The sequence below is a fragment of the Sorex araneus genome, chromosome 1 (genome assembly GCF_027595985.1).
Source record: "Sorex araneus isolate mSorAra2 chromosome 1, mSorAra2.pri, whole genome shotgun sequence".
Taxonomy (NCBI): Eukaryota; Metazoa; Chordata; class Mammalia; order Eulipotyphla; family Soricidae; genus Sorex; species Sorex araneus.
Window position 1 is genome coordinate 9,539,854 of NC_073302.1, and position 72,089 is coordinate 9,611,942.

At 37.4% G+C, this 72,089-nt stretch overlaps 4 protein-coding genes and 1 pseudogene across 4 annotated transcripts; 1 reads left to right on the forward strand and 4 right to left on the reverse strand.

The window, feature by feature from the left end:
* Positions 1-4,813: 4,813 nt before the first annotated feature.
* On the reverse strand, positions 4,814-16,982 carry LOC105943180 (olfactory receptor 1J4-like). Its single transcript, XM_055124171.1, has 2 exons — positions 16,467-16,982; positions 4,814-5,758 (listed from the first exon to the last, which is right to left on the reverse strand). Exons 1-2 carry the CDS (start codon positions 16,980-16,982, stop codon positions 4,814-4,816), a joined length of 1,461 nt encoding a protein of 486 aa, XP_054980146.1.
* A 9,529-nt stretch (positions 16,983-26,511) lies between these two features.
* On the reverse strand, positions 26,512-40,906 carry LOC105943182 (olfactory receptor 50-like). Its single transcript, XM_012933792.2, has 2 exons — positions 40,388-40,906; positions 26,512-27,456 (listed from the first exon to the last, which is right to left on the reverse strand). Exons 1-2 carry the CDS (start codon positions 40,904-40,906, stop codon positions 26,512-26,514), a joined length of 1,464 nt encoding a protein of 487 aa, XP_012789246.2.
* Positions 29,489-33,469, forward strand: LOC101537392 (40S ribosomal protein S3a-like; annotated as a pseudogene).
* Positions 40,907-52,621: 11,715 nt separating the features above from the next.
* Positions 52,622-53,563, reverse strand: LOC105943183 (olfactory receptor 1J4-like). The gene has a single exon (XM_012933794.2). The coding sequence runs from the start codon at positions 53,561-53,563 to the stop codon at positions 52,622-52,624; it is 942 nt and encodes a 313-aa protein (XP_012789248.2).
* A 10,431-nt stretch (positions 53,564-63,994) lies between these two features.
* LOC101537931 (olfactory receptor 50-like) lies at positions 63,995-64,936 on the reverse strand. Its single transcript, XM_012933795.2, has one exon. The coding sequence runs from the start codon at positions 64,934-64,936 to the stop codon at positions 63,995-63,997; it is 942 nt and encodes a 313-aa protein (XP_012789249.2).
* Positions 64,937-72,089: the final 7,153 nt, after the last annotated feature.

Sequence of the window (72,089 nt, forward strand, 5' to 3'; positions counted from 1 at the left end):
GTGCAAATATTCTCTCCCATTCAGCTGACTGTCATATAGTGTTAGCCTTTTTTTTTTCCCCATGAAGAAGCTCTTTAATTTGATGTAGTTCCATTTATTTATTTTTGCCATTGTTGCCATTACGAGTAAAATCATGTCATTGAAAAGACCTTGTGATATAACTCTTGGAGTATTCTGGCCGTATTTTTCCACAGTATATTTGATAAATTTTGGTCTGATCTCAAGGTCTGTGATCCACTTGTATACATTGTGAGATACGGATTCAACTTCATTTTTTAACATGTGGTTTTCACTTTTCCCAATACCACTTGCTAAACAGGATATCTTTATTCCACTTAATATATACAGCTCCTTTGTTGAAAATTATACGACCACAGATTTGGGTTTTTTTCTTTGGGTACTCAATTCTAACCCATTGGTAGGGTTAGAATCTGTCCTTATAACAGAACCAGTGCTATTTTGATTATCATAGGTTTATAATATAGTTTCAGTTATATAGAGATATCACCCAGCTTCTTATACCTCAGTATGGCTTTGGCTAGTAGAGTGGTCTTTTTTGTGGGGGTGGCACACCCAGTGGTGCTCATGGCTCACTCTTGGCTCTGCATGTAAGGATCACTCATGGGATCAGGTTGGGATATGTGGTTCCAGGGTTGAACCCAGGTTTACCACATGCAAGGCAGCAGCACTCTACCCACTGTACTATCTCTCCAGTCTCTATTCTGTTGTTTTTGTCATTCCATATAACCTTCATTGTTTCGTATTTTAAGTCCTTGAAGAATATCACTGGAATTTGGACAGGAATTGCATCTAATCTACATAATAGTTGAGTTAGGATGATCATTTTGACAATAGTAATTCCTCCAATATATGAACAAGAAATAATTTTTCATTTTCTAAGGTCTCTTCCAAAAGTGACTTTGAGTTTTCATGGCATAGGTCTCTCACTCCTTTTATGAATTTGACTCCTAGGCACTGGATATTTTTGGACATATTTGGAATGTATTAGACTCTTTGATAGCTTCATCTTCATTATTTGCACATAGGCATACAAAATATTTTTGTGTGTTGAATTTTTAGCTGACTACTTTTCTGTATTTAATTGTTTCTAAAAGTTCTTTATTGGACTCTTTATGATATATATATATATATAATCATGACATCTGCAAATAGTGGTAATTTGACTTCTTTTCCAATTTTTCCTTAGATTTCTTTTTTTGACCTTTGTGCGTTTGCTAGCACTCCTAATACTATTTTGGATGAAAATGGAGAAACTTCTTTGCTTGTACTTGATCTCAGAGGAAATGCCTTTATTTCAGCTTTTCATATTAAAAATCATACTGGCTATCAATTTGTTAAAGATGGCCAGTACTATCTTGAGGAGGGCATTTCCCACACCTATTTTTTTGAGGGGTTTTAGCATTAATTAGTGTTGGATCTTATCATAAGCTTTTACTACAGTAATTAATATAATTACATTTTTAATCTTTCTTTCAAAAGTTGAGCACAAAATTTTTATATGTTTTCCCCACCCACCTGTTCTCCCATTATTAACATATTAGTCCAAATTGCATATGTTATAATGATACAGATACTTATGTCTTATTAATAACAGTTCATAGTTTACATTAGAGTTCACACTTTGTCTTTTATGGAATTCAGGTTTTGAAAAACGCATATTGATATGTACCTATAGTGATAGGATCATATGAAATAGTTTCACTGATATAAATATTCTCTTTATGTATTCAACCTTCTCTATCTGTATCTAAGGCAACCACTGATCTTTCAACTCTATGGTTGCATTTTCCAGCTGTAATTTATATATAGCTGTAATATAGCTGTAATTTACAGTATGGGGTCTTTTTAGATTGTATTCTCAAGACAACTCTGTAAAGAGTTTAGCAGTAAAAGTTATGTTCAATATATACATGCCTACTAACAGTCTTCTGTGTATATAACTTACACATACTTTTCATTGGTGCAATATGTCACTATGTGTAGAAGAGTATTACTCATAAAAGCAAAACACTAAGGCAAAAAGAAATTATAAAAAAGTAAATTGTATTTTTATGTAACAGTGGAATATTATATTATGTGAATAAGAAAAATTCTAGGTAAAATAGTGAAACACAAAAAAACAAGTCAAGCATCATTTCATTTGTATGTATGTGTAGAACAAAAAATATGGAAGGATCAATATACCCTAACATTAAAAAAATTTGAAGACCTGTGGAAAAGTAATGGAATACTACATTATTTAAAAGATACTATGTATTTCCCAAAGGAAAGGAAAGGATGGTACCATTTAAGAAGAGAAAAAAATAGGCTTAAAAATGCTTTTAATTTTGTTCTAGTCTAGAGATTGTGAATTTTTACTCTTCTTTGAAGTGTGACTATCTTGTTTATTATATATACACTTATAATATATTAATTAAATATATTCACACACATTTTAAATTTGCTTTTCTTGATTCACACCTGGTGATGCTCCTGGGTTACTCCTGGCTCTGCGCTCAGGAATTACTCCTGGAGGTGCTGGGGGACCATATGGGATCCCGGGGATTGAAACCAGGTAGGCTGTGTGCAAGGCAAATGCCCTGCCCACTGAACTATTGCTTCAGCCCCTATTCACACATGTTAATTTAATCTATACTTACTACATGTTATACATTATACGCTTTAGAATACTTATAAAATTTGGATAAAATTTTACTAAATTTGTTAAAGTATTACTAGAGAACGTAGGATTTCACAAAAAAAGTGTGTGAGAATGAAATGCACTTAATTATTCTAGTTTATTGAATTGACCAAGTTAAATTATCTCTAGTAAATTGAACTTTCTCTGTTTATCCATTTAATCAGAGTACTTAGAATGATCAGCAGAACCTGGCAAGCTACCCATGGTGTATTCAATATGCCCCAAACTGTCACTGTATCACTGTCACTGTCATCCCATTCCTCATCGATTTGCTCGAGCGGCAGCAGTAACGTCTCCAAGTGAGAATTGTTGCGACTGTTTTTGGTATATTGAATATGCCATGGGGAGCTTGCCAGGCTTTGCCCTGCGGGCCTTTGATATGCAAAAAACAGTAAAAACAAATCTCACAATGGAGACATTACTGGTGCCCGCTTGAGCAAATCGATGGACAACAGGATGACAGTGCTACAGTTCTATGTCAAATCATAATAGGGAGATATTTGCCACATCATTGGCATATAACATTGAAGTCATTATTTTCCTTGAGCAGAGGTAATTTCCCCAGAATGGAAGATAAAACTTGATCATTTATAAACTCAGCTAGGTAACAAGTCTCACAATGGAGACGTTATTATTGCCTGCTCGAGCAAATCAATGAAGAGCAGGACGACAGTGATACAGTGCTACAGTGAAGGAATTAAATTTATTTTTATTGATGTGTCATAGTTTACTATAACTTTAAAAAAATTGATTTAAAATTACATTTCTACTATAGCAATCTTTCCACCCGTGTTTTATGATCACCGTACCTTTGTTCCCTACTCCTGTATCCTTCACACCCCCTTAGTGACTTCAGTTCTGAATTCTACCAATCATGTATCAAGTAACCCTTTTAACGGAAAACAGAGGATACAATATGCATGTTAAGGGCAGAAGTTTTTGGTTTTCATTCAGACATACTTAGAGTAAGCTACCACATATAAGTCTTAGCTGGGTTTCTTAGTATTCTTCATAGGCATTCTTAACAAACACGGAAAGGCTGAACCTCATATTGGAAATAGAAGGATGTCCCAAAATTATCTCATCACTAGGAAAGTCGTTTTAAAATTTGTACTGTAATCTGTATTGCAAAACATAATGCCCAAAAGTAGAGAGATATTATGGGGGAAATTGTCTGCTGTGGAGGCAGGGGAAGGGTGGGATGGAGGTGTATACTGGGGACATTGGTGGTGGAGAATGTGCACTGGTGGACGGATGGGTGTTTGATCATTCTATGATTGTATTCAAATATGAAGGTTTGTATCATATCTCACAATGACTTAATAAAAAAAATTTCTACTATAATTTTTTTTTACTGTGACCATACTCTTTGACCAGTTAGCCATTCTCACACAGGAGATTAAGTCAAGTTTGAATTTGGCACCAGACTCCAGTCCCAGGTCCACCAATTCCATTTTCTTGGATCTTACGAAAACCATATAGGTTCAGTGTGGCCAAACCCATTCAAAATAAGGAAACAGCACAGTAATGTATCCTATCACCATCACTATGACTATAACTTGACAAATAAACTATAAGGATTGTTTTGAAAAATAAAACAATTTAGAAAACCTGTTTGAAATTAATGTCATTCACAAAATACATCAAATGTACTACAAAATTAGGCACAAAGATACAATTTTTAAGTTACAGAAAATATTTTTTGTTATTTAAAGAATAAAAAACTGGGCATCAAGGTTGTGATTGACTAAAATAACTAATAAATAAAAACTACCTAACTGAATGAATGAATAAATAAATGAATTTTATGGAAAGTTACTACTAGAGAGAAAATGAAAAAAGTGTGTGGGACAGTGAACTCAATAAGCAAAAGACAAAAACATTTTAGAAGAATCATTTGAAGGCAATTTTAGATAAATCAATATGGAAGACATATTTTCAATAAGCCTTTCACATAGCACAAAAAATAGAAGAAAAGTAACAGAGAAAATCATACAAACTAAAACATATCCCCAGAGTTCTATGCCAAGATTCATCATGAAACAAGAGCTCAGAGAAGAAATAATGTTCTTGTTGTGTGTGCAGGATGGGCAGTTATAGGGCATAAAATGTTCATCGTGGGGAAAATGTTGCTTTGCTTAGCAAATTTCTCAGAGCTCCTTTCATATCCCGATTCCTCAGACTGTAGATAAAGGGGTTTAACATGGGTGTGACCAGAGTGTACATTACAGCAACAGCAACATCCTTCTCATTGGAGGTATTGGATGAGGGGAAAAAGTACAGTCCGATAATTGATCCATAGTAGAGAGAAACTACAGTGAGGTGTGACCCACATGTGGAAAAGGCTTTATAGATCCCCTTGGTGGAGGGGGTCTTCAGGATGGTGGCCCCAATGCGGCCATAAGAGACCAGGATGCATACGAATGGTATAGTGATGACCGCCACTCCCACGGTAAGGATAACCAGTTCATTGACTGTGGTGTCTGAGGTGGACAGCTTAAGTAAGGCAGAAAGGTCACAAAAGAAGTGGGGGACAGTGTTTTCTCCACAGAAGGAGAGACGGACAAGGAGAAGGGTATGGCAAAAGGCGCTAGCACAGGATAAGACCCAGGATAGAATGACCAGCAGGGAACACACACTCTGACTTATGATGGTGGTGTAGTGGAGGGGGTGGCAGATGGCCATGTACCTGTCATAGGCCATGGAGGTGAGAAGGAAACTGTCGATATCAGCATAAAACAGAAAGAAATACATCTGGGAAACACACCCAGCATAGGAGATGGATTGGCTCTGTGTCTGCATATTGAAGAGCATCTTTGGGGCTGTCACTGAAGAGAAAGAGACGTCAGTGAGAGCCAGGTGGCTGAGGAAGAAGTACATGGGGGTGTGGAGGCGGGAGTCCAGCCTGATGAGCAGGATGATGAGCAGGTTCCCCAGCACGGTGGTCAGGTACATGGACAGGAAAAGGGCATAATATAGGTCCTGTTTCTCTGCCCAGCTGGGGAGCCCCAAGAGGATGAACTCGGATGCACAGCTCTGGTTTCCCATCTTCATGGTCTGTAATTGCTGGGTATGAAAGAGAGATGATATTTTGGGAGGATGAGAAGTCTATCACAGAACATAGTATGGTTTTAGACAAATCTGGTCATTATTTTGAATCATTCTGGCTCATTTTTTGGTCTCAGGAATGGCAAGCTTTGGTCTGACATCAAAGTATTCTGTGGCCAGCTAGAATCAAGAAATCTCTGTCATAGAAACTACAAAATATCAGAAAATTCAAATTAAAGCATGAGTAGATTCAGAGTTCATCATTTAAATCTGAGATTAGGATATTTGAGTGCAAAGATAAGTCAGAAATTGCTACTTAATGTGATAGACATGCTTATTGTCTATAATCCCCTCCTTCAATTTTCCTCTGGCTCTCATTCTAAGGGTTAGCTAATGTTCTATCTCCAAGGATTTTTCTATAAGAGACAACGCAGTGGAGACTTTTGTATTGCCCATACATCAAAATTTGGAGACTTGGTGGAACCAATCTTTGCAATTGCTTCTAGAAAAGGCAGTAGTAACAAGAATATCAGCCAAAAATGTGAAAGATTTAGCAACATACTTTGTAATATTGTGATTAATCTTTATTTAATTCTTTCCACTTCTCCACATTTGCAATTTCTCACTATTCTTCCTTTTGGGTACAGGGAGTTTTTAGCTATTTATTTAAATTACTCTTTGGCTTTAAATTGATATTTAAATTTATATTTATGAATAAATTTATGTTTATAAATAAAGTTATATTTATTATTGTGGTTTAGTTAACAGATTTGCATTTGTCTTTACATGTATGGTTTTCATGTAATGCTACAACACTTGCACTCCACCACTAGCAAAACCCCCCACACATGTCCTGTGTTACAGTATCATCCTTCATCTCCCCTCTCTTTTTTCCCCCATTTAAAAAAAAATGAGGGGGCTGGAGCGATAGCACAGCGGGTAGGGCGTTTGCCTTGCACGCGGCCGACCCAGGTTCGATCCCCGGCATCCCATATGGTCCCCCAAGCACCGCCAGGAGTAATTCCTGAGTGCAAAGTCAGGAGTAACCCCTGAGCATCGTTGGGTGTGACCCAAAAAAGCAAAAAAAAAAATGAGGCAGGATTTGTGTCAGTAATTTCCAATTAATTTTCATTTTCTACATTTTACATCCAAACAGTATCATTTCTCTCTCTTCTTATATAAGCTACTCATGTGTTTGTCCACATAAAAGTGACAAAAATAATAGGAGATAAAAAAAGTCTTCATGATAGCATTCATCATTTGCATGAGGAATTTTTGCATGCTAACAGTTCTTTCACTTAAATGGAGTTCATCGCAACAGTCCCTGCATTATTAAGTTCCTGGCACAGAAGTCATGTGCAGTGTTGCTAATTATCATCACAAATCAGTCACTCACAACTAATATGCTGACTCTGATGGAAATTGTGTGGCTTTTAATGCCCTTTAAAGCAATTTTTTATTAAAAATGTATATGACATTTTCATATAAAAATTGTATATGTACCTGTATATGACATTTTCACATCAGATATATCTATAAGATTAATTCTTAGAAATAACTTTGAGTAATAGACACATTTTAATTCATATTATTAAGTAAACATTATATATTAGAAGTCTGTTCTTAAGGATTTTTTTAATTAATTAATTTATTTTATTTAATCACCATGTGGAAAGTTACAAAGGTTTCAAGCTTAAGTCTCACTTATACATTGCTCGAACACCCATCCATTCACCAGTGCACATATTCCATCACCAAGAACCACAGTAAACCTCCCCTCCACTACCCCAGCCCCCCATCCCACCTGTGTAGCTGATAAATTTCAGTTTACTTTCTCTTTACTTTGATTACATTCAATATTTCAACAAAAAACTCACTATTATTGTTTGGAGTTTCCCTCCCCCAAAGTCGGACCTGTTCTTAAGGATTTTTATATGTACTTTGAATATTAAAAGTCTTCTTCATGAAAGTAAAAAAATGAACTTTCTAATTAGATATTTAGAGAGGGCAGTACTCTGAGAGTTGAGGGACATGAAAAAAAGAATCAGGGCATGATCACCATGGGAAATCTCTGAGCTTGGAGAATTAGCTATGAGGAAAATTATGTAAGTGTTTTTCTGTCAAAATGGAAAGGTTTGACCTTATTTTCAAAGCAATTGAGCACCCACAGAAAGATTTAAGTGAGGTTATGAATGAAATAATTTAAATATTACATTGGTTACTTTGTCCACATAGCAAAGACACAAAATAGCAAATCAGTAATGCTGCTAGGAGGCTGTTATACTGTAATTCAGGAATATGGTGAAGTCCACTTACCCTTGAACTAGAGATGAAGATAGAGATACATATAATTACAACTTTGGGACAAAATATGGGGAAATGAATAATACACTGCAGGTTTAAAGAAGAGCAAGAGAGTATTAGAAGCTCAACCAAAACATAATTCCGTGTGGTAATATCTGTAGACCTCAGAATGACAAATAGCAAAGCTATACTATAACACCATAGTTCGATGTATATGCATATACACACGAATAGACTCAACATATATACACACAAAATCTCACTGCTGAAGGTGATTCTCCTGTTCCACCACTTAGGGAATTAGCACATAATACCTGAAGCTATGAGTCATGGGCAAGTTCTTCATTTTTATCTAGAAGCCAAAGTGAAGCAGACAGAGTCTCTGAGAGGCTTAATGATACATTGCAGAAGGAAGAAGAATTGTCAGTTCAAAACCGAGAAAGATAGATATATCAAAGTTACTTGTTTACAACTGCTGAGCAATCAGTGGGAATTCTAAATTTATAATCATTGAGAAGACTCTGGGGAACAGCTCACTCATCTAAGCTTCAAACTAAACAAAGAGGAGACAAATAATTACTTCATTCCCATTGGTTCCCTTGAGAGAACCGTTTGTTGGTACTAGGCAATAGAGAATTCATCCTTGAAAACTCTGCTAGGAGTTTTGTGTTTCACAAAGTATTTTGACTTTTTAGTTACCTCTGGGAAAACTGTGATTATGTATGAATAATACCATGCAAAACTCAGTCCTTTAAACCAGTTCTCAGGTTCTATAGAAATGGGCTTATCGTGGCAAAGGGAGTGGGAATTGGAGGATGGAGAAGTTCAAGGGGGACTCTGAAACAAAGATAGAGGAAAGTGGACACTGGTACAGGACAGGTGGGGCTGGAATGTTATATGCATTGACTATAATATTGACAGTATTGTAAATCATGGTGGCTAAAATAAAATGTTTAATTTTTGTAAAATAACAGTAAAATAGAGATTGACTAAGATAATCTAATTCTCTTTTCATTCCTATGTCCCATACTATTGCAAGAAAAGCAGAAATATTCTAATACTTTCACCATCTAAGCAAAGTGATGAAGCAATTTATATTCTATCACCAGAATTAGACTCACCACAATGAGACATAATTTCCATAAATGTTGATCTATTGCTTACCATCTATGAAATGAACTTCTGTTGGTAGAAATTTATTACAGTTCTATATTTAGCCAGCCTACTTTGCTGAATTTCAGAGGTGAAAAGACTTCCTCCTCAAAGTTGGCAACCCAATGGATACTTCGTACTGCAAACATGAGATAATTGTAAAATCCATGTTGCTACAAGATATATTAAATGGATGTTCACTTATTGTTGGGGAAATTCTAATTAAAACAATGAGATTTCATCTCACACAAATGAGAATGGCATGTATCAAAAAGATAATAAAGTTGTGTTGATGAGGATGTGGTAAAAAAGGAACTCTAGTCATTGCTGGTAGGAATATATATATATATTTCTCTGGATATATATATGTATATATATATATATTCCCACCTCTGACTATTGTAAACTGCACACCTCTGGTCACTGCAGTTTACAATAGTCAGAACATGGGAACAACCCAGATATCCAATGGCAGATGTGTGGATAAAGATATATACATAATAACATTGTCAACAACTTTGTAAGTCACAGTGCCTAAATAAAAACAAATACTGTAAAGTCAGTTATAAGCCTTTTTACCTCAATAGTAATAAAATTAAATTTAAATACACAATATACACACAATGGAATACCATGCAGTCACAAGTAAGGATGAAGTCATGAAATTTGCTGTAAGGTGGATGGAACTGGAGGATCTTGTGTTAAGTGAGAACGACAAAAAAAAACACTGATGTTTTAACTAATCTATGCTATAAAGAATAACATGATAAGGGAATGGATGGTATCAAAAGTGGGCAAACACTTGACCCTAGATATTAGGAACAAAAAAATGCCATAAAGGAAGAGAGAGATGGAGAGAAAAGCAATAGGAGGCAGTTTGAAGGCAACTTAAGGGCCAGGGTCAGAGGTGGAGGGCTCATGTGTGTGTGAAAGAGGGAGGGCTATCTATATGTCTAAACTACTGAAAGTCAAGACTTTTGTAAGAACGGGACCCAAATCACAATAATTTCATATAAAAATGGGATTGTCAAGGTGACATGTTGGGGGTGGGAGGGAAACTGTGGTTATCAGTGGAAGAATGTGGACAATGGTGGTGTGATGAAGTTGGAATGTTGTATATCTGAAACTATTGTTAAGAGCTTTGTCAATCACAGTGCCTAAAAAAATTAAATATTACCAAAATTCACTATTGCAAACCTTATTACCTCAATAGTAGTACAATTAAATTTAAAACAAATTTTTAGAGGCACAGAATTCAAAATGTCATAATGCAATATTTTTCAATGTTAGATATTATTAGTATACTTGAATAAACTATCACAATTTAAAGATTTTCTTTATTAGTGTTCCTCTGGATGTTTTAGTTTCTTGTTTGATTTTCTCACTGTCTTTCTCTATGATGTACTTAGGTGTAGTTCTTTTTTTTAGAATTTATATTTCATCTTATTTAGCTTCTTGGATCTCTAAGCTGATGATTTTAATAAAATTTCAGAAGCACTGGGTTTTATATTTCTTCATATAAGTTGTCTGCTTCATTCTCTTTTGCTAGTATCTTTTTGAGACTCAAGTTGTCAATTTTATTTTATTTTATTAGTTACAAAGTTCTCAGGTTTATGTCTCAGTTATACAATATTCAAACACCCATCCCTTCACCAGTGCCCATATTCCACCACCAAAAACCCCAAGTATACCCCTGCCCCCACCCCCAACCCCCTACTGTATAACTAATAAATTTCACTTCATTTTCTCTTTACTTTGATTATGTTCCATATTTCAACACAAAACTCACTATGGTTATTGGAGTTTCCACCCAAGAGAGACAGCCCTATTACCAAGGAAGCATTTGATAATTAATTTTCCATTGCTGGGAATGAAGAGATATGTAGCCCCACTGCTCCTGCTCCAAGTACATAACTCATTTTTTTTTCCTTTTTCCTTTTCCCTTTTTTCCCCCCACCATCCCCCTTCCCGAGCCTCATAGTGTGGTATACGCCACGCCGCATTTCTCCCTGAAAATGGGAAACAACCTGGAAAGAGGGATATTTCCTCTTCTCGGCCGGCGTGGGACTTTTACTTAGTTCACAGTCCAGAGAGGTGGCTGCTACATTAATAACCTTCAATATTTCAACAAAAACTTACTGTATTGGAGTTTCCCCCCCAAGTCAGACCTGTTCAAAAGGAACTGTTTCACATTGCTGACAATTAGAGACATTAAGTCATGCGGATGCTGCTGCGTCTGTGCGGTTTTGGATTTCTGTATAAAGTCCAGGGAAAATTCTGCCAGAAATTGCATAGCCCAGCTCACAGTCCCAGTGCATTGCTGTAAGAAGTCTCTGGAATCAAAATCACTTTCAGCAGCTCCAAATTTATCTGGGCCGAGGGCGTGCCGGTTACACCCCCTTCCCATGAGTCCCTAGGAGCCCCAAGTGTAAAAACCGAATACCTCTGGGTTAGGATTCTTAGAAGATGGCGCCTGCCATGTGGGTGCCGCCGCCGCCATTTTCCGTGCAGGAAGACAGGGTGGGGAGGAAAGATCCACCCCCGGGCAGCACAGAGTTGCAGCCCAGTTCGCAGTCCCAGTGCATTGCTATTAGAAGCTGCGCTGGATGCCCGAATGTGTTAGGTCTCTGGAATCAAAGTCTTTAGGCACAGAGGGTCCCTCAAGTTGTCAATTTTAGATGATTTGCTATTATACCGAAATGCACTTAGTAGCTGCTTTGTTTCTTTGCTGTTTTTAGTCTCTGAACTTCAGAAAATTTTCTTTTTGCTTTTGAAATTTTGCAGATTCAGGTATCTCCAGTACCCCAGTGAACTTATCTAGTAATTTTTCTGCCTTTTAATATGGAACACTTAGATTTAAGAAAGTTCTAAATTTATTTTTATGACTAAAATCTCCATATCTTCACTCTCTTTAATTATTTTCTTCAAAATTATCTGGGAATATAATTTACATAATCTTTGGATATATACAAAAATCAGTGAAAAATAAGAACAGCAGTAATATATTAATAATATCAAATAATAATAATTGCTAATAATAGCAAAATACCGAAATAAGAAATTTTGACCATTGCACTGTAGCACTGTCGTCTCGTTGTTCATCAATTTGCTCAAGGGGGCACTAGTAATGGCTCCATTGTGAGACTTGTTACTATTTTTGGCATATCGAATCCACCATGGGTAGCTTGCCAGGCTCTGCTGCACAGGCGAAATACTCTCGATAGCTTGTCGAGCTCTTTGAGAGGAATGGAAGAATTGAACCCGGGTCGGCTGCGTGCAAGGCAAACACCCTATCTGCTGTGATATCGCTCCAGTCGTAATCCCTGAATACTGAGTGTGGCCCAAAGCAACAACAAAATTTCTCTTGTCTGAAGACCTTCTGGGTTAAATTTCCCACTTCCTATTATAAACACTCATCATTTTAAAAATCCATACAATTGAGATAATTTTGAAAAGGTGATTGATTCCAAAGCACTTTAACTTTATAGTATACTTATATTTTTATTTCTTCTATAATATGTTGTTTCCAATTATGTTTTTTATGTCAAGGCTGTTGCTCTTAGTGATACTTATGCATCCTATGAGGAATATGCCCTGAATAAATAACAATATTTATAATTACTTACTCAACAGTCAAAATTTCTACATCAAAAATGCCATTTTGATACTAAAATACAGAAATCCAAAACTATGCTGCTGCTAGTGTGGCCTCCTGACCTCATATCTCTTCATTCTCAGCAATGGAAAACAAATTACCAAATGCTTTCTTTTCAGCAGACCGACTTTAGGGGGGAGAAACTCCAAATCAATAATAGTGAAATTTTTTGTTTAAATATTGAATGTAATCAAAGTAAAGTGAAAGTAAAGTGAAATTTACCAGTTACACCTGTGGGGTGGGGGGCTGGGGAGGTGGGGGGAAGGGGGGAGGTATATCGTGATTCTTGGTGGTGGAATATGTGCACTGGTGAAGGGATGGGTGTTTGAGCATTGTATAACTGAGACTTTAACCTGAACGCTTTGTAACTTTCCACATGGTGAATCAATAAAAGATTTTTAAAAAAATGCCATTTTGAAGGGCTGGAGAGAATAAAGCGGGTGACCTTGCCACATTGAAACCAACTGAGATTCAATCCCCAGCACCACATATGGTCGCCAAGTACCAGGAGTGATCCCTGAGCACAGAGCCAGGAGTAACCCCAGAGCATTGTCAACTGAGTCCCCAGCAAAAAATACTTAAAAAAAATTCTCTTCACATTCAACTTCTCATGTCTAAGACAACCACAGTACAAAGTAAAATGTAAATGTTTCCATTCCTAATCTATAAATCCACTTAAAAAATAAAGGATTTACTATGCCAGAGAGGAGAGCTAAGAATGAAGAGATGAGGGGCTGGAGTGACAGCACTGCGGGGAGGGCGTTTGCCTTGCACGCCGCCGACCTGGGTTCAATTCCCAGCATCCCATATGGTCCCTTGAGCACCGCCAGGAGTAATTCCTGAGTGCAAAGCCAGGAGTAACCCCTGTACATCACCGGGTGTGACCCAAAAAGAATGAAGAGATGACCAGGAAGAAAACCAGAAGTCATCTTTTGCCATTTTTCATGCATTTAAACTTGAAGAGTACAGTACATCTTATCTGGAAAGCAACATTCACTACAAAAAAATTTTCAGGGCTGAAAGATGGCAGAATGGGTAAGGCACTTATCTTGCATGTGACCAACACAGATTTGATCCCTGGCATCACATATAGTCCCCTCAACCTTGCCAGGAGTAATCCCTGAGTAAACAGCCAGGAATAATCCCTGACCATTGCCAAGTGTCACCTCAATGGCATCATTCAGTGAACCTGCTAACAAGAAGAATGCAACTGATTGTTCAAAGCGCTGTTTTCTGAGTAAAGCGAAAGCATTTTTCAAAGCAGCCTTGCTCCACCAATCTTCATTAAAGTTGTGGCTGAAAAATGTTGTCATTTTTTTTCATCATGCTGTGACCTAAACACATCACACACTACCGCTTTCTACTTCATAGAAAGGTAGAATATCGCAGCATCCAAGGTATCGTTATTTCTTTGAAAAGAAGCCTTAGCAACCTTTTCCATGCATCGCCTAAGTGTATTAATATTCCTGACCCACCAACCTATTCCCATAGCTCTTAACTCAGACCACTGAGGGTCTCTTCTTTGAATTGCTGGGATTCTATTAATCAGTTCTTTTTCAGACTCAAAATGAAAGGGCCAGGCAAAATGGCAAATAGACACACTTTGATGAAGTAGCTGGACTCGGTATTGAGGAGGTAGTGAGGTCAAAAGGCAGGTGTGCAGGCGCATGGCAAGCATTGGACCATTAAAATGGAAAAGTTAAGTGCCGTATAATCACCAATAGAATAGAATATAATGTGGCTAGATATCACAAGAAAAATGCTACACAACAAAAGAAGAGATAGAAAAATAAGTATAGCATTAGGGTAGAAGAGCAAGTACCAGTGGGCAGGACACTTGTCTTGCATATTTGGCATACTTGCCTTGATCCTTGCACTGCCAGGAATGAAACCTGAGCACAGAGGCAGGAGTAATCCCTGAGCAATGCTAGGTATGTCCCCCAAAAGATAAAGTATAGCATTAGATCAGGAAGAATGAAAGAATAAATATACACTTAAAAAACTCATTTTTGTTCTTCTTCTCTTTCTTTCTTTCTTTCTTTCTTTCTTTCTTTCTTTCTTTCTTTCTTTCTTTCTTTCTTTCTTTCTTTCTTTTTTCCTTTAAGCTAAATTTTTAATGAGCCTTACTCATGAAACAAAAATAAAGAGGAAACCTGAACAAAGAGAAAACCATATGCTAAGTAAAGCACAGATTGAAGTGTGTGCCACATGAAAAATCTACTCACGCCTGTGGGAATGGCTTATATTAAAAAAAGAAAAGAAAGTAAGTGTTGGTGAGAGTAAGGTGAATAATGATCCTTCATTCTTTATTGGTGAGAAAGTCATGTGGCTCAGTCTCGATGGAAAACACTCTGAAGATTTCTCAAACATGCAAGAATGGAAATATTTGACCCTTCTGATGATTTGACTCAGATATCCCACTTCTCGATATCTATCCCCTAACATTAACATTAATTTGATATGATGCATGCACACTTAGTCCCATTGTAGTTCCTATGACAATAGCCAGGATATGGAAGCAACCCAAATATAGAACAACAGATAAACGGGTAAAGAAGCTTGGTATAAAATAGAACATTATGCAGCCAAAAAAAGTAAAGTTACATACTCTAGAAGAATATGGATGGAATCGAAAGGTAGTATATTAAGCAAAATTAATAAGAGGCAGAAGGACAAATACAGAATGATCTCACCTATACATAAAACAGATTAAGGGTTTTATAAATAATAAAACTTGGGTGCTATATAACAGACCTGAGAGTTCCATGTTGGGGTAGGGTAAGGGCAACAATAATATTGACTAGAAGTAACACAGAAGTAATACAGGAGCACAAGTGTAAGATCTCAAGCACATAGGCTGCGGCTAAGGAAGGTGAGAATGCACCAAAACTATAACTGTCAATCAAAGAGGAGAGATGGGGGAAAGGAAAGGTTTGAACCATGGGAAGCAAAGAGTCAGGGGTGGAGGATGATGGGCACTTCAGTGGTGGTGGTGGCATGCAGTAATTGTGTATGTTAATACTATAAAATAAACATGAATGTAACACAGAGTATACTAGTAAAAGTGTTCACTAAGAAGCAACAATTTAGTGAAGAAATAATGTTCAGGCATCATGTACATAATTGAGCAAACCTTATATGAAGTTAAGGTTATATATAAACCTTATATGAATATAATGCTCAATATGGTGAAAATATTGTTCTATGAAGTAGATTTCCCAGAGCTCCTTTCATATCCCGATTCCTCAGACTGTAGATAAAAGGGTTTAGCATGGGGGTCACCAGAGTGTACATTATGGTAACAATGACATCCTTGTCATTGGAGTTATTGGCTGAGGGGAAAAAGTACAGTCCAATAACTGACCCATAGTAGAGAGAAACTACAGTGAGGTGTGACCCACATGTGGAAAAGGCTTTGAAGATCCCTTTGGTAGAGGGGACCTTCAGGATGGTGGCCCCAATGCAGCCATAAGAGACCAAGATGCTTATGAACGGTACAGTAATACCTGCCATACCCACAGTGAAGATAGCCAGTTCATTGGCTGTGGTGTCTGAGGTGGACAGCTTAAGTAAGGCAGAGAGGTCACAGAAGAAGTGGGGGACAACGTTGTCTCCACAGAAAGAGAGCTGGATCAGAAGCAGGGTATGGGAAAGGGCACCAGCACAGGATAGACCCCAGGACACAGTGACCAGCAGGATACACAGACTCTGACTCATGATGGTGGTGTAGTGGAGAGGGTGACAGATGGCCACGTACCTGTCATAGGCCATGGAGGTGAGAAGGAGGCTGTCCAAACACCCAAAATATAAGAAGAAATACACCTGAGATACGCACCCAGCATAAGAGATGGATTGACTCTGTGTCTGCATATTAAAGAGCATCTTTGGGGCTGTCACTGAAGAGAAAGAGACGTCAGTGAGAGCCAGGTGGCTGAGGAAGAAGTACATGGGGGTGTGGAGGCGGGAGTCCAGCCTGATGAGCAGGATGATGAGCAGGTTCCCCAGCACGGTGGTCAGGTACATGGTCAGGAAAAGGGCATAATATAGGTCCTGTTTCTCTGTCCAGCTGGGGAGCCCCAAGAGGAGGAACTCAGACGCACAGCTCTGATTGTCCATCTTCATGGTCTTCTCATTTCCTGAAAAGAAAAACAGAGGTGCCTATATGAAAGAATAAGTGATTAGTCAAATAACAGCTCATGCTTTTAGAAAGTTCTGTCCATGAGTTCCAATCATAATAGCTTCCGTTTGGGGGCTCGCAATGGGTAACTTATCATCTGTCATCAAGATATTATGTGACCATTCAGAATGAACACAATCTCATTAGCAGAAACCCTGAAATATCAGGATAGATATCACATCAGATCAGGTCCAAACACGAGAAATCCCAGAGTTTCTCACCAAAATCTGAAGTTAGGAAATAAAATGGCTGAGATATGTCAAGTAGCTATTAAATAAGTGTTCCATTTTAAAGTTACATAATTCGTGCCCAAGAAAATCAAATACCTTGGAATCAGCTTAACTAAAGAAGTAAAGGACCTCTACAAAGAAAACTATAAAACGCTACTTCATGAAATAAAAGAGGACATGAGGAAATGGAAAAATATCCCCTGCTCATGGATAGGGAGAATCAACATTGTCAAAATGGCAATACTCCCCAAAGCATTATACAGATTTAACGCGATCCCTATGGGGATACCCATGGCATTCTTCAAAGAAGCGGAGCAAGCAATCCTGAAATTTATATGGAACAATAAACGCCCACGGATAGCTAAAACAATTCTTGGGAAAAAGATGATGGGAGGCATCACCCTTCCCAACCTTAAACTCTACTACAAAGCGGTAACAATTAAAACAGCATGGTACTGGAACAAAAGCAGAACTGCAGACCAATGGAACAGGGTGGAATATCCCCACACACAACCTCAAAGGTATGATCATCTAATCTTTGATAAAGGTGCAAGAGATGTGAAGTGGAGCAAGGAAAGTCTCTTTAACAAATGGTGCTGGCACAACTGGACAACCACATGCAAAAAAATGGGCTTAGAACTCGATCTGTCACCATGCACAAAAGTCAGATCAAAATGGATTAAAGACCTCAACATCAGACCACAAACCATAAGGTACATTGAAGACAAGGTAGGCAAAACCCTCCAGGATATTGAAGATAAAGGTATCTTCAAAGATGACACGGAACTAAGCAATCTAGTAAAAACAGAGATCAACAAATGGGACTACATTAAACTAAAAAGCTTCTGCACAGCAAAAGAAACAGCGACCAGAATACAAAGACTATCTACAGAATGGGAAAGGATATTTACACAATACTCATCAGATAAGGGGTTGATATCAAGGGTATATAAAGCACTGGTTGAACTCTACAAGAAGAAAACATCCAACCCCATCAAAAAATGGGGCGAAGAAATGAACAGAAACTTTACCAAGGAAGAGATACGTATGGCCAAAAGACACATGAAAAAGTGCTCTACATCACTAATCATCAGAGAGATGCAGATCAAAACAACTTTGAGATACCACCTCACACCACAGAGGCTAGCACACATCCAAAAGAACAAAAGCAACCGCTGTTGGAGAGGATGTGGGGAGAAAGGGACCCTTCTACACTGCTGGTGGGAATGCCGGCTAGTTCAGCCCTTTTGGAAAACAGTATGGACAATTCTCAAAAAACTTGAGGTTGAGCTCCCATTTGACCCAGCAATACCGCTGCTGGGAATATATCCCAGAAAAGCCAAAAAGTATAGTCGAAGTGACATCTGCACTTATATGTTCATCGCAGCACTGTTTACAATAGCCAGAATCTGGAAAAAACCCGAGTGCCCTAGAACAGATGACTGGTTGAAGAAACTCTGGTACATATATACAATGGAATACTATGCAGCTGTTAGAAAAAATGAGGTCATGACGTTTGCATATAAGTGGATCTACATGGAAAGTATCATGCTAAGTGAAATGAGTCAGAAAGAGAGAGACAGACATAGAAAGATTGCACTCATCTGTGGAATATAGAATAATAGACTATAAGACGAACACCCAAGAATAGTAGAAATAAGTACCAGGAGGTTGTCACCATGGCTTGGAGGCTGTTCTCTCATCCTGGGCAACTCAGAGAAGGGAACAGCAAGTAAAATGTGGTTGTTGGTCATGTGGGGGAAAGATGATGCGGGCCAAATATAGACTAGAGACTGAACGCAATGGCCACTCAACACCTTTATTGCAAACCACAACACCTAATCAGAGAGAAAGAACAAAAGGGAATACCCTGCCATAGTGGCAGTGTGGGGTGGGGGGAGACGGGACTGGGAAGGGGGGGTGGGATGTTGGGTTTACTGGTGGTGGAGAATGGGCACTGGTGAAGGGATGGGTTATCAAACTTTGTAAGGGAGAAACATGAGCACAAAAATGTATAAATCTGTAACTGTACCCTCACGTTGACTCACTAATTAAAAATAAACTATAATAAAAAAAAATAATAAAGTTACATAATTCATAACAATATGGATGGAATTGGAGGGTAGTATGTGGAGCAAAATGAATCAGAGGCAGAAGGACAAATACAGAATAATCTCACCCATCGACCAAAGAAATTAAGGGTTTTGTCAATAATAAAACTTGGGTACTATATTACAGACCATTTATAAATGGTTTTGGTAATGATTTATTTCCAGAGCTTTGACTGACATAAGACAACCCAAAGGATTACTATGGATCACCAGTAAATCAGTGCTTTGAAACTTAGTGGAAGCATTCTATGTAACTACTTTAGAAAAAAAATAGTAGAAACCAAAATTTAAGTTAATTACATAATGATGTTGAACATATAATGTATTTCCACTAGTCTTTCCTTTAAGTTAGTTCTTTCCCTCTCCTAAACATTTTTAGGCCACCAGTATTCTTTCTTTTTTATTAACTATTTTTTAAAATTATTTTTGTTTTAAACTTTATTATTTTTGTTATTGTAACTTTCACAACATGTTTGCAATAGTATTCAAATTTATGGTTCTTATGTAACATATGCATCATACCATAACCAAAATACAGACACCATAAACGTTCTTCCTTTAATTTTAGTTTTAATGCCACCATTCCTTCCCACCTCAATTCTTTTTTTTAGAAATCTCCATTTTTTTTTTTTTTTTTGCTTTTTGAGTCACACCAGCGATGCACAGGGGTTAGTCCTGGCTTTGCACTCAGGAATTACTCCTGGAGGTGTTCAGGGGACCATATTGGATGCTGGGAATCGAACGTGGATCGGCCGCGTGCAAGGCAAACGCCCTACCTGCTGTGCTACCGCTCCAGCCCCAGAAATCTCCATTTTCTAATCCAAGACCTAGTGTTTGTTCGATAATATTTTCTTATTTTGTTTTTCTATATATCATAGGGGCTGGAGCTATAGCACAGTGGGTAGGGCATTTGACTTGCAGGAGGCTGACCCGGGTTCGATTCCTCTGCCACTCTAGGCTAGCCTGGAAAGCTACTGAGAGTATCCTGCCCGCAAGGCAGAGCCTGGCAAGCTACCTGTGGCCAATTCGATATGCTAAAAACAGTAACAAGTCTCACAATGGAGAGTTACTGGTGCCCACTCGAGCAAATCAATTAGCAACGGGACAACAGTGATACAGTGATATAGCACAGATGAGTTATAGAATTCAGTGACTGTCATTATCCCTAGGAGCTACTTTAACATATTATATTCCAGTTGGATCAAACTTCAAGATTAAATCTTTTATAATAGGTGTATAGTATTCCTTTTGATCATCATTCTTCCTAAAGAATTTTATTTTTATGAAATTTGGTTAAAATGATTTGCTTTTATTACTTTTTGCCACAACATTTCTGAATTTTAACCTACTCAGAACCTGGAAGTATCCAGACTAAGTTTTTTTGCATCTATCTTTCCCATATAAATCACAAAATAGAGCCTCTTTTTTTCATAGTGCCAACATTATTTTTTATACCAGTGATTTCTAATATTTCTTTGAATTTTCTGTCATATTTGCTATTGGTATCATCTCTTTTATCTCTAAATAGGTTATGCTTACATTTCTCCATGTAAACATGAAGAAAATAATTTGAAAAGGAAATGAAATATCATCCCTACAGGAATAATTATTAATTTGAGGGTTTAACAGTAATTGTTTTGATTTGAATATATATCAGTTTCTAAATTATTCAGTTGACTGAATAAAAAAATCATGTTCAGTGTTACTAGTCATTGTCATGAATCAGATACTTACAGCTAAGTGACTAACTGACAGATATTTAGGTTTTTATAATTCTGCCCTTTCCAGCAAAACTTTGTTAATAATATTGTTTATATGACATTATTACTATTACACATATCTTATTAGGATAAATTCTTTCAAATAACATTGGAAGATATACATTCAAAATTTTGAATTAGTTGAATTATTGAATTAACATCTTTGTAAAGTACAAAATTTTTAATTTTGTATTATTAAGCAAGCTAAATTGGTGAAGAAGCCATAAGTGCGTCATTCTATGTCTGTCCCTCTCCCTCTGACCGGTTTCATTCAGAGGACACTCTCCCTTGTATCATGGAGGTACATGGATGGATTCAGATATAAGCAAATTTCATGATTTACAATGAAAAGTCGTAATCATTCTCAGAGTGATAAAACACTCACAGAAAGGTTTAAGTCAAGTTGTGAATAACAAATTTTAAATTCTGTGTTGGAGACTTTGTATGAAATGCTATAACAAAGCAGGGATGTTAGCAAGAATCATGCTAAGTGGCTATAGTGGTAGTTTAGGTATAAAATTTAAAGTGGATTATGGATGTAGAGATGAAGATAATTTCAACTTTGGGAGAAAATACAGAGGAAAAAAACAACCAAAACATTGGAGGCTGAAAGACAAAAGAATATCTCCTATTTTTTTCCCAACAATAGGAGAGACTTAACCCAAAATTTAGAGACTTAACCAAAATACATCATTTTACATGATAATGTGTTATTCTTTGTATCGACAAATAACTCTGCTAGAACACTATAGTACACACAGGACATACATATACACACATGCTCATCAAACACATTGACCCGTGAAATCTCACTGCTGAAGGGATTCCTTTTCTTTCACTGCCTCCTAAGTGATGAACACATAATACCTTCAGCTACTGGGCATGCCAGTTCCTTCCATTTTTTTCTAGAAGACACTGAATACAACGCAGCAAATGAAGCCTTTAAGAGTTTCAAAGATGCTTGCATTAGGGAGAAGAATTTTCGGTTCAGACTTAAGATAAATATATCAATGTACACTTACTTACAACTCTTGGATGATCAGTGTGGGCACTGACTTCACAACCATGGAGAGGACCCTGGGGAACAACCCCCCCAAACTGTTTCCAAATTAGTCACAGAGTTAGGAAATTGTTACTTCATTCCCTTTAGTTCCCTTGGAGAAGAACTGTTTATTGATAGCAGGCAATAGAGAATTCCTCCTTGGAGGAAAGATGATTCAACCCAAAGCTCCTACTAGGAAGTTTGTGTTTCACTAAATATTACTGCTGTGGAGTAAATTATTATAGGATTTCAAGGATTCCTGAGCTTGTCATTCCTACTCATTGATTTCTTGGAACCATCTATTTGGGGTATTAGGTTGAAATGTTTCATTTTAGCTTTATTTTTGGTTAATCTTCTGTGGTGAATCTCTGTTCCCTGAGAATGCTTCAGTTGTCCAAGCAAGCACTTCAGTTGTTTAAGCAAATCAAGAACATTATAAAAGAATGTGCCCCCTTTTTTTTTGGTGCATGTCATGCATGTCAAGGAACACTATGGAAATTAAAGAGAATTGTTTTTGAGGCCTTTACAGAGATGAGCTCTAAAAAGAATTTAGGGGCTGGAGCAATAGTACAGCAGTTAGAGTGCTTGTCTTGCATGCGGCTGACTAGGTTTCAATCTCCAGCATCCCATGTGGTCCTCTGAGCCCCTTCAGGAGTAACACCTGAGCACTCCTGTGTGTGACCCCCAAACAAGAAAAAAAAAAAGAGGAAAAAGAAAAAGACTTGGTATTTTCCAGTGAAGGGCAAAATACTTGCACATGCAATTTGTTACGTGTAATATAATTCATGTAGCAGTAATCATTAAGTTAAATGGGAGAAGTAACTATTTATAAGAATTTGAAATTCGATAATTAAGTTTATTTAAAAAATTACCTCCCATTAGTGCTCAGGGAGCACTGTGGGCTGCTATTAGGGATGTACTGTGGGGTCAATACATTGGTGTTAGTCACTGAACCATTAGGCACAAACTAGACTACCTGACATTTCTTTGGGTCTTCGGGATTATACCCAAAGATGTTTTGCAGGTCATGTTGTATAGTGGGTTGAAACCTGATAACTCCTGTTTATCTCCCTGCCTTTGAAGTTCTGAGATCCTGTATTTTATCTCCACGTGTTCCTGAATTTTACCACTCATTGTTGCCAAGTTTTTAGAAAAATCAGGATATGAAAGTTTCACAGAGTTTCCAGATATTTTACTTTTCATATATTCTTTATTAGGGTAGGTATATATTAGGATCCTTACTGATAACATGCAGTATAATAGCTAGCTTTAAGTACAAAATAGAGGAAGTTTCTATTTTGGAAGAAGAATTATAAATTATAAATTCTCCTTCTCACACTAGAGGGAGAATTTATAATTTGAGTTGGATCAAGAATGAATTTGTAAGGGGCTGGAGAGATAGCACAGCGGGTAGGGCGTTTGCCTTGCACTCGGCCGACCTGGTCAAATCCCAGCATCCCATATGGTCCCCTGAGCACGGCCAGGGGTAATTCCTGAGTGCAGAGCCAGGAGTAACCCCTGTGCATCACCAGGTGTGACCCAAAAAGCAAAAAAAATAAAAGAATGAATTTGTAAGTGTAAAATTTGGGGAAAACATTTGCACATAGGCATACAGCATATTTTTGTGTGTTGAATTTTTAGCTGACTACTTTTCTGTATTTAATTGTTCCTAAGAGTTCTTTATTGGACTCTATGTTCTTTTATATATATATATATATATATATATATATATATATATAATCATGACATCTGCAAATAATGGCAATTTGACTTCTTTTCCAATTTAGATCCCTTTGATATCTTTTTGTATCCTTTGTGCTTTTGCTAGTACTCCTAATACTATTTTGGATAAAAATTGAGAAACTTCTTTGCTTGTACTTGATCTCAGAGGAAATGCTTTTATTTCAGCTTTTCACATTGAAAATCATACTGGCTATCCTTTTGTTAAGGATGGCCAGTACTATCTTGAGGAGGGTATTTCCCACACTTATTTTTTGAGAGGTTTTAGCATGAATTAGTGTGGGATTTTGTCCAAAGCTTTTACTACAGTCATTAATATGATTAGAGTTTTTAATCTTTCTTTCAAAACTTGAGCACAAAATTTTCACATATTTTTCCCACCCACCTGTTCTCCCATTATTAACATATTATTCCAAATTGCACATGTTATAATAACACAGATACTGATGTCTTATTAATAACAGTTCATAGTTTACATTAGAGTTTACACTTTGTCTTTTAAGGAATTCAGGTTTTGAAAAATGTATATTGACATGTATCTACAGTCATAAGATCATACAAAATAGTGTCACTGATCTAAATATTCTCTTTATGTATTCACTTTCTCTATCTGTATCTGAGACAACCACTGATCTTTCGACTCTCTCTATGGTTGCATTTTCCAGAAGCCATATAGTTATAATTTACAGTATGGGGTCTTTTGGGGTCTTTTCAGATTGTATTCTCAAGACAACTCTGTAAAGAGTTTAGCAGTAAAAGTTATGTTCAATATATACATGCCTACTAATAGTCTTCTGTGAATATAATTTACACATACTTTTCATGCATGCAATATGTCTGATATGCCAAAAGCAGTAACAACAAATCTCACAATGGAGATGTTACTAGTGCCCGCTCGAGCAAATTGATGAACAATGGGACGACAGTGGTACAGTGCTACATAGAATAATAATAGGGAGATATTTGCCTCATCATTGGCATATAACATTAAAGTCATCTTTTTCCTTGGACAGAGGTAATTTTCCAAGAATGGAAGATAAAACTTGATCATTTATAAACTCAGCTAGGTAACAAGTCTCACAATGGAGACGTTACTGGTGCTGGCTCGAGCAAATTGTTGAACAATGGCATGGGACGACAGTGCTACAGTGCTACAGTGCAGGAATTAAATTTATTTTTATTGATGTGTCATAGTTTACAATAACTTTAAAGTAATTGATTTAAAATTAAAATTCTACTATAGCAATCCTTCCACCAGTGTTTTAAAATCACTGTACCTTTGTTCCCTGCTCCTGTATCCTTCACATCCCCTTAGTCACTTCAGTTCTGAATTATATTGATCATGTATCAGGTAACACTTTTAACGGAAAACAAATGATACTATATTAATGTATTAGGGCAGAAGTTTTGGTTTTAATTCAGACATACTTAGTGTAAACTACTACACATAACTCTTGCCTGGGTTTTTTAATATTCTTCATAGCCATTCTTAACAAACACGGAAAGGCTGAACCTCATATTGGAAATAGAAGGATCTCCCAAAATTATCTCATCACTAGGAAAGTCACTTTAAAATTTCTACTGTAATCTGTATTGCAATCCATAATGCCCAAAAGTAGAGAGAGAGTATGGGGAAAATTGTCTGCCATGGCAGCAGGGGGAGGGGGGATAGAGGGGTATACTGGGGACATTGGTGGTGGAGAATGTGTGCTGGTGGAGGGATGGGTGTTTGATCATTCTATGATTGTAATTAAAACATGAATGTTTGTAATGGTATCTCACAGTGAGTCAATAAAAAAAAATTCTAGACTGTGACCATACTGTTTGACCAGTTAGCCATTTTCACATAGGAGATCAAATCAATTTAATCTTAATTGGATTTGAATTTAATTTAAATTCAGCATCAGACTCTAATCCCAGATCTACCACTCCATTTTCTTGGATCTTACAAAAACCATACAGGTTCAATGTGTGGCCAAGCCCACTCAAAATAAGGAAACAGAACAGTAATGTATCCTATCACTATCACTCTGACTATAACTTGACAAATAAACTATAAGGATTCTTTCTAAAAATACAACAGTTTAGAAAACCTATTTGAAATTAATGTTCCTCACAAAATACCTCAAATGTACTTCAAAATTAGGCACAGAGATACAATTTTTAAGTTACAGAATATATTTTTTGTTATTTGAAAAATAAAAAACTGGGCATCAAGGTTGTGATTGACTAAAACAACTAATAAGTAAAAACTACCCAACTGAATGAATGAATAAATAAACAAATTTTATGGAAAGTTTCAACCACAGAGAAAATGAAAGTTTGTATCACAGTGAACACAACAAGCAAAGGACAAAAACATTTTAGAAGAATCATTTGGAAGGCCATTTTAAATAAATCAATATTGAAGAAATATTTTAAATAAACCTTTCACATGGCACAAAAAGAAGAAGAAAAGTAACAGAGAAAATTATACAAACTAAAACATATCCCCAGGATGCCATGCCAAGATTCATCATGAAACAGAACTCATAGAAAAAATAATGTTCTTGTTGCATGTGCAGGATGGGCAGTTATAGGGCATAGAACGTTCATCGTGGTGAAAATATTGCTTTGCTTAGCAAATTTCTCAGAGCTCCTTTCATATCCCGATTCCTCAGACTGTAGATAAAGGGGTTTAACATGGGTGTGACCAGAGTGTACATTACAGCAACAGCAACATCCTTCTCATTGGAAGTATTCGATGAGGGGAAAAAGTAGAGTCCAATAATTGATCCATAGTAGAGAGAAACTACAGTGAGGTGTGACCCACATGTAGAAAAGGCTTTGAATCTTCCCTTTGCAGAGGGGGTCTTCAGGATGGTGGCCCCAATGCGACCGTAAGAGACCAGGATGCATATGAACGGTACAGTGATCACGACTGTGCCTACAGTAAAGATAGCCAGGTCATTGACTGTGGTGTCTGAGGTGGACAGCTTAAGGAAGGCAGAGAGGTCACAGAAGTAGTGGGGGACAACGTTGTCTCCACAGAAAGAGAGCCGGATCAGAAGCAGGGAATGGAAAAGGGCAGCAGCACTAGATAGACCCCAGGACACAGTGACCAGTAGGATACACAGACTCTGATTCATGATGGTGGTGTAGTGGAGAGGGTGACAGATGGCCACATACCTGTCATAGGCCATGGAGGTGAGAAGGAAGCTGTCCAAAATCCCAAAACATAAGAAGAAATACACCTGAGATACGCACCCAGCATAAGAGATGGATTGGCTCTGTGTCTGCATATTAAAGAGCATCTTTGGGGCTGTCACTGAAGTGAAAGAGACGTCAGTGAGAGCCAGGTGGCTGAGGAAGAAGTACATGGGGGTGTGGAGGTGGGAGTCCAGCCTGATGAGCAGGATGATGAGCAGGTTCCCCAGCACGGTGGTCAGGTACATGGACAGGAAAAGGGCATAATATAGGTCCTGTTTCTCTGTCCAGCTGGGGAGCCCCAAGAGGATGAACTCGGATGCACAGCTCTGGTTTTCCATCTTCATCGTCTTTGATTTCTGGATACGAAAGAGAGATGATGTTGCGGAAGGATGAGAAGTCTATCCCAGAACATAGTATGGTTTTAGACAAATCTGGTCATCTTTTTATTTTAACCATTCTGGATCATCTTTTGGTCTCAGGAATGGCAAGCTTTGGTCTGACATCAAAGTATTCTGTGTCCAGCTGGAATCAAGAAATCTCTGTCATAGAAACTATAAAATATCGGAAAATTCAAATTAAAGCATGAGTAGATTCAGAGTTCATCATTAACATCTGAGATTAGGATATTTGAGTGCAAAGATAAGTCAGAAATATCTACTTAATGTGATAGACATGCTCATTGTCTATAATCCCCTCCTTCAATTTTCCTCTGACTCTCGTCCTAAGGGTTAGCTCATGTTCTATTTCCAAGGATTTTACTATAAGAGACGGCACACTGGAGTCTTTTGGATAGCCTCACATCAAAATTTGGAGACTTGGTGGAACCATTCTTTGCAATTGCTCCCAGAAAAGGCAGTAGTAACAAGAATATCAGCCAAAAATGTGAAAGATCTGGCAACATACTTTGTAATATTGTTATTAGTTAATTCTTTCCACTTCTCCACATTTGCAATTTCTCTCCATTTGTCCTTTTGGGTACAGGGAATTATTAGCTATTTTATTTAAATTTCTCTTTGGCTTTAAATTTAAAGTTATATTTTTGTTTATAAATAAATTGATATTTATTATCGTGATTTAGGTAACAGATTTGCATTTGTCTTCACATGTATGGTTTTCATGTAATGCTACATCACTTGCACTCCACCACTAGCAAAGTACACAGAAACCCCCCCCACACACGTCTTTGTGTTACAGTATCATCCTTCATCACCCCTCTCTTTTTTCCCCCATTTAAAAGAAATGAGACAGGACTTATGCCAGTTATTCCTAATTAATTTTTATTTTCTAACTGTTTTACATCCTAACAGCATAATTTATTTCTTTTCTTGATATAAGCTACTCATGTGTTTGTCCACATATAAGTGACAAAAATAATAGGAATTTTTAAAAAGTCATCATGATAGCACTCATCATTTCCATTGGAACTTTTTCCATGCTACCACTTCTTTCAACTTAAGTGGAGTCAATTCAACAGTCCTTGCATTATTCAGTTCCTACCACAGAAGTCATGTGCAGTGTTGCTAATTATCATCACAAATCAGTCACTCACAATTAACATGCTGACTCTGATGGAAATTTTGTGGCCTTTAATGTCCATTATAGTAATTTTTTATTAATAATCTTTATATGTCATTTTCGCATCAGATATATCTGTAAAATAAATTCTTAGAAATAACTTTGGATGACAGACAAATTTTCATTGATATTATTAAATAAACATTATATGTTAATACTCTGTTCTTAAGGATTTTTTTTTTCTTTTTGGGTCACACCCGGCAATGCACAGGGGTTACCTCCTGGCTTTGCACTCAGGAGTTACTCTTGGCGGTGCTCAGGGGACCATATGGGATGCTGGGAATCGAACCTGGGTCAGCCGCATGCAAGGCAAACGCCCTACCTGCTGTGCTATCGCTCCAGCCCCTGTTCTTAAGGATTTTTATATGTACTTTGAATATTAAAAGTCTTCTGCATGAAAGAAAAAAAAATGGAATTTCTAATTAAGGATTTAGAGAGGGCAGGACTCTGATAGTTGAGGGACAGGAAAAAAAGAATCAGGGCATGGTCACCATGGGAAATCTCTGAGCTTGGAGAATTAGCTATGAGGAAAATTATGTATGTGTTTTTCTGTCAAAATGGAAAGGTTTGATCTTATTTTCAAAGTAACTGAGCACCCACAGAAAGATTTAAGTGAGGTTATGAAAAAAATAATTAAAATATTACATTGGTTACTTTGTCCACATAGCAAAGACACAAAACAGCAAATCAATAATGCTGCTAGGAGGCTGTTATACTGTTAGTTCAGGTATATGGTGACGTCTACTTACCCTTGAACTAGAGGTGAAGATAGAGACACATATAATTACAACTTTGGGATAAACTATGGGGAATGAACAATACAATGCAGGTTTAAAGAAGAGCAAGAGAGTATTAGAAGCTCAACCAAAACATAATTCCATGTGGTAATATCTGTAGACCTCAGAATGACAAATAGCAAAGCTATACAATACCACCATAGTACACTGTATATGCATATACACACGAATACACTCAACATATATACACACAAAATCTCACTGCTGAAGGTGATTCTCCTGTTCCTCCACTGCCTATGAGGTAATTAGGTAAACATAATACCTGAAGCTATGAATCATGGGCAAGTTCTTCATTTTTATCTAGAAGCCAAAGTGAAGCAGACAGAGTCTCTGAGAGGCTTAATGATACATTGCAGAAGGAAGAATTGTCAGTTCAAAACCAAGAAAGATAGATATATCAAAGTATACTTGTTTACAACTGCTGAGCAATCAGTGGGAATTCTAAATTTATAATCATTGAGAAGACTCTGGGGAACAGCTCCCCCATCTAAGCTTCAAACTAAACAAAGAGGAGACAAATAATTACTTCATTCCCATTGGTTCCCTTGAGATAACCGTTTGTTGGTACTAGGCAATAGAGAATTCATCCTTGAAAACTCTGCTAGGAGTTTTGTGTTTCACAAGTATTTTCCCATTTCAGTTACCTCTAGGAAAACTGGGATTCAGTGTGAATAATACCATGCAAAACTCAGTCCTTTAAACCAGTTCTCAGGTTCTATAGAACTGAGCTTAGCACATCAGGGAGAGTTGGAATTGGGGGGTGGAAAAGTTCAAGGGGGGCCCTGAGACAAAGATAGAGGGCATTGGACTCTGGTGAGGACATGTGGAACTGGAATGTTATATGCATAGACTATAACATTGACAGTATTGTAAATCATGGTGGCTAAAATAAAATCTTTAATTTTTGAAAAAGAACAGTAAAAATGGAGGTTGACTGAGATAATCTATTTCTCTTTTTATTCTTGTGTCTCAAACTATTGCAAGAAAAAAAGAAATATTCTAATGCTTTCACCATCTAAACAAAATGATGAAGGAATTTATATTCTATCACCACAATTAGACTCAGCACAATGGAAAATAATTTCCATAAATGTTGATCTATTGCCTACCAGCTATAAAATGAACTTCTTTTGGTAGAAATTTATTATAGTTCTACAGTTAACAAGTCTACTTTGCTGAATTCAAGAGCTGAAAAGACTTTTCTCTCAAAATTGGAAACCCAATGGATTCCTTGTACTACAAACATCAAGATAAAAGTCAAATCCACATTGCTACAAGATTTATTAAATGGTATTTTCAAAGTATCTCTTTGGATCACAAAATATTGTTACTCTACTTCCAGGTTCTAGATGTTATTTTCTAGACCTATATCTTTATACCCTCTACTGTGCAAGTTTCTACTTACTGTTCAAGACCTGCTTCAAATCTTACCTGTAATACATTATAGTTTAATAACAAGATACATAGATATATACAACAAAATCTAAAAATTGGCAAAATTAGATGAAAAAAAGTATAAAAGAAACTCAGATGGACTAATAATCACTAAAATGATGGTCAAGGAGGGTCATGGGCCCTTTGTTAGTGGTGTTGCAGTAACTTTGAATATTGACAAATGGGTTTTTTAAAACTTTATTTGAACACATGGTTTATGAAGCTTTCCATAATACAGTTCTTTAGGGCATTCAATGTTCCTGGTGCCCGCCCGCGGCAGCGGGACAGGTCGGAGCACCCCAGCCCCGCCGGGCAGGTCCCAGTCATTCATTCGCCCACCGCGCCTGATCCCGCCCTCCCGTGTCTGAACAGGTTAGGAGCGTGTCCTCTCATTTGGGGTGTGGCCTCAAAAGTGGGCGTGGCCTCTTTCTGGAGCACAGGCCGCGAATGCCGCCGCAGATATTTTTCCTACCATTCCATGCATTGTCCTTTGGCCACAATTGATTGAACCCATTCCTCCGAAGAACTCCCTCATCATCTTAGTTACTATATGTTAATATTCAACTAACCTAGCCTATCCTAACTTCACAAAAACTGTCAATGAATACATCAACTTGCACCGAAAAGTACTTTGTCAAAAAAGCATAGCCAAAAATCTTCAGTGGAGGTTCCTCCCAAGCTAACGAGAGCTCCAGATAGCAAAGCCCATAACAACATGAAGAAACTGAGAAAATCCCCACCACTAGGAGAGAGCCAAGAAAATATCTCACTAACCTCAGCAGCGACCTCCCAGAAATACACCCTCCTCTCAGATAGAGAATTCAGAGAGGAAATTGTGAGGATGATTCACGAACTCAACACAACTATGGAACGAACATCCAATAAATTAAGGGAGGATATGGATGCAGCGTTGGAACGCTCCACCAAGATAATCCAGGAAGAAATGAGAGCAGAAATTTCAAAGCTACGAACAGAAGTCACACAACTAAAAGAATCAGTAGATGAAATAGGGCATTCAATGTTCCAACACCAATCCCACCACCAGTGTGACCTTCCTTCTACCACTGACTCCAACCCCAAGCCTGCCTCTTAGCAGGTACAAAATAATTTATTTTGTATTTCTCTGTTACAACAAAATAGTAAATGGAACAATAAAAATTATTTCAGTAAAAAAATATCAAAATATCAAAAAATAGTTCATAGGTGCCCTCAACAGTAGAATGGCTACAGTTGAAGACAGAATCAGTGATCTTGAAGATGAGCTGTAGAAAGCTTACAGACAACAACAAATAATGGCAAAAGACCTCAAAATGGCTTAAGAGCGAATGAGTCCTAGGAGATGACCTCAAGAGGAACAACATAAGAATGATTGGAGTACCAGAAGCACAGTTAAAGACATCATTGCTAAGAAATTCCCAGAAGTGGAGAAGGCAGGCATCCAGATCCAAGTAGCCCAAAGGGCACCAGCAAAAAGGGACCCTAATAAAAAGACTCCAAGGCAGATCATAGTCAGAATGTTGGATGCTGTGGATAGAGACACAATACGGCAAGCAGCAAGGTCAAAGAAGGAAATCACATACAAAGGAGCACCCCTTAGATTTACAGAAGACCTATCAAACCCTCCAAGCTTGAAGACAATGGTGGGACATAACCAAAAAATAATTCAGTAAAAGAAATTTGTTTAAAATGCTTTAGCCCTTTTGACTCTCTAGTGGCACCACAGTGACAGGAAAAAACAAGTGCCTTACCAAAGGCAATAAAAAGGGAGCCAAGAAGAAAGTGGTTGATCCATTTTCTAAGAAAGACTGGTATGACATGAAAGCACACGTGATGTTTAATATAAGAAATATTGGGAAAATGCTCATCACTAAAACCCAGGGAACCAAAATTGCATCCAATGGCCTCAAGGTTCATGTATTTGAAGTGAGCCTTGTTGATATGCAGAATGATGAAGTTAATTTTAGGAAATTCAAGCTGATTATGAGGATGTTCAGGGAAAATACTGCCCAACAGACTTCCATGGCATGGACCTCATCTGTGACAAAATGTGCTCCATGGTCAAAAAACGGCAGACCATGATTGAGGCTCATGTTGATGTCAAGACTACCGATGGCTATTTGCTTCATCTATTCTGTGTTGGTTTCACTAAAAAGCGCATTAGCTAGATTCAGAAGACCTCTTATGCTCAGCATCAGCAGGTTCGCCAGATTCGGAAGAAGATGATGGAGACCATGACTCCATCAGAGGAAATCAGAGGTGCAGACAAAGGACTTAAAAGAGATGGTCAATAAATTGATTCCAGACAGCATTGGGAAAGACATAGAAAAGGCTTGCCAGTCTATTTACCCATTCTGTGATGTCTTTGTTAGAAAAGTGAAAATGCTGAAGAAACCTAAGTTTGGATTGGGAAAACTCATGGAGCTTCATGGTGAAGGTAGCAGTCCTGGAAAAGCTGCTGGAGATGAGACAGGCGCTAAAGTTGAACGGGCTGATGGGTACGAACCACCAGCCCAAGAATTTGTTTAAAATTCAGATGTTCATTGGTAACAAATAAAAGTTTTATTTATGGAAACAAAAAAAATATTTTATCTCACAATGGTGGTATTAAAGTCATTGGCTGAGGACTTACTGAGCAGCCTTTTGTGTTACTGTTTTTGCTTATTGAACTTAGTGGGTGTTTATTCTATTTCCCATTCAACTTGCTGGGCTCCTACTGGGCTGTCAGTATTGTAGAATTTGGAGACAACACCATAAATTTTAACACTACTGTAGCCTTATTAGCTAAACCATGGGGGAAATTATGGTCAGCTTAAAAAATTGGAAAGATCAAATTGAAGCATAAATACTCTTCTATTTTATATTTATAATTTATTCTAAGTTGGTGCTGATGCTGGAACAGGTACAGAAGCCTCTTCTCACTCTTGAGCTGGTCATCGAGCAGATTCTGGAGAGACCACTGAGTGATTAAGACAAAGGCTGACCCACACAAATGGATTTCCATGTATCTTTCCAAAGTCAGACAACTTCACATTGCTCTTAAGAGAAATACCAGCCCATGACCCCAGCGAGGAGAACTCACACACTGCAATTCACCACCAGTGATCTGAGATTTTTCTTTGTAATGGTACAACACCAGGTATGGAGACTTCCTCCCTTGCCCCTTTATTACGCTCATAAACACGCACTTAAGCCTCAAGCCAACACTTTCTGCCTATTCATTGGGTTGTGTGTTCCCCAAAGGGGCTGGTGTTCTTGCTTCAACCCAGGTAGAGAGTGTCACATACAGGTATCATACAGGTAATGGTTTCTTCAAAATAGCTTGGGAGTGGCATAAATACTCCGGAATAATGGTCTATTAAAGGGGTTTAAGACAAGGAGATGGACTAAAATAGGTGGGTGAGTGGTAGGCAGGCAGATTGAAGCAGGCAGACAGGTGGATAGGGAAGGGTCCCCCATGACAATGCGTCCTTGGGAAGTAATAAAAATTAACTAGCCCTGAGTCTGCCAGGACCCACCTCATGGACACAGGAACTAACACCTGATAAGACATTTACCTGGCGCTAAAAAGACCCAGAGAAGGCTGAACCCTACTCTGAGAGAAGCTCCAACAGAAACAAAGGCCAGAAAAAGAATATCAAAGAAAACCAGCATCTTTTCCCAGACACACCCCTTGGCCACCACACCCTTGCAGCAGACTCTTGCCTAAGGAAGAAAGCCCTACATGGGAGAAGCCCTGTAAGCAAAGGTAGCGTGTGTATAAGCTGCCTGAGCAGGTGCTGCTGTCAAGAACATAGGCTGCCAAAACACCTCCCCTCTAGAGCTGTATTTCTAATACCTAATTTGGGGATTTGTTCTGGGTCTATCTCTCTACTCTGGACCACTCTGGAGAATCCTGTGTTCTCTCTTGAATACATTACCCTCTCTCGCTCTCTCTCTCTCCTCCCCTCCCTTTTCTCCCCCTTTCCTCAGAACTTCCAAATAAAACCTTTTTTTTTTTTAAACTTTACCATTAATTTCACGGCAGAGCCTGGCAAGCTCCGTGTGGCGTATTCAATATGCCAAAAACAGAAACATCAAGTCTCACAATGGAAACATTACTGGTGCCAGCTCGAGCAAATCTATGAGCAATGGGATGACAGTGCTACAGTGCTACAGTTAATCTACTCCTGAAATTCTTTTCTGAGAGGTGAACGTGATGGATTTGAAAGGCCTGCATAGGGTCTTAGACTGACCTTCTTTCCTGCAAAGAGCAAGGCTCCCAGCAGACCAGGGACTCTTAGAAGTCTTAGATTTCCCCAGAAGTCCTCAAGGTGGCAGAAGTGTACAGAGAGAAAGCAGTAAATGTTCTTGGGGCTTCTGCCTCTCTCATCTCTACTTCACATAATTGTCTTAAAAAAATAGAATAGGGTGGGAGGAAAAATACTGCAGGAATTAATGTGATCTCTTTGCATGCCACAGATACTGATTTGATCCCTGGCACTACCTACATATGGTACCCTGAGCATGGCCAGCAGTGATATCTGAGTACAGAGCCAGGAGTGAGCCCTCAGCATTGTCGGGTGTGGTCCCGAGCCCTCCCCCACCCACCAAATAAAGAAGAGTGAACCCGAGAGATAACCCAGTGAACTGAGCAATTGCCTTTTCATGCTGGAGCACTGCCTTTGATTCCTGGTACAGCTTTGACCCCTGAGTACTGGATCAGGATTAGTTCTTAACTTTTGCTGGTTGTGCGGCATCCAAATAAAGCACACAGTGTGTTATAATCTCATTGTGAAACATTACATAATATTAATACATTTCAAAAGATAACACTATACAACAAAAGCAAAACAGATTAAAATTATTCTATTTATTGTAGGATAACATTGGGTTTATCCTTTCAGCCTTGCCACAGGGAACTTAGTTTACCTTAAAGCAATGTCCTGTCTGTATGGACACAGGAAAATAGATAATATGGTTAATATTATGCTTTGTAAATTGGGAGCTGATTGGCTCCAATAATATTTAGTCCTGGGCATCTGCTTTCTCAATTCAGTTGCCCTTAGTTCCTAGGACCCCAAAAGCAGGGTCCCGACGAGGGACAGAATGGACCCAGGGCAAGCTGTGAGCTACCCTGGCATTGAAATGGGCCAGGCCAAAGCGTCACAATATTCAACTATAAGTTGAGAGCATGGTTATAAACAAATGCTGTCATGATCCAAAAGTAACGACGGGACTAGGACCCTGATAGGGTTAGGAAGACTAACCTTGCCTGAGGACTGTGGTCTGGAATATATAGTGAATGTCCTCAGGAAGAACCAAACTTTAAGTCTGATATATCTCTTACTGTGATCATACAGAATGACATTGCTAGAAATATTAGAAGTAAATTTACTATAATTATTTAAGCAGATTACTAACTGAGGAAGGAAGAAAACGACACATCCTTTTTTGGATCCCACCCTTGAGCAGATCTCCTAGTAATCTGGAGTAATCTCTTTAGACGAGACTTTGTTAATCTCCTGGAGAAGTGGTTTTACCCCTCTTTGTTGATTTGTTAGTGTTCAACCCACCTTCGTGTTACTGCCCTATGTGACTGCTATATAAACTAAGACTGTAACAGAAGTAGGAAGAAGACACAGAAGTGAGGGAGAAGATGCAGAGGCAAGACAGAAGGGCAGAGGCAAGACAGAAGAAGGAGAAGAGACAGAAGCAGAGAGAAGACACAGAGGGAGAGGTATGACAGAAGCAAGGAGAAGAGACAGAAGAGGAGAGAGAAGACTCAGAAGCAGTGGAGAAGACACAGAAGCAAGAGATAAGACAAAGAAGCAGAGACAGAGAGATCAAATAGAGACTACAGAGACAGAGACAGAGATAGAGAGACAAATACAAGAGAGCACAGCGGCACACCCAGTAGCAGAGAACAAGGAGGAGCCATCCCGATCCGGTCCATACACAGCAGCTTGAGAGCACTGAACATGAGCAGCGAGAGAGAGAGAGAGAGAGAGAGAGAGTGAGAAAGAGAGAGAGAGAGAGAGAGAGAGAGAGAGAGAGAGAGAGAGAGCCGCCCCGAGAGCCCGGAGAGCGGCCCTGAGAGCCTGAGAACAACACACACTCACATCGCAACTTCCACTCGCGCATACCTTTGTATTTTTTACAACTTATGCTTACTTGTATACACAGATACCACATTTACAATATGCATACAACACACTGTGTTCTTATATTTACCTGTATATCTGTCATGTATCTTTTTGTATGTTACCATAATATATATTTAAACTTAAAAATTTCTAGAAGTGGGCAAAGTTGAGAAATTATAAGCAAATATGTATAATGCGATTATTGATATAAACATTAACTGTAGAACAGTTAATAGGGTTGAGATAATGAAAACACCCCTCGCTTCACTTCAGTAACTTCTTTTATGTGTCAGGTGAGAAAGTTTAACCCCACTCTTAGCACCTTTCGAGTACACGCTACTATAGAATTAACATTCTCTGCATATTATTTATAATTAATTCCTCATAATTTATCCTTCAAACAAATGAAAATATGTACCCTTTATATACACTATCCTATATATTTTCCCCTAGACCCTTGGAAAGCACAATTTTATTTCTGTTTCTATGTACCAAGCTTTCTCAAACTTTTAAAGATACTACATTCAAGTGAAACAAAAATCTATTTCTTATTTCCTGCCCCACCAAATAATCATACTATTTTACATTTTTTCTCAAAATATAGACACAAAATGACTTAATTAGAACTTATAGTGATAAATATTAAACAAAAAGATACTTTAAAGGAAAGCATAACATATAGAGGTATCTAGTTATACTCCTGAAATTCTGGAGTATTTTAAATTACTGATATCAGGTAAGAAAAGGGATAGTTATATTTTTAAAAGAAAAGGAACAAATAAAAGTAGAACTAGTTTTCTGATTTAAGTCACTAGAAAATAAATTCCAAATGTATCATGGAATTGCATGCAAAAGTTATGACCCTAGGATTAGAAATACATTTTTGTTCTTTGGAGAAATGCTTGGTAGTAGAATTTTAGAGTTAAATGGAAGTTCTAACCTTAAGGTTTGGAGAAATCTTCAAACTATATTGTTTCTAGAGATACTGACCAAGCTACAGTCCCACTAGCAGTAGTTAAAGTTTATTTATTTATTTATTTTTTGCCACATCCCTGTCAGCATTTATTTGCTTTCAGACTTTTGGATATAGACCATTCTCTCTGGTATGAAGTGATACCAACATTGCCATTTTGATGTACATTTTCCTAAAATCAATGCTGATCAATACCTTGATGTATTTCTGTTGTCCGTCTTAATGTCATTTTAAAGGAATTGTCATTTAATTTCCCTCCCTCCATTTTTGTTGGGGTTATTCATTATTTTTAAATTGTTGAGCTATATATATGTATATGTGTACATATATATAGAGTGCTTTGTATATCTTGGAAATTAGCCCTTTGATGTGCGATGTACAAAGATTTTTTCCCAATCTGTGTCTTTATTTTAGTTCTCATTCCTTTTTCAGCGCAGTTTTTGTTTTTATTTGAATGTAGTTCTATTTGTTTATTTTTGTTTCTTTTCTTTAATTGTGGAGGTAATTTTGAAATATTGTTTTAATGTAGCATGTTTATAATAGGGTTAACATTTATGGTGTTGATATACAATAACTACACCTCATTACCATCAAAGTGATCAATACTCTCCACCAGTGTCCTTATATCACTTCTAGTCTATTTCTTCGTCAATTTCTCTTCTTATTGATAAACTAAGTTTTGTTATACAAGGTCATGAGTTTGTCGTGATTTTATCATGTCTATTCCTTTGTTTTGTTTCTCTATCTACTGCAGAAAAGTGAGATCTTCCAGGATGTATACTTATCTCTCTGATTAATTTTACTTAACATGTTATCTTTCAGTTCCAATCAAAATTGAAGAAACTTCACGATTTCATCTTTTATAGTAGATGCATAGTATTCCGTTTGTACATATGCCATAACTTCTTTATCCATTCATCTGTAATTGGACATTTGGATTTTACCCATATCCTAAATACTGTATTAATATGTGAAATGAACTTAGATCAACATATATCTTTTCAAATTAATGAATTATTTATATGGCTAGATGCCTTCTGAGTTAAAGTGCAGGTGACCACCTTCTGCTTTGGTTGTCCTTGCCAATGGAGTTCTATTATTGAAGACTTTTTTGGAGTCAAACTCTTGAAGAATTCTGCCTATCTATGATTTCCTCAATGCAATTTATAGATACAGGTTTAATACTAAAGTATCTCATCCATTTTTATCTAATTATAATATATATGATTGGTATCATGCTGTAGCAGCAATGAAAGTATGGAAAAGTAATGTTTTGCTACGTAAAATTAACCTGAAAAAGAAATAAATTTTTAATTATAGAAGAAAATTTTCTACATAAGTTCTATAAACATTAAGAATATGCAAAAATAAAAGCATGTATTGACACTAAAATAAATATATAAGTGGATTTAAACAACGTATTAAAATAGAACAAGAAAAAATTGGAAAGTACAGTTACGCTGTCAAGGTTTTATGGATATCCACCCATGCAGACTTTCTACAGTAATCAAAACCTTAAACAAACTGTTCAACTATGTTCAAGATGATTCTGACTGCTGTAACATTGGTGGTGTAATGCATACTGGTGGAGAGAAAGGTGATGCCACATTATATGACTCAAGCCCAATCATGAACAACTTTGTGTATCTCACAGTGATTCAATTAAAAAGAAAAATTTGTTTAAAACCACTATGAATCAGGGGGTGGAAAAATAGCACAGGGGCTAAGACATTTGCCCTGCATGTGGCTGACCCGAATTTGATACCCAGCATCCTATATGGTCCCCTGAGCACCGCCAGGAATAATTCCTGAGTGCAGAGCAAGAAACAACCGTGTGCATTGTTGGATGTGACCCAAAAAGAAAAAAAAAACATTATGAATCAAAACATAATGATGTTTGTATTGCTTATGCAGGATGGACCAGGTCTTATATTAAATTTTACGTAAACGATACTCATCTTGGTGAAAACATTATTCTGTTAAGAACATTTCCCAGAGCTCCTTTCATATCACGATTTCTCAGACTGTAGATGAAGGGATTTAGCATGGGCGTCACCAGAGTGTAGAGCACAGCCACGATGACATCTTTCTCATTGGAGTTAAAGGATGAGGGCAAAATGTAGAGTCCAATAATTGATCCATAGTAGAGAGACACGACAGTGAGGTGTGAACCACAGGTGGACAAGGCTTTGAAGATCCCCTTGGTAGAGGGAACCCTCAGGATGGTGGCCCCAATCCGCCCATAAGAGACCAGAATGCACATAAATGGCACAGTAATGACCACTACCCCTGCCATAAAGATCACCAGTTCATTCACTGTGGTATCTGAACTGGACATCTTAAGTAAGGCAGAAAGATCACAGAAGAAGTGGGGGACAATGTTATCTCCACAGAAAGAGAGACGGGCCAAGAGGAGGGTGTGCAAGAGGCCAACTGCAGAGGACAGGATACAGGACATCATTACCAACAAGAAACATAAACTCTGACTCATGATGGTGGTGTAGTGGAGGGGGTGACAGATGGCCACGTACCTGTCATAGGCCATGGAGGTGAGAAGGAGGTTGTCCAAACACCCAAATTGTAGAAAGAAATACACCTGAGATACACACCCAGCGTAGGAGATGGATTGGCTCTGTGTCTGCATGTTAAAGAGCATCTTTGGGGCTGTCACTGAAGAGAAAGAGACGTCAGTGAGAGCCAGGTGGCTGAGGAAGAAGTACATGGGGGTGTGGAGGTGGGAGTCCAGCCTGATGAGCAGGATGATGAGCAGGTTCCCCAGAACCGTGGTCAGGTACATGGTCAGAAAAAGGGCGTAATATAGGTCCTGTTTCTCTGTCCAGCTGGGGAGCCCCACGAGGAGGAACTCAGACGCACAGCTCATATTGTCCCAACTCATTGTCTTCTTGACTGGAAATTTAAAATGAGATAGACATTTTAAAGAATAATAAAGTTTATTGACTATCACATAGGAATACATGGTTTAGAATGAGTCAGCTCATAAGTATTGATCTGAATAGCTCATGTTTTGGGGACATTCAATTTTACATTAGTGTCTACCTAGAAAAGCACAATTTCTTTAACAGAAGCCATGAAAAATCAGAATGATGATCAGCTCGGGTAATATTTTCATATAAGGATTTCATGATATAAATCTGAATTTACTGGGACTGGAGCAATAGCACTGCGGGTAGGTCATTTGACTTGCATGCAGCCGACCCGGGCTCAATTTTCAGCATCCCATATCGTCCCCTGAGCACTTCCAGGACTTAATTCCTGAGTGCAAAGCCAGGAGTAACCCCTGTGCATCACTGGGTGTGACCCAAAAAGCCAAAAAAAAAATATCTGAATTTAGTAAATTACATTGCAAGATTAGGTCAGTTATCTATCAACAATTAAAAGCACTAGAGACCCCAGATTTCTCCTGACCTTCCTTAATCCTTCCCACTCTCATACATGCTAGAGCTAGTGCTAATTTTCATGGATTTATTCAAGATATAACCATCCAGTGCACTGGTCTTGTTTATAATCTATCAATACTGCGGAAATAGTAGAAATATCACATGTAACTGGCAGGATAATTGATTAAGATGAAGAATCTATGCCAGCAACATAAAGGATCTAGTAAAATGTCTTATAGGAGTGCTTCATTTAAGACAATTACATCTCATTTCTCAAAAAACTTTATCTGCAATTATTCCTTCTAAAGCCTTTTGGGGGGATTGTTTTGCTTTGGGGCCATGCGCTGAAGTGCTCAGGTATTTCTCCTGGCTCTGCACTCAGGGATCAATCCTAGAAGTGCTCAAGGGACTATACGCAGTGCTGGGGATTACACCCCCTTACTGCTATACTACCACTCTGATCAAAGAATTTTTGTAGTATATAGAAAAAAGTGTCTCTCTTCTAATTTTCCACCATATTCTTAGTTTTAACTCAGAAAAAATATTTTTTCAAATTCTCGGATCTTCAGGGATATTTTTTCCTTCCAATAATGTCCTGAACCTACAAATGTGAACGTTATTTGTCAATGTCTGCCCAATATTGTTTACAAGAAGAAGCTTTCTTTTATCATTTTCCTAACTTGGGTTTTTATGACAAATAAATAATTGACTTATCTTCAACATTTTTGTCATTTTTTCACATTATGCTACTGATATACTCCCTCTTCTTTAGATCAGTTTTCTCATATCTGCCATGTGAACACTTGAAAATGACCAGAAAAGAGAACGACATATTGTGTCATCCCCAAAATAGAATTTACATACTGAGTCTGGAGTGATAGTACAGCGGGTACCGCATTTGCTTTACATGCAGCAGACATGGGTTCTATCCCTGGCATCCCAAATGCCTCCCGGAGCACTGCCACGAGTAACTGCTGAGCGAGAGCCAGTAGTAACTCAGGAGAGTACAGAGCCAGGATTAGATCCTGAGTATCACTAGATGTGACCCCCAAAACAAAAGCAAAAGTAAAGTTAGGGGCTGGAGTGATAGTACAATGAGTATGGCACATGCCATGCACACGTCTGACCTGGGCTTGATCCTCTGCATCCCACACGGTTCCCTGAGTATAGCCGGGAGTAATTGCTGAGTGTAGAGCCAGTAATAACCCCTGAGCACAGCTGAGTGTGGCCCCCAAAGAAAAAACAAAGCAAACAAAAACAAAAGTCGACTTTACATACCATTTAAAGGCTTAGTCAACAATTAAGAACTGAGAATTTATCTCGCTATTGGATTCATCATTGATTTTGAGAGTCAACAGAGATTACATAAGGTCCCAATTTTCACAATTAGCCTTATCCTTGTAATTTCTATATTTTTCAGTCTATTACATTAAATGCATTAATTTAGCATAATTATCTAAATTATATTTAGATAAATTACGCAGTATTATAGTCACTACTGAGTAATAATCAATTTATCAAAATTAGGTGCTAAGAAGTAGTCTGGTAGAGTTGGGTTTTCCAATATTTTTCCATTTTAGAAATATTTCATTTATAACATATTTCACTTTCACATAACATATATTGAATAAAAATTCCGAGAAATATCTTTAAGCTATACATATATACATAGCCATTTACTTATTTACATGTACATGTTCTCAACTTTGGTAGTAATTGCTAAATGATAATTTGCAAGTTCAGAAGTATATTTACTATGTGTTCTTTAAAATGAGTCCTGAATAATAACAGGCTGTCATGTGAATATTTTCAAAATTAAGTATTTGAGTTACATTTGGAGGTATCAGTTTTGTTGCTTGAGTAACAGAAAATTCAGGACCATGATCATCATAGATAAGTAAAATGTGAGAGAATTTTCACAGAGCTGGAATATGTATGCACTTCTCTCATATCATGAAAGGAAAGTTCTTATTTTATTCTAGATCAATAGAACAGCCCAAAAAAGGTTAAAAGCAAGATACAAATGATTGTTAAAATGTTAAACAAGTATGTAGCCACTAGGTACAAAACATATGCTAGAAATGCAGCTGTTAACAGAAATATTAATTAAATTTACTACAGTAATTTATGTATCAAATGATATGTAATAATCACACTCAGATAATGGCAGCAGAGATTAAGAAAATTACAGATTGGGATAAAATATGGGGGAAAAGTGAATGTTTAATAGTTGAAACTATCAAGAGACATTTCCTTGTAGCTGAATAATAAAAAGTAGGGATCACTCATTCTACAAGAGATAAAGTCTTGCTATGACATAGTACCACACACTAATAAGTTAACTCTCTCTCATTCTTTCACTCAAGCATGCACGCACCTTACACACACACACACACACACACACTACTGGACATGATCCTACTCCTGACATTGTCTCTTAAGTGGTGGACACACAGGACATATATACCATCACTTATAAGGCATGGAGAACTCTTCCATTCATCTCTAGAAGACTCTGAGTACCATGAAGCATGTGGAGTCTCCAGATATCTCAGAGATGCATTGCAATAGGAAGAATTATCAGTTCAAAATAACATAAGAGCTATTTATTGGGTACAGGGTTGTTAAAAACTTAAGTGATGATTTTAAATTCGAGCTTCACAATTACGGAGAGGATCCTTATGGAGTATCAATTCCCTTACTGCAAACTCCAAATTAGATACAAATTGGCGGGTGGGGGGAGCAGAAAGTTGTTTCCTTGCCTTTGGTTCCCCGGAGAGAAGAAATGTTGTTGGCAGTAGATAATAGGAGAGTTTTCCCTAAGAGGAATAATGATAATAACCATCAAACAATTACCAGGAACTTGTTTGTTCACAAGAATTTTTGTCTTCTGATATTGGACGAAAGATGATTTAAAAAGAACAACACACCTAAAGTTGCTGCTGTTAGAAGTTTCGCCGTGGTAACCTGAATCTTTCTTCTGTGCCTGATACTGATTCATAAACACCACAAATACTCATGCTTTCACTCCCTGAGCCAAAAAGGGAGGGAATTTAAATTCTATCATCACACAACTTTGATAAGATGGAGTCACTTCCATCCGTAGTTAATTAAAGACAGGTCCTAAAAATATCTTGGTCTCCTGCTTTACAGTAATGTAGTCACATTCTTTTTGTGTGTATCAAAAATACTTTGGAAAGCTCATTCAAGAGAAGATGGGGAAGAAACCTGTTCTTATGGGTTCTTTGAAATAAGTCCTGAATAATATGAGCCTGTAGGCATTATACATAAAGAACTAATGTGTTAGTGGAATCTTTGGAGAGGATTGGACCATAATTTTTGAGGAACAGATAAAATTCAGGAGTCATGGTCTGTATGGAAAACTTAGAGAGTTGAAGAATTATTTAAGAGATGGAACATGTAATATATGTAATAATTATTTTGTCGGGTAGGGCATTAGCCTTGCAGGTGGGCGACTAAGGTTTGATTCCTTCACTATTCTTGGAGAGCCCGGCAAGCTACTGTGAGTATCTTGCCTGCATGCATGCCTATATGAAAGAATAAGTGATTAGTCCAATAACGGGTCATGCTTTTAGAAAGTTCTGTCCATGAGTTCCAATCACAATAGCTTCCGTTTGGAGCTCGCAATGGGTAACTGATCATCTGTCATCAAGATTTTATGTGAACTTTCATAATGAACCCAATATCATTTGCAGAAACAATGAAATATCAGGATAGATATCACATCAGATCATGGCCAAACATGAGAAATCTCAGAGGTTTTCACCAAAATCTGAAATTAGGAAATGAAATGGACAAGATATGTCAAGTAGCTAGTAAATAATTGTTCCATTTTAATGTGACATACTTCATAACAATATGGATGGAATTGGAGGGTAGTATGTTGAGCAAAATGAATCAGAGGCTGAAGGACAAATACAGAATTATCTCACCCATCCACAACACAAATTAGGGGTTTTGTCAGTAATAAAACTTGGGTACTATATTACAGACCTTGTATCAATGGTTTTGGTAATGATTTATTTCCAGAGCTTTGACTGACATGAGACAACCCAAAGAATTACTATGGATCACCAGTAAATCAGTGCTTGGAAACTTAGTGGAAGCATTCTATGTAACTGCTTTAGAAAAAAAATAGTAGAAACCAAAATTTAAGTTAATAACATAATGGTGTTGAACATATAATGTATTTCCACTAGTCTTTAAGTTAGTTCTTTCCCTCTCCTAATCATTTATAGGCCACCAGTATTCTCTCTTTTTTATTAACTATTTTTTAAAATTATTTTTGTTTTAAATTTTATTATTTTTATTTTAGTAACTTTTGTAACATGTTTGCAATAGTATTAGAATTTATGGTTCTTATGTAAAGTATATGCATTATACAATAACCAAAACACAGACACCAAAAATGTTCTTCCTTTAATTCTAGTTTTAATGCCATCATTCCTTCCCACCTCAATTCTCTTATTAGAAATCTCCATTTTCTAATCCAAGGCCAGTGTTTGTTCAATAATATTTTCTCATTTTGTTTTCCTATATAACACAGGGGCAGGAGCAATAGCACAGCGGGTAGGGCTTTTGACTTGCATGAAGCTGACCCGGGTTCAATTCCTGTGTCCCTCTTGGAGAGCCTGGAAAGCTACTGAGAGTATCCTGCCCTCAAGGCAGAGCCTGGCAAGCTACCTGTGGCCAATTCGATATGCCAAAAACAGTAACAAATCTCACAATGGAGACATTACTGGTGCCCACTCGAGCAAATCAATTAGCAATGGGGCAACAGTGATACAGTGATATACCACAGATGAGTTATATAATTCACTGGCTGTTATTATCCCTATGAGCTATTTTAACATATTATATTCCAGTTGGATCAGGCTTCAAGATTAGATCTTTTCTAACAGCTGTATAATATTCCTTTTGACCATTATTCTTCCTAAAGAATTTTATTTTTATGAAGTGTGCTTAAAAATGATTTTCTTTTATTACTTTTTGCCACAATATTTCTGAATTTTGACCTACTCAGAACCTGGAAGTGTCCAGACTAAGTTCTTTGCATCTGTCTTTCCCATATAATTCACGAAATAGAGCCTCGTTTTTTTTTCATACTGCCAACACTATTTTTTATACCAGTGATTTCTAATATTTTCTTTGAATTTTCTGTCATATTTGCTATTGGTATCATCTCTTTCTCTCAAAATAGGTTATGCTTACATTTCTCCATGTGAACATGAACAAAATAATTAGGAAAGGAAATAAAATATCATCCCTATAGGAATAATCATTAATTTGAGGGCTTAACAGCAATTGTTTTAATTTGAATAAAATATCAGTTTCTAAATTATTCAGTTCACTGAGTGAAAAATCATGTTCAGTGTGACTAGTCATTGTCATGAATCTGATCCTTACAGCTAAGTGATTAAATGACAGATATTTAGGTTTTTATAATTCTGCCCTTTCCAGAAAAACTTTGTTAATAATATTGTTTATATGACATTATTACTATTACACATATCTTATTAGGGTAGATTCTTTCAAATAACATTGGAAGATATACATTCAAAATTTTGAATTATTTGAATTATTGAATTAAAACCTTTTTAAAATACAAAGTATTGAATTTTGTATTATTAAACAAGCTAAGTTGGTGAAGAAGCCACAAGTGCTATCATTCTATGTCTGTCCCTCTCCCTCTGACCGATTTCACTCAGAGGATACTCTACCTTGTATCAAGGAGATACATATATGGATTCAGATATAAGTAAATTTCATTATTTACAATGAAAAGTCTAAATCTTATTCTCAGAGTGATAAAACACCCACAGAAAGGTTTAAGTCAAGTTGTGAATAACATTTTCAATTCTCTGTTGGATACTTTGTATGAATGCTATAACAAAGCAGGGATGTTAGCAAGAATCATGCTAAGTGGTTATTGTGATAGTTTAGGTATAAAATTTAATGTGAACTATGGATGTAGAGATGAAGATAATTTCAACTTTGGGAGAAAATATGGAGGGAAAAAAACCAACCAAAACATTGGAGACTGAAAGACAAAACAATATCTCCTATTTTTTCCCCAAAATAGGAGAAACTTAACCCAAAATTTAGAGACTTAACCAAAATGCATCATTTCACATGATAACATGCTATTCTTTGTATCGACAAATAACTCTGCTAGAACACAAGAGCACACACAGGACATAGGTACACACACATGCCATCAAACACATTCACCCTTGAAATCTCACTGCTGAAGGGATTCCTTTTCTTTCACTGCTGCCTCTTAAGTGATGAACACATAATACCTTCAGCTACTGGGCAGGCCAGTTCCTTCCATTTTTCTCTAGAAGGCACAGAATACAATGCAGCAGATTAAGCCTCTAAGAGTTTCAAAGATGCATTGCACTAGGGAGAAGAATTTTCAAACTTAAGATAAATATATCAATGTACACTGGCTTACAACTCTTGGATGATCAGTGTGGGCACTGACTGCACAAGTATGGAGAGGACCCTGGGGAACAACTCCCCACTCAGATTCCAAATTAGTCACAGAGTTGGGAAACTTTTACTTTATTCCCTTTAGTTCCCTTGGAGAAGAACTGTTTGTTGATAGCAGGCAATAGAGAATTCCTCCGTGGAGGAAAGATGATACAACCCAAAGCTTCTACTAGGAACTTTGTGTTTCGCTAAATATTACTGCTGTGGAGTAAATTATTGTAGGAGGATTTCGAGGATTCCTGAGCTTGTCATTCCTACTCATTAATTGTTTAGAACCATCTATTTTGGGCATTAGGTTGAAATGTTTCATTTTAGCTTTATTTTTGGTTAATCTTCCGAGGTGAATCTCTGTTTCCTGAGATTGCTTCAGTTGTCCAAGCAAGCACTTCAGTTGTATAAACAAATGAAGAACATTATGAAAGTATGTGCCTCTTTTTTGGGTGCATATCATGCATGTCAAGGAACACCATGAGAATTGTTTTTGAGGCCTTTGCAGAGATAAACTCTAAAAAGACTTGAGGGGCTGGAGTAATAGTACAGCAGGTAGTGTGCTTGTCTTGCAGATGGTCGACCTGGTTTCAATCTCCAGCATCCCATGTGGTCCTCTGAGCCCTTCAGGAGTAACCCCTGAGCACTCCTGTGTGTGACCCCCCAAATAAGAAAACAAAAAAAGAAAAAAGAAAAAGACTTGGTATTTCCAGTGAAGGACAAAATACTTGCACATGCAATTAGTTACGTGTAATATAATTCATGTAGCAGTAATCATTAAGTTAAATGAGAGAAGTAACAATTTATAAAAATTTGAAATTCTATAATTAAATTTATTTTAAAAAATTACCTCCCAAGTTGTGCTCAGTGGGCACTGTGGGATGCTGTTAGGGATGTACTGTAGGGTCAATAATTTGGTGGTAGTCACTGAGCCATTAGGCACAAACTAGACTACCTGACATTTCTTTGGGTCTTCGGGGTTATACCCAGAGATGTTTTGCAGGTCATGTTGTACAGTGTTGAAACCAGATAACTCCTGTTTATCTCCCTGCCTTTGAAGTTCTGTGATCCTGTATTTTATCTCCAAGTGTTCCAGAATTTCACCACTCATTGTTGCCAAATTTTTAGAAAAATAAGATATGAAAGTTTCACAGAGTTTTTAGACATTTTATTTTTCATATATTCTTTGTAGGTATATATTAGGATCCTTACTGTTACTTCTGATAACATGAAGTATAACAGCTAGGTTTTAGCATGAATTAGTGTTGGATCTTATAAAAATCTTTTACTGTAGTAATTAATATGATTACATTTTTAATCTTTCTTTCAAAAGTTGAGCACATAATTTTCATATATTTTACCCACCCCACCTGTTCTCCCATTATTAACATATTAGTCCAAATTGTACATGTTATAATGGCACAGATACTTATGTCTTATTAATTACAGTTTATAGTTTACATTAGAGTCCACACTTTGTCTTTTATGGAATTCAGGTTTTGAAAAACATATATTGATATGTACCTATAGTGATAGGATCATACAAAATAGTTTCACTGATCTAAATATTCTCTTTATGTATTCAACCTTGTCTATCTGTATCTGAGGCAACCACCGATCTTTTGACTCTCTCTATGGTTGCATTTTCCAGAAGCCATATAGTTATAATTTACAGTATGGGGTCTTTTCAGATTGTATTCTCAGGACAAGTCTGTAAAGGTTTAGCAGTAAAAGTTATGTTCAATATATACATGCCTACTAACAGCCTTCTGTGTATATAACTTACACATACTTTTCATGCGTGCAATATGTCACTATGTATAAAGGAGTATTACTCATAAAAGCAAAACACTAAAGCAAAAAGAAATTATAAAAAACAATAAAGTGTATTTTTATCTAACAGTGGAATATTATATAATGTGGATAAGAAAAATCCTAGGTAAAAAAGTGAAATACAGAAAAACAAGTCTAGCATCATTTTATTTGTATGTCTGTCTACAGCAAAAAATATGGAAGGATCAATATACCCTAACACTAAAAAAATCTGAAGACCTGTGGGAAAGTAATGGAATACTACATTTTTAAAAAGATACTATGTATTTCCCAAAGGAAAGGAAAGGACTATACCATTTAGGAGGAGGAAAAAAATGGGCATAGAAATGCTTTAAATTTTGTGCCAGTCTAAAGATTGTGAATTTTTACTCTTCTTGAAGTGTGACAATATGTCATATTTAATGTATGTACACATATAATGTATTATTTAAATATATTCACACACTTTATAAATTTGCTTTTCTGGTTCACACCTGTGATGCTCCAGGGTTACTCCTGGCTCTGCACTCAGGAATTACTCCTGGCGGCGCTGGGGGACCATATGGGATCCCGGGGATTGAAACCAGATTGGCCGTGTGTAAGGCAAATGCCCTACCCACTGAACTATTGCTTTAGCCCCTATTCACACACGTTAATTCAAACTATGCTTACTACATTTTATACATCATATGCCTTAGAATACTTATAAAATTTGAATAAAATTTCACTACATTTGTTAAAATATTATTAGAGAACTCAGGGTTTCACACAAACATGTGTGTGAGTATGAAATGCACTTAATTATTCTAGTTTATTGAATTGACCAAGTTAAATTATCTCTAGTAAATTGAACTTTCTCTGTTTATCTATTTAATCAGACTACTTAGAACGATCAGCAGAGCCTGGCAAGCTACCCGTGATGTATTTGATATGCCCAAAACTGTCACTGTATCACTGTCACTGTCATCCCATTGCTCATCGATTTGCTCGAACGGGCCGCAGTAACGTCTCCAAGTGAGACTTGTTGCTACTTTTTTTGGCATATTGAATATGCCACGGGGAGCTTGCCAGGCTCTGCCCTGCGGGCATTTGATATGCCAAAAAACAGTAACAACAAATCTCACAATGGAGATGTTACTAGTGCCCGCTCGAGCAAATTGGTGAACAATGGGCCGACAGTGCTACATTGCCATGTCAAATAATTATAGGGATATATTTGCCACATCGTTGGCATGTAACATTAAAGCCAGTCTTTTCCTTGAACAAGGTAATTTCCCAAGAATGGAAGATAAAAGTTGATCATTTATAAACTCAGCTAGGTAACAAGTCTCACAATGGAGACATTACTGGTGCCTGCTCCAGCAAATCAATGAGTAATAGGACGACAGTGCTACAGTGCTACAGTGCAGGAATTAAATTTATTTTTGTTGACGTGTCATAGTTTACTATAACTTCAAAATAACTGATTTAAAATTACATTTCTACCATAGCAATCCTTCCACCAGTGTTTTAAGATCACTGTACCTTTGTTCCCTTCCCCTGTACCCTTCACACCCCCTTAGTCACTTCAGTTCTGAATTCTACTGATCATGTATCAGATAACTCTTTTAATGGAAAACAGAGGATACTATATGCATGTATTAGGGGCAGAAGTTTTTGGTTTTCATTCAGACATACTTAGAGTAAACTACCACATGTAAGTCTTGCCTGGGTTTCTTAGTATTCTTCATAGGCATTCTTAACAAACACTGAAAGGCTGAACCTCATATTGGAAATAGAAGGATCTCCCAAAATTATCTCATCACTAGGAAAGTCACTTTAAAATTTCTACTGTAATCTGTATTGCAAACCATAATGCCCAAAAGAAGAGAGAGAGTATGGGGGAAATTGCCTGCCATGGAGGCAGGGGGAGGGTGGAAAAGTGGGGGGTATAACAGGGATATTGGTGGTGGGGAATGTGTACTGGTGGAGGGATGGGTGTTTGATCATTCTATGATTATAACTCAAACATGAACGCTTGTAATAGTATCTCACAGTGACTCAATAAAAAATAAATTCTCCTGTAAAAATTTTTACTGTGACTGTACTCTTTGACCAGTTAGCCATTCTCACATAGGAGATCAAATCAATTTAATCTTAATTTGATTTGAATTTAATTGGAATTAGGCACCAGACTCCAGTCTCAGACTCACCACATACATTTTCTTGGATCTTATGAAAACCATATAGGTTCAATGTGTGGCCAAGCCCACTCAAAATAAGGAAACAGAACGGTAATGTATCCTATCACCATCACTCTAACTTGATGATGTGATAGAAATGTTGATTTCTATTTGTCAAGTCCTATTCACTTGACAAATAAACTATAAGGATTGTTTTTAAAAATGCAACAGTTTAGAAAAACTATTTGAAATTAATGTTACTCACAAAATACATCAAATGTGCTACAAAATTAGGCACAGAGATACAATTTTTAAGTTACAGAATATATTTTTTGTTATTCAAAAAATAAGAAACTGGGCATCAAGGTTGTGATTGACTAAAATAACTAATAAATAAAAACTACCCAATTGAATGAATAAATAAATGAATTTTTTTGAAAATTGCAACCACAGAGAAAATGAAAAAGTTTGTGGGACAGTGAACACAAGCAAAGAACAAAAACATTTTAGAAGAATCATTTGGAAGGCAATTTTAGATAAATCAATATGGAAGACATATTTTCAATAAACCTTTCACATGGCACAAATAAAAGAAGAAAAGTAACAGAGAAAATTATACAAACTAAAACATATCCCCAGGATGCCATGCCAAGATTCATCATGAAACAAGAGCTCATAGAAGAAATAATGTTCTTGTTGCATTTGCAGGATGGGCAGTTATAGGGCATAGACTGTTCATCTTGGTGAAAATATTGCCCTACTTAGCAAATTTCTCAGAGCCCCTTTCATATCCCGATTCCTCAGACTGTAGATAAAGGGGTTTAACATGGGTGTGACCAGAGTGTACATTACAGCAACAGCAACATCCTTCTCACTGGAGGTATTAGATGAGGGTAAAAAGTAGAGTCCGATAATTGATCCATAGTAGAGAGAAACTACAGTGAGGTGTGACCCACATGTGGAAAAGGCTTTGAATATTCCCTTTGCAGAGGGGGTCTTCAGGATGGTGGCCCCAATGCGACCGTAAGAGACCAGGATGCATATGAACGGTACAGTGATCACAGCTGTGCCCACAGTGAAGATAGCCAGGTCATTGGCTGTGGTGTCTGAGGTGGACAGTTTAAGTAAGGTGGAGAGGTCACAGAAGAAGTGGGGGACAACATTGTCTCCACAGAAAGAGAGCCGGATCAGAAGCAGGGTATGGGGAAGGGCACAAGCACAGGATAGAACCCAGGACACGGTGACCAGCAAGATACACTTGTTCTGACTCATGATGGTGGTGTAGTGGAGGGGGTGACAGATGGCCACGTACCTGTCATAGGCCATGGAGGTGAGAAGGAGGCTGTCGATATCAGCAAAAAATAGAAAAAAATGCGTCTGGGAAACACACCCAGCGTAGGAGATGGATTGGCTCTGTGTCTGCATATTGAAGAGCATCTTTGGGGCTGTCACTGAAGAGAAAGAGACGTCAGTGAGAGCCAGGTGGCTGAGGAAGAAGTACATGGGGGTGTGGAGGCGGGAGTCCAGCCTGATGAGCAGGATGATGAGCAGGTTCCCCAGCACGGTGGTCAGGTACATGGACAGGAAAAGGGCATAATATAGGTCCTGTTTCTCTGTCCACCTGGGGAGCCCCAAGAGGATGAACTCGGATGCACAGCTCTGGTTTTCCATCTTCATGGTCTTTGATTGCTAGATATGAAAGAGAGATGATATTACGGAAGGATTAGAAGCCTATCCCAGAAAAGAGTATGGATTTAGATAAACCTGGTCATTTTGTTTAACCATTCTGGCTCATATTTTGGTCTCACGAATGGCAAGCTTTGGTCTGACATCAAAATATTTTTTGTCCAGCTAGAATCAACAAATCTCTTTCACAGAAACTATAAAATATCAGAAAATTCAAATTAAAGCATGAGTAGATTCAGAGTTCATCATTAACATCTGAGATTAGGATATTTGAGTGCAAAGATAAGTCAGAAATATCTACTTAATGTGAGAGACATGCTCATTGTCTATAATCCCTCCTTCACTTTTCCTCTGACTCTCGTCCTAAGGGTTAGCTCATGTTCTATTTCCAAGGATTTTACTATAAGAGACAGCGCAGTGGAGCCTTTTCGATCGCCCACACATCAAAATTTAGAGACTTGTGGAACCATTCTTTGCAATTGCTTTAAGAAAAGGCAGTAGTAACAAGAATATCAGCCAAAAATGTGAAAGATCTAGCAACATACCTTGTAATATTGTGATTAGTCTTTAAGTTAATTCTTTCCACTCTCCACATTTGCAATTTCTCACCATTCTTCCTTTTGGGTACAGGGAGTTATTAGCTATTTTGTTTAAATTACCCTTTGGCTTTAAATTTATATTGAAATATATATTTGTAAATATAAATACATTTTTATTTATAAATAAATTTACATTTATTATTGTGGTTTAGGTAACAGATTTGCATTTGTCTTCACATGTATGGTTTTCATGTAATGCTACAGCACTTGCACTCCACCACTAGCAAACTACTCAGAAACCCGCCCAACATGTCCTTGCGTTACAGTATCATCCTTCTTCACCCCTCTCTTTCTCCCCCATTAAAAAAAACTGAGACAGGATTATGCCAGTAATTTCTAATGATAAAGATTATAACCGATATCTTATAACCTACTTTTCCTTCTGGGAGAAACTCGCAAGCTACTGAGAGCTTCCTGCCCACATGGGACAGCCTAGCAAGCTTCCCATGGTGTATCCATATGCCAAAGCCAGTAACCAGGTGAATCTCACTCCCCTGGCCCTGAAGGAGCCTCCCACGCGGCATCGTCGGGATGGCCGTGAAGAGGGAGGCTTCTAAGGTCTCAGGGATAGGACGAATGTAGAGGTTACTGCGACCGCTCGAGCCAGTCAACGATCAACGGGATTTCGTGATTTGTGAATTTATAATTAATTTTTATTTTCTAAGCAGTTTACATCCTAACAGTATCATTTCTCTCTCTTCTTGATATAAGCCACTCATGTGTTTGTCCACATAAAAGTGACAAAAATAATAAGAATTTTAAAAAAAGGCTTCATGATAGCATTCATCATTTCCATTGGAACTTTTTCCAAGCTACCACTTCTTTCAACTTAAATGGAGTTAATCACAGCAGTCCTTGCATTATTAAGTTCCTGGCACAGAAGTCATGTGCAGTGTTGCTAATTATCATCACAAATCAATCACTCACAATTAACATGCTGACTCAGATGGAAATTTTGTAGCTTTTAATGTCCATTATAGAATTTTTTTATAAATAATATCTATATATTACATTTACACATCAGTTATATCTGTAGTATTAATTCTTAGAAATAACTTTAGATGATATACACATTTTAATTGATATTATTAAATAAACATTATATGTTAATAATCTGTTCTTAAGGATTTTAAAATATGCTTTGCATATTAAAAGTCTTCTGCATGAAAGTAAAAAAATGGAATTTCTAATTAAAGATTTAGAGAGGGCAGGACTCTGATAGTTGAGGGACAGGAAAAAAAGAATCAGAGCATGGTCACCATGGGAAATCTCTGAGCTTGGAGAATTAGCTAGGAGGAAAATTATGTAAGTGTTTTTCTGTCAAACTGGAAAGGTTTGATCTTATTTTCAAAGCAATTGAGCACCCACAGAAAGGTTTAAGTGAGGTTATGAATGAAATAATTTAAATATTACATTGGTTACTTTGTCCACATAGCAAAGACACAAAACAGCAAATCAGTAGTGCTGCTAGGAGGCTGTTATACTGTAGTTCAGGTATATGGTGACGTCCACTTACCCTTGAACTAGAGGTGAAGATAGAGATACATATAATTACAACTTTGGGATAAAATATGGGGAAATGAACAATACACTGCAGGTTGAAAGAAGAGCAAGAGAGTATTAGAAGCTCAACCAAAACATAATTCCATGTGGTAATATCTGTAGACCTCAGAATGACAAATAGCAAAAAACTATAACACCATAGTTCGCTGTATATGCATATACACACGAATAGACTCAACATATATACACACAACATCTCACTGCTGAAGGTGATTCTCCTGTTCCACCACTACCTCTTAGGGAATTAGCACATAATACCTGAAGCTATGAGTCATGGGCAAGTTCTTCATTTTTATCTAGAAGCCAAAGTGAAGCAGACAGAGTCTCTGAGAGGCTTAATGGTACATTGGAGAAGGAAGAAGAATTGTCAGTTCAAAACCAAGAAAGATAGATATATCAAAGTATACTTGTTTACAACTCCTGAGCAATCAGTGGGGGTTCTAAATTTATAATCATTGAGAAGACTCTGGGGAACAGCTCCCCCATCTAAGCTTCAAACTAAACAAAGAGGAGACAAATAATTACTTCATTCCCATTGGTTCCCTTGAGAGAACCGTTTGTTGGTACTAGGCAATAGAGAATTCATCCTTGAAAACCTGCTAGGAGTTTTGTGTTTCACAAGTATTTTGCCTTTTAAGTTACCTCTAAGAAAACTGTGATTCAGTGTGAATAATACCATGAAAAACTCAGTCCTTTAAACCAGTTCTCAGGTTCTATAGAACTGAGCTTAGCACATCAGGGAGAGTTGGAATTGGGGGGTGGAAAAGTTTAAGGGGGGCCCTGAGACAAAGATAGAGGGCACTGGACACTGGTGAGGACATGTGGAACTGGAATGTTATATGCATAGACTATAACATTGACAGTATTGTAAATCATGGTGGCTAAAATAAAATCTTTAATTTTTGAAAAAGAACAGTAAAAATGGAGGTTGACTGAGATCATCTAATTCTCTTTTTATTCCAGTATCTCTAACTATTACAAGAAAAACAGAAATATTATAATGCTTTCATCATCTAAACAAAATGATGAAGGAATTTATATTCTATCACCACAATTAGACTCAGCACAATGGAAAATAATTTCCATAAATGTTGATCTATTGCCTACCAGCTATAAAATGAACTTCCTTTGGTAGAAATTTGTTACAGTTCTACAGTTAGCAAGTCTACTTTGCTGAATTCAAGAGCTGAAAAGACTTTTCCCTCAAAATTGGAAACCCAATGGATTCCTTGTACTACAAACATCGAGATAAAAGTAAAATCCACATTGCTACAAGATTTATTAAATGGTATTTTCAAAGTATCTCTTTGGATCGCAAAATATTGTTACTCTACTTCCAGGTTCTAGATGTTATTTTGTAGACCTATATCTTTATACCCTCTACTGTGCAAGTTTCTACTTACTGTTCAAGACCTGCTTCAAATCTTACCTGTAATACATTATAGTTTAATAACAAGATACATAGATATATACAACAAAATCGAAAAATTGGCCAAATTAGATGAAAAAAAGTATAAAAGAAACTCAGGTGGACTAATAATCACTAAAATGATGGTCAAAGGAGGGTCATGGGCCCTTTGTTAGTGGTGTTGCAGTAACTTTGAACATTGACAAATGGGTTTTTTAAAACTTTACTTGAACACATGGTTTATGAACTTGTTCATAATACAGTTCATTGGGGCATTCAATGTTCCAACACCAATCCCTCACCGGTGTGACCTTCCTTCTACCACTGACCCCAACCCCAAGCCTGCCTCTTACAACGTACAAAATGATTTATTTTATATTTCTCTGTTACAGCAAAATAGCAAATGGAACAATAAAAATTTTTTCAGTAAAAAAACAGATCAAAAAATAGTTCATACAGCAAGCAACAAGGTCAAAGAAGGAAATCACTTACAAAGGAGCACCCCTTAGATTTACAGAAGACCTATCAAAGGAAACCCTCCAAGCCTGAAGATAATGGTGGGACATAGCCAAAAAATAGCTCAGTAAAAGAAAATTTGTTTAAAATGCTTTAGCCCTTTTGACTGCCGAGTGGCACCACAGTGATCGGCAAACACAAGTGCCTTACCAAAGGCAATAAAAAGGGAGCCAAGAAGAAAGTGGTTGATCCATTTTCTAAGAAAGACTGATATAACATGAAGGCACACGCGGTGTTTAATATAAGAAATATTGGGAAAATGCTCATCACTAAAACCCAGGGAACCAAAAGGAAGAAAGCCCTAAGGGGAGAAACCCTGCAAGCAAAGGCAGCGTGAGCATATGCTTCCTGAGCACGTGCTGCTGGCAGGAACATAGGCTGCCCAAACACCTCCCTCTAGAGCTGTATTTTTAATACCTAAGTTTTTTTTTTTTTTTTTGCTTTTTGGGTCGGTGATGCACAGGAGTTACTCCTGGTTCTACACTCAGGAATTACTCCTGGCGGTACTCAGGGGACCATATGGGATGCTGGGATTCGAACCCAGGTCGGCCGAGTGCAAGGCAAATGCCCTACCCGCTGTGCTATCACTCCAGCCCCCTTAATACCTAATTTGGGGATTTGTTCTGGCTCTATCTCTGGACCACTCTGGAGAATCCTGTGTTCTCTCTTGAATACATTAATCTCTCTCTCTCTCTCTCTCTCTCTCTCTCTCTCTCTCTCCTCCCCTCCCTTTTCTCTCCCTTTCCTCAGAACTTCCAAAAAAAACCTTTTTTTTTTTTACTTTACTGTTAATCTCATGGCAGAGCTTGGAAAGCTCCATGTGGCGCATATTCAATATGCCAAAAACAGAAACAAGTCTCACAATGGAGATGTTACTGGTGCCGGCTTGAGCAAATCAATGAGCAATGGGATGACAGTGCTACAGTGCTACAGTTAATCTACTCCTGAAATTCTTTTCTGAGAGGTGAACGTGATGGATTTGAAAGGCCTGAGTAAGGTCTTAGACTGACCTTCTTTCCTGCAAAGAGCAAGGCTTCCAGCAGACCAGAGACTCTTAGAAGTCTTAGATTTCCCCAGAAGTCCTCAAGGTGGCCGAAGTGTACAGAGAGGAAGCAGTAAATCTTCTGGGGCTTCTGCCTCTCTCATCTCTACTTCACATAATTGTCTTAAAAAAATAGAATAGGGTGGGAGGAAAAATACTGCAGGAATTAATGTGAGTAAAGTGACACAATACTCGACTATAAGTTGAGAGGATGGCCGTAGACAAATGCTGTCATGATCCAAAAGTGAAGACGAGACTAAGACCCTGCTGGGGTTAGGAAGACTAACCTGACCTGAGGACTGTGGTCTAAAAAATATAGTGAGATGTCCTCAGGAAGAACCAAACTTTAAGTCTAATATATCTCTTAGTGTGCTGATACAAAATGACATTGCTAGAAATATTAGAAGTAAATTTGCTATAACTATTTAAGTTGATTACTAGCTGAGGAAGAAAGAAAGTGACACACCCTTGTTTGGATCCCACCCTTGAGCAGATCTCCTAGTAATCTGGAGCAATTGCCTTAGATGAGATTTCGTTAATCTCCTAGAGAAGTGGTTTTACACCTCTTTGTTGATTTGTTAGTGTTCAACCCACCTTCGTGTTGCCACCCTATATGATTGCTATATAAACTAAGACTGTAACAGAAGTAGGAAGAAAACACAGAAGCAAGGAGAAGAGGCAGAGGCAAGACAGAAGGGTAGAGGTAAGACAGAAGCAAGGAGAAGAGACAGAAGCAGAGAGAAGACACAGAAGCAGCAGAGAAGATGCAGAAGCAAGAGATAAGACAAAGAAGCAGAGACAGAGAGACCAGAGGAGAGACTACAGAGACAGAGACAGAGATAGAGAGACAGATAGAAGAGAGCACAGCGGCAGCCACAGAAGCAAAGAACAAGGAGGAGCCATCCCAATCCGGTCCATACACAGCAGCTTGAGAGCACTGAATGTGAGCAGCGAGAGAGAGAGAGAGAGAGAGAGAGAGAGTGAGAAAGAGAGAGAGAGAGCCGCCCCAAGAGCCCAGAGAGCAGCCCTGAGAGCCTGAGAACAACATGCACTCACATCGCAACTTCCACTCGCGCATACCTTTGTATTTTTCATGACTTATGCTTACTTGTATATATAGATACCACATTTACAATATGCATACAACACACTGTGTTCTTATATTTTACTGTATATCTGTCATATGTCTTTTTGTATGTTACCATAATATATATTTAAACTTAAAAATTTCTAGAAGTGGGCAAAGTTGAGAAATTATAAGCAAATATGTATAATGCGATGATTGATATAAACATTAACTGTAGAACAGTTAATAGGGTTGAGATAATGAAAACACCCCTCGCTTCACTTCAGTAACTTCTTTTATGTGTCAGGTGAGAAAGTTTAACCCCACTCTTAGCACCTTTCGAGTACACGCTACTATAGAATTAACATTCTCTGCATATTATTTATAATTAATTCCTCATAATTTATCCTTCAAACAAATGAAAATATGTACCCTTTATATACACTATCCTATATATTTTCCCCTAGACCCTTGGAAAGCACAATTTTATTTCTGTTTCTATGTACCAAGCTTTCTCAAACTTTTAAAGATACTACATTCAAGTGAAACAAAAATCTATTTCTTATTTCCTGACTTACCAAATAATCATACTATTTTACATTTTTTCTCAAAATATAGACACAAAATGACTTAATTAGAACTTATAGTGATAAATATTAAACAAAAAGATACTTTAAAGGAAAGCATAACATATAGAGTGTCTAGTTATACTCCTGAAATTCTGGAGTATTTTAAATTACTGATATCAGGTAAGAAAAGGGATAGTTATATTTTTAAAAGAAAAGGAACAAATAAAAGTAGAACTAGTTTTCTGATTTAAGTCACTAGAAAATAAATTCCAAATGTATCATGGAATTGCATGCAAAACTTATGACCCTATGACAAGAAATAACTTGTGTTCTTTAGAGAAATGCTTGAGAGTAGAATTGTAGAGTCAAATGGAAATTCTAACCTTAAGTTTTGGAGAAGTGGTCAAGCTATTTTTTTTCTAGAGACACTGACCAAGCAACAGTCCCACTAGCAGTAGTTAATTTTTTTTTTTTTTTTGCCACATCCCTGTCGGCATTTATTTGCTTTCAGACTTTTGGATATAGACCCTTCTCTCTGGTATGAAGTGATAGCAACATTGCCATTTTGATAAAATCAATGCTGATCAGTACCTTGATGTATGTCTGTTGGCCGTCTTAATGTCATTTAAAAGGAATTGTCATTTCATTTCCCCCCCTCCATTTTTGTTGGGGTTATTCATTATTTATAAATTGTTGAGCTATAAATATATACATGTATATATATATAGAGAGAGAGTGCTTTATATATCTTGGAAATTAGCCCTTTGATGTGCGATGTACAGAGATTTTCTCCCAATCTGTGTCTTTATTTTAGTTCTCATTCCTTTTTCAGTGCAGAAGTTTTTTTTTTATTTGAATGTAGTTCTATTTGTTTATTTTTGTTTCTTTTCTTTAATTGTGGAGGTAATTTTGAAATATTGTTTAAGTTAATGTACCATGTTTATAATAGGGTTAACATTTATGGTGGTTTTTTTTAAAATAACAAAGCACACATTATTTAATGTTTCTGAGTTGTCTGTGAATCCGAAGTGGTTAGACATTTTTTAAAAATTTTATTTTATTGAATCACCATGTGGAAAGTTAAAAAGTTGTTAGGCATATGTCTCAGTTATACAATACTCAAACACCCATCCCTTCACCTGTGCCCATATTCCACCACCTAAGACCCCAGTATACCTCCCAACCTCCACCCTCCAACCCCCCCATCCCCACCTGCTTAGTTGATAAATTTCACTTCATTTTTGCTTTACCTTGATTACATTCCATATTTCAACACAAAATTCACTATTGTTAGAGTTTTTTCCCCAAGAAAGACAGTCCTACTGCCAATGAAGCATTTGATAATTAGTTTTCCATTGCTGAGACTGGAGAGATATGAGGTCCTGCTGTTTCAAGTACATAGAATTTTTTCCCCCTCCTTCCCGCGCCACCAAGTTCATGCCTGCTTAATGAATAGTCCTCACATTATGGCTGACACCACACCGCCCAACGAGAAAAAAGGATATTTCCCGTCCTCGGCCGGCATGGGGCTATGGCTTAGTTCAGTCTAGAGACATGGCTGCAAGTAGTTTCTGGAACCAAAAGTAGTCTAGTTGGGCTCTGGATTCTGGTTGATCAGCAGCATCGCGGTCGCACAAAAGTGTGGCCACCCGGGTCGAATCTTGGTGGAGCATGTGCTGGTATCAGCCAGAGACTGCCCAAGCTTCCCGCTGATCCAAGTACATAATTTCTTTCCCCCAGCCCGTTCCCGTGCCCCTAAGTTCATGCCTGCTTAATAGACCTCATAATATGGTGGATGCCACACCGCGTTTCTCCCAGAAAAGGGAAAAGAACCGAGAAAGGAGGATATTTCCTCACCTCAGCTGGCGTGGGGCTTTGCTTAGTTCACAGTCTAGAAAAATGGCTGCTACTTTGATTACCTTCAATATTTCAAAAAAAAACTCAGTATTATTTTTTGGAGTTTCCCCCCACAGTCAGACCTGGTAAAAAGAGACCATTTCACATTGTTGACAATTAAGAGATATTAGGTCACATGGTTAGATTTTTACATATAGTCCAGGGAAAATTCTGCCAGTAATTGCATCCCTGCAAGCTTTTACTTCCCTTTTGTGGTGCTCATATGATGGAGAAGCCTGGAAAGAAAAACCTTGCCCCGCTGATGGCACATGGGGCAGTGGCTCTGATCACACAGTCTGGAGGCATTTTTGTGGAGCTTCTCGTGACCAAAGTAGTTCAGTTGCTTCCGGGGTCGAGCTCGTGGAGCCGCAGAAAAGCTTATGGTGTTGATATACAATAACTACACCTCATTACCACCAAAGTGATCAATACTCTCCACCAGTGTCCTTATATCACGTCTAGTCTATTTCTTCATCAATTTCTCTTCTTATTGATAAACTAAGTTTTGTTATACAAGGTCATGAGTTTGTCGTGATTTTATCATGTCTATTCCTTTGTTTTGTTTCTATATATACCACAGGTAAGTGAGATCTTCCAATATGTATACTTATTTCTCTGATTAATTTTACTTAACATGCGATCTTTCAGTTCCAGTCAAAATTGAAGAAACTTTGCGATTTCATCTTTTATAGTAGATGCATAGTATTCCGTTGCATACATATGCCATAACTTCTTTATCCATTCATCTGTAATTGGACATTTGGATTTTACCCATATCCTAAATACTGTATTAATATGTGAAATGAACTTAGATCAACATATATTTTTCAAATTAATGAATTATTTATATGGCTAGATGCCTTCTGAGTTAAAGTGCAGGTGACCACCTTCTGCTTTGGTTGTCCTTGCCAATGGAGTTCTATTATTGAAGACTTTTTTGAAGTCAAAATCTTGAAGATTTATGCCTATCTATGATTTCCTCAATGCAATTTATAAATACAGGTTTAATACTAAAGTATCTCATCCATTTTTATCTAATTATAATATATATGATTGGTGTCACGCTGTAACAGCAATGAAAGTATGGAAAAGTAATGTTTTGCAACATAAAATTAATCTGAAAAAGAAAAAAATTTTACTTATAGAAGAAAATTTTCTACATAAGTTCTATAAACACTAAGAATATGCAAAATAAAAACTTGTATTGACACTAAAATTAATATATAAGTGGATTTAAACAACATATTAAAATAGAACAAGAAAAAATTGGAAAGTGCAATTATGCTGTTAAGGTTATATGGACATCCACCCATGCAGGCATTCTACAGTAATCAAAACCTTAAACAAACTGTTCAACTATGTTCAAGATGATTCAAGATGATTCTGACTGCTCTAACATTGGTGGTGTAATGCATACTGGTGGAGAGAAAGGTGATGCCAAATTGTATGACTCAAGCCCAAGCATGAACAACTTTGTGTATCTCACAGTGATTCAATTAAAAAGAAAAATTTGTTTAAAACCACTGTGAATCAGGGGCTGGAGAAATAGCACAGCGGGTAAGGCATTTGCCCTGCATGCGGCTGACCCGAGTTTGATTCCCAGCATCCTATATGGTCCCCTGTGCAAAGCCAGAAATAACCCGTGTGCATTGCTGGATGTCACCCAGAAAGAAAAAAAAACATTATAAATCAAAATATAATGATGTTTATGCTGCTTATGCAGGATAGGCCGGGTCTTATATTAAATTTTACGTAAACGATACTCATCTTGGTGAAAACATTATTCTGTTAAGAACATTTCCCAGAGCTCCTTTCATATCACGATTTCTCAGACTGTAGATGAAGGGATTTAGCATGGGCGTCACCAGAGTGTAGAGCACAGCCACGATGACATCTTTCTCATTGGAGTTAAAGGATGAGGGCAAAAAATAGAGTCCAATAATTGATCCATAGTAGAGAGACACGACAGTGAGGTGTGAACCACAGGTGGACAAAGCTTTGAAGATCCCCTTGGTAGAGGGAACCCTCAGGATGGTGGCCCCAATCCGCCCATAAGAGACCAGAATGCACATAAATGGCACAGTAATGACCACTACCCCTGCCGTAAAGATCACCAGTTCATTCACTGTGGTATCTGAACTGGACATCTTAAGTAAGGCAGAAAGATCACAGAAGAAGTGGGGGACAATGTTATCTCCACAGAAAGAGAGACGGGCCAAGAGGAGGGTGTGCAAGAGGCCAACTGCAGAGGACAGGATACAGGACATCATTACCAACAAGAAACATAAACTCTGACTCATGATGGTGGTGTAGTGGAGGGGGTGACAGATGGCCACGTACCTGTCATAGGCCATGGAGGTGAGAAGGAGGTTGTCCAAACACCCAAATTGTAGAAAGAAATACACCTGAGATACACACCCAGCGTAGGAGATGGATTGGCTCTGTGTCTGCATGTTAAAGAGCATCTTTGGGGCTGTCACTGAAGAGAAAGAGACGTCAGTGAGAGCCAGGTGGCTGAGGAAGAAGTACATGGGGGTGTGGAGGCGGGAGTCCAGCCTGATGAGCAGGATGATGAGCAGGTTCCCCAGAACCGTGGTCAGGTACATGGTCAGAAAAAGGGCGTAATATAGGTCCTGTTTCTCTCTCCAGCTGGGGAGCCCCAAGAGGAGGAACTCAGACGCACAGCTCATATTGTCCCACCTCATTGTCTTCTTGACTGGAAATTTAAAATGAGATAGACATTTTAAGAATAATAAAGTTTATTGACTATCACATAGGAATACATGGTTTAGAATGAGTCAGCTCATAAGTATTGATCTGAATAGCTCATGTTTTGGGGACATTCAATTTTATATTAGTGTCTACCTAGAAAAGCACAATTTCTTTAAGAGAAGCCATGAAAAACCAGAATCAGGATCAGCTTGGGTAATATTTTTATATAAGGATTTCATGATTTAAATCTGAATTTATTGGGACTGGAGCAATAGCACAGTGGGTAGGGCATTTGCCTTTTATGCGGCCGACCCGGCTCAATTCTCAGCATCCCATATGGTCCCCTGAGCAACTACAGAAGTTAATTCCTGAGTGCAAAGCCAGGAGTAAGCCCTGTGCATTGCCGGGTGTGACCCAAAAATCCAAAAAAAAAAAATATCTGAATTTACTAAATTACATTGCAAGATTAGGTCAGTTATCTATCAACAATTAAAAGCACTAATGACCCCAGATTTCTCCTGACCTTCCTTAATCCTTCCCACTTTCATACATGCTAGAGTTAGTGCTAATTTTCATGGATTTATTCAAGATATAACCAATCAGTGTACTGGTCTTGTTTATAATCTATCAATACTGGGGAAATAGTAGAAATATCACATGTAACTGGCAGGATAATTGATTAAGATGAAGAATCTGTGCCAGCAACGTACAGGATCTAGTAAAATGTCTTATAGGAGTGCTTCATTTAAGACAATTACATCTCATTTCTCAAAAAACTTTATTTGCAATTATTCCTTCGAAAGCCTTTTGGGGGATTGTTTTGCTTTGGGGCCATGCCCTGAAGTGCTCAGGGATTTCTCCTGGCTCTGCACTCAGGGATCAATCCTAGAAGTGCTCACGGGACTATACGTGGTGCTGGGGATTACACCCCCTTACTGCTATACTACCACTCTGACCAAAGAATATTTGTAGTATATAGAAAAAAATTGTCTCTCTTCTAATTTTCCACCATGTTCTTAGGTTCAACTCAGAAAAAATATTTTTTTCAAATTCTCGGATCTTCAGAGATATTTTTTCCTTCCAATAATGTCCTGAACCTACAAATGTGAACATTATTTGTCAATGTCTGCCCAATATTGTTTACCAGAAGAAGCTTTCTTTTATCATTTTCCTAACTTGGGTGTTTATGACAAATAAATAATTGACTTATTTTCAACATTTTTGTCATATTTTCACATTATACTACTGATACACTCCCTCTTCTTTAGGTCAGTTTTCTTATATCTGCCATGTGAACACTTGAAAATGACCAGAAAAGAGAACGACATATTGTGTCATCCCCCAAATAGAATTTACATACTGAGTCTGGAGTGATAGTACAGCGGGTACCGCATTTGCTTTACACGTAGCAGACATGGGTTCTATCCCTGGCATCCCAAATGCCTCCCGGAGCACAGCCACGAGTAACTGCTGAGGGAGAGCTAGTAGTAACTCAGGAGAGTACAGAGCCAGGATTAGATCCTGAGTATCACTGGATGTGACCCCCAAAACAAAAGCAAAAGTAAAGTTAGGGGCTGGAGTGATAGTATAATGAGTATGGCACATGCCATGCACACGGCGGACCTGGGTTTGATCCTCTGCATCCCACACGGTTCCCTGAGCGTAGCCAGGAGTAATTGCTGAGTGTAGAGCCAGTAATAACCCCTGAGCACATCTGAGTGTGGCCCCTAAACAAAAAACAAAACAAACAAAAACAAAAGTAGATTTTACATACCATTTAAAGACTTAGTCAACAATTAAGAACTGAGAATTTATCTTGCTATTGGATTCATCATTGATTTTGAGAGTCAACAGAGAATACATAAGGTCCCAATTTTCACAATTAGCCTTATCTTTGTAATTTCTATATTCTTCAGTCTATTACATTAAACCTATTAATTTAGTGTAATTATCTGAGATAAATTATGCAATATTATAGTCGCTACTGAGTAATAATCAATTTATCAAAATTAGGTGCTAAGAAGTAGTCTGGTAGAGTTGGGTTTTCCAATATTTTTCCATTTTAGAAATATTTCATATATAACATATTTTACTTTCACATAACATATATTGAATAAAATTCCTAGAAATATCTTTAAGCTATACATATATATGAATATAGCCATTTACTTATTTACATGTACATGTTCTCAACTTTGGTAGTAATTGCTAAATGATAATTTGCAAGTTCAGAAGTATATTTACTATGTGTTCTTTAAAATGAGTCCTGAATAATAACAGGCTGTCATGTGAATATTTTCAAAATTAAGTATTTGAGTTACATTTGGAGGTCTCAGTTTTGTTGCTTGAGTAACAGAAAATTCAGGACCATGATCATCATAGATAAGTAAAATGTGAGAGAATTTTCACAGAACTGGAATATGTATGCATTTCTCTCATATCATGAAAGGAAAGTTCTTATTTTATTCTAGATCAATAGAACAGCTCAAAAAAGGTTAATAGCAAGATACGAATTATTGTTAAAATGTTAAATAAGTATGTATCCACTAGGTACAAAACATATGCTAGAAGTGCAGCTGTTAACAGAAGTATTAATTAAATATTACTACAGTAATTTATGTATCAAATGGTATGTAATCACACTCAGATAATGGCAGCAGAGACTAAGACAATTACAGATTGGGATAAAATATGGGGGAAAAGGGAATGTTTAATAGTTGAAACTATCAAGAGACATTTCCTTGTAGCTGAATAAAAAACGTAGGGATCACTCATTCTACAAGAGATAAAGTCTTGCTATGACATAATACCACACACTAATACGTTAACTCTCATTCTTTCATTCAAGCATGCACTCACCGTACCCATACACACACACACACATACAATTACTACTGGACATGATATTATTCCTGACATTGTCTCTTAAGTGGTGGACATGTAGGACATATATACCATCACTTATAAGGCATGGAGAAGTCTTCCATTCATCTCTAGAAGACTCTGAGTACCATGAAGCATGTGGAGTCTCCAGATATCTCAGAGATGCATTGCAATAGGAAGAATTATCAGTTCAAAATAACATAAGAGCTATTTATTGGGTACAGGGTTGTTTAAAACTTAAGTGATGATTTTAAATTCAAGCTTCACAATTATGGAGAAGATCCTTATGGAGTATCAATTCCCTTACCGCAAACTCCAAATTAGACACAAATTGGGGGATGGGGGAGCAGAAAGTTGTTTCCTTGCCTTTGGTTCCCCAGAGAGGAGAAATGTTTTTGGCAGTAGATAATAGGAGAGTTTTCCCTAAGAGGAATGATGATAATAACCATCAAACAATTACCAAGAACTTGCTTGTTCACAAGAATTTTTTGTCTTCTGATATTGGACGAAAGATGATTTAAAAAGAACAACACACCTAAAGTTGCTGCTGTTAGAAGTTTCGCCGTGGTAACCTGAATCTTTCTTCTGTGCCTGATACTGATTCATAAACACCACAAATACTCATGCTTTCACTCCCTGAGCCAAAAAGGGAGGGAATTTAAATTCTATCATCACACAACTTTGATAAGATGGAGTCACTTCCATCCGTAGTTAATTAAAGACAGGTCCTAAAAATATCTTGGTCTCCTGCTTTACAGTAATGTAGTCACATTCTTTTTGTGTGTATCAAAAATACTTTGGAAAGCTCATTCAAGAGAAGATGGGGAAGAAACCTGTTCTTATGGGTTCTTTGAAATAAGTCCTGAATAATATGAGCCTGTAGGGATTATACATAAATAACTAACTAACGTGTTAGTGGAATCTTTGGAGAGGGTTGGACCATAATTTTTGAGGAACAGATAAAATTCAGGAGTCATGGTCTGTATGGAAAACTTAGAGAGTTGAAGAATTATTTAAGAGATGGAACATGTAATATATGTAATAATTATTTTGTCGGGTAGGGCTTTTGCCTTGCAGGTGGTCGGCTAGGGTTTGATTCCTTCACCACTCTTGGAGAGCCCGGCAAGCCACCGTGAGTATCTCACCTGCACGGCAGAGCCTGGAAAGCTCCCTGTGGAGTATTTGATATGACAAAAACAGTAACAAGTTTCACAATGGAGATGTTACTGGTGCCCACTGGAGCAAATAGAGGAGCAACAGGATGACAGTGCTACAGTGAAAGTTTTTTACCCACCTCCCACAGCCACCACTTTGCTGACCCACCTACTAGCCGTGCTCTTCAGATTCATGAACTAAATCTCAGAGGAGATACAAGCCAAGCAGCAAAATTAATGGATACACTGGTCTCCTGACCGAAAATTCTGGAGCATCATTCGGGGAGGCCAGGCAGGATTTCTGCCCTGCCAAAGTCCCAACAGCCTACTTACACCCCACTGCTACTGCCATGCAAACTGCTCAGTCTCATAGCTTTACTAAGAATCTCTGCAAACTCAACAACAATGACCAAAAGAAGATAGAGTGGAAGGGAAAGGGAGTGAGAGAAAGAGGGAGAGAGAGGGAGAAAGAGCAAGAGAGAGAGGGAGAGAGAGATGCTTGCCATAGAGGGAGGCTGAGGTGGGGACACACACTATATATATACTTCTTGGATTGCCCAGCAAGCTACCAAGAGTATCCCATATCCTGCCTGCAGGGCAGAACCTGGCAAGCTACATGTGCTATATTTGATATGCCAAAAACAGTAACGATAGGTCCCATTCCCCTGACCCTGAAAGAGCCTCCAAACGTTGGGAAAGACAAGTAAGGAGAGGTTGTTACAATCTCATGGCTGGGAGGAATAGGGATGTTATTGGTGCCCACTCGAGTAAATCGACCAACAATGGGATGACAGTGATACAGTGATTAATGACACACACTGGGTGCACACACACATGAACACATCTGGTCAAGGGTAATTAGGATGGAGAAGGTACCCCTATGACAATACTAGTTGGAAATGATCAGTCTGCACAAGAACTGAGTGCTGAAAGTAGATAAAGTGATATACATAATAACCTTTAAGTATCTGTATTGCAAATGATAATGCCCAAAAGGATGGAGAGAAAGAGAGAGAAGGTAGAGATAGAGAGAAAGAGAGAGAAAAGAAAGTGGGGGCAGAGGACAGGAGGGAAACTGGGGACACTGGTGGTGAGAAATGTGTACGGGTGAAGGGATGGGTATAGGAACATTGTATGACTAAAATCCAATCATGAAAAACTTTGTAACTGTGTATCTCATGGTGATTCAATAAAAATATAAAATTAAAAAACATGCTCAAGATATAAGAAGTTTCTTCCATTCTTTTTTGGTTTGGGGGCAACAGATGGCAACACTCAGAGGTTATTACTGGCTCTGAGCTCAGGAATTACTCCTAGCAGTGCTCAAAGGACCATATAGGATGCTAAGATTTGAACCCCGAGTTGTGTGTTCAAGGCAAGCGTCCTAACAGCTGTACTGTCTCTCTGGCCTTTTCTATTTCTTCTTAGAAATACAGAACACATTGGAAAGTGGATAATAAGTAAACATTATAACCTAAATAAACTAGATATATGGATATACTTGTTTATAATTCAAGCAAGAGGCATGGGTTCTAATTTTACAAAGCATGAAGAGGACCCCAGAGAAAAGGATAACTCCATCATCAGCTCTAAATTAGAGATGGCAGGATATAATTGCTTTGTGACCTTAGTTCATCCTTGAGGAATAATAATAACCACACAATGGCTACTATGAACTTTTTGATTAATAAAGCTTTTAGCCTTCTCAAATGACATTAGGGAAAAGGTAGTCCAAAGCCAATAATAAACCATCGTGAAGAAATACTGTGTTAATCAAAGTCCCTTGCTTCTAAAATTAAGCACTTGCAAGAACACAAAAATTATTCTAATACTTTTATTATTTTGAAAAATTGGAAGAAAATTTATATCCTATCACTACAACTGCTTCTGCTGTAATTGAATATAGTTTCTATAAATCTTGGTCTCATCATCATCATCATAATCATCATCCCGTAGATTTTTGAATTTCTTGAGTGGTCTCAGTAACGTTTCCATTTGTCCTAGTCCTGAGATTTTAGAAACCCACTTTACTCATCCTTTCCAATACAGCACCATTGGAAAGGATGAGTAATCTTGGTCTATTTTCCAAAAACTAAGGAGTCAGTATTCTTTCACATAAAGAAAACTGCTTCAAAATATACTTTCTACTAAACCCCTTACAAAACTGAATCTAATTTTATCATCTGCATCCCTACTTCCATTTCTCCAAACTATGTAGAAGATAAATATCATGTAATTTATTTATGAAATGGAGAAACTTTCTATTATTTTGTTCTATTTTATATCAAAATCAATCATATTAGCAAATGATATTTTAAAAAATCTTATACGATATTTATTATTTAAAAATGAATCCAATTTAATGGCATAAATTTGTAAATAGCAATCTCTTGCTACTTTTTGTATTTTTGAGGGATCTGTTCTAAACTTTTTCCAGTTTTGCTGTGATTCATTAAATTTTTCCTTGTGAGTTTAGATGAAGATTTTCCAGTCTTGTTTATTCTCTAAAAACAGGTTCCAACAAGGAAACCCTCTTCAACAAGTGGTGCTGAAAAAAACGGATAGCTACCTGCAAAAAAATGAACTTGAATCTCTGTCTAACGCCAGGCACAAAAGTCAGGTTAAAGTGAATTAAAGACCTCAATATCAGACAGTAGCTTCTAAGTTACATCCATGTAATCCCATCAATGACCAAGATCCAGAAACTATAAAACAAAGCTCCTGGAAGAGAGCAAAGCAGAGTCTCCTGCCCCAGTGCCTGACTGTGCTCATTGGGCCTCTCGGAGGGGGGCAGGTTGAGTTACCTCAAAAGAAACAGTGACCAAAATACAGAAAAAGGCCAAAGAATGGGAAAGAATATTTACCGAATACCCATCTGATAAGGGATTAATATCCAGGATATACAGAACACTAGTAGAATTGTACAACAGAAAATCTCCAACCCCATAAAAAAAATGGGGAGAAGAAATGAACTGAAATTTCCTCAAAAAAGAAATGCAAATAGCCAAAAAGCACATGAAAAAATGCTCTAAATCACTAGTCATCAGGGATATGCAAATCAAAACAACAACAGGATATCATCTCACACCAGAGACTGGCACACATTCAA

Bases quoted from the DNA above. Each gene is read 5' to 3' on its own strand.
- LOC105943180 (XM_055124171.1), bottom strand. From the start codon at position 16,982: ATGAAGATGGACAATCAGAGCTGTGCGTCTGAGTTCCTCCTCTTGGGG. The intron at 5,759-16,466 runs GTTGTCCCCCAC...CAGCAATTACAG, and splicing joins TCTCTTTCTGTGGAGACAAC to ACCATGAAGATGGGAAACCA.
- LOC105943183 (XM_012933794.2), bottom strand. From the start codon at position 53,563: ATGAAGATGGAAAACCAGAGCTGTGCATCCGAGTTCATCCTCTTGGGG.
- LOC105943182 (XM_012933792.2), bottom strand. From the start codon at position 40,906: ATGAGTTGGGACAATATGAGCTGTGCGTCTGAGTTCCTCCTCGTGGGG. The intron at 27,457-40,387 runs GTCCCCCACTTC...CAGAAATCAAAG, and splicing joins CTTTCTGTGGAGATAACATT to ACGATGAAGATGGAAAACCA.
- LOC101537931 (XM_012933795.2), bottom strand. From the start codon at position 64,936: ATGAGGTGGGACAATATGAGCTGTGCGTCTGAGTTCCTCCTCTTGGGG.